Source organism: Coenobita brevimanus, chromosome 23, assembly GCF_032717465.1.
Source record: "Coenobita brevimanus isolate Jiangsu-jjx chromosome 23, ASM3271746v2, whole genome shotgun sequence".
Lineage (NCBI taxonomy): Eukaryota > Metazoa > Arthropoda > Malacostraca > Decapoda > Coenobitidae > Coenobita > Coenobita brevimanus.
The window spans coordinates 51128482-51200570 of record NC_136976.1 but is presented as its reverse complement, the minus strand read 5'-3'; the positions used below and the strand labels follow the sequence as shown (position 1 = coordinate 51200570).

The following is a 72089-nucleotide window of genomic DNA, read 5'->3' as shown; positions in this document are numbered from 1 at the left end:
ATGTACAGTAAGGACAAGGACGCTATCAGCTGACCAAGGCCTCGCCTCACATCTCACACCTCTGCCAACCACTAGTCTGGCCGCGATTCAAATTTTGGCCCACCCGCTCCACATGCGCGCACGTTACCACTGAGCCAAACAGAGGATCCCCACTTCGTCTACCAGCAACGAGGGCATTTGTGGACCCTATTACATAAAACTCCTTTACGTCATCCAACTGAATAAAATTGTCCGATGTTAAGTGGAATAAATGATGAGAGAAGATGCAACCTTGAAAAGGTTAACCCCTTTTCTACTTAGTTCATTTCCACATAGTTCTTAACACCACCAAATTATTTTCTTCAGTTATGATGATTTTTATCGTCCTGGAGGGGACAGATATAAGGCCATAATTTCTAAAAGACTTTGAAATATCGTAGCTCCACTCCTTTGGCGATTTGTTTAGGACATTACAGTACATGTCAGTATTCTTTTGCATGTTATTAATGAAAACTGTCTATATGAAAAGATGTAAATAACATCCGGGAGACTGTGAAGGTGTAAAGTGCTAAAGAAATCGTTAAGGAAGATGAGCTAGGAAGCTTCATTTGCATAAAATTGATCCTCAGGCAGCAAAAAAATACTAAGAACATGAAGCAGCTGTCAGAGGAGGCAAGACCCACGCTCTACAGAATGGTGTATGGCCGAATATGTGACTTGGCTCTATGACCATGATTGTAAATAAAATACTGAAACACTTCTTTCTTGGCTGATTCTCTGCCCTTCCACTAAGTCTGACTGAAATAAGATAAAACTGCCTGAGCTGGCCTTGCCCTTTGAACTTAACCTTTGACCTACTGTTCTGAAAATTGAACCTATTCATCCATAGCGCGGGCCTTCACTTGTTCCATTGGATTGGTCCATATCGAATTAAAACTGTTTGAACTTTAGGGTCCAACATTTGACCTTATCCTCTGACCTTGACCTTGACTGTCTGTTCTCAAATAACTATTCTCAGAATCATACCCAACATCCTGGCTTAATCATGAGCCCTTCCACAAATTTTGGTCTAAATTCGATAAAAACTATTGAAGCTGACCTTGCCATGTGTCCTTGACCTTTGACCTGCTGCTCCAAAAAACCATAAGACATTAACTTGGTTGACCCTTAACCCTTCAACCAGGTGTAGTTAAAATCAGACTGCAGGTGTTTGAAGTTAAACGAGATCAGAGCAAAACTGTTTCAGTTAACTAGTTCACTCAAGCATACACAGGTAGAATGGTGTTCTTGCTATGAGACCTTGATATCTGACTGATTGTTTTGAAAATCGACTGCCTTCATTCTTGCTTTACCTTCACCCCGTCACCAAATTTAATCTAAATCGGATCAAAACTTTAAGCTGATCTTACCATGTGACATTAACCCTGGGCCCTACTGTTCTCAGAAACAACACATCAACTTCTTGGCTAACCCGCAGCCGTCTACCAAGTTTGGTTAAAACCGGATCAAAACTGAGTTACTCTGTTTACACTCTGTCACACACCGAGTCAAACAAAATCCATCCATATTCTATAATTCGTGGACACGGGTGTAATGGCGTTCTTGGCCAAAGAGGTTAACATTTAACTCTCTAACTCCTGTGAACTGTATGGCTGGCTTAACCCCCTGAGGACGTGGCAAATCTGTATCATCATGTTCTTGCTTCCGTCAGACGATTTGATTCACCTCAGGAGTGGTGTTTCTTTGTGCAAGGATGCAACACCATCAATCACCACGTATTTCTCATCTAAGCCTTGCTGCCTCCACACGATTTTACTCACCATAGGAGAGTCTCTGCTAACTGGAGAAGTCACCTAAATCTTCCATTAATCCATCACAAGACATCTCCCTAAAATTGAATAAAATAGTCTGGCATTACCAAGAACAAATGGAAAAATCATCATCGGTTTGAAGGGGTTAACCACTTCACTCCGATGACGTATTTAAAATTACATTCTTGATGTCTCCAGACGATTTTACTGAACTTAGGAATGGTGACCCATATCAGAGGGGTGGATAAGGCTAGATTTACCACCTCCAATTCGAAAAGCCTTTCCCATTGTGAGTAAAACCCATCGGCATTAGCAGAAATGAAATGTTCAGTACGTCACCAGAGTAGTGACTGAAACAACATCGAGTTTAAGAAGAGAGAGAGAGAGAGAGAGAGAGAGAGAGAGAGAGAGAGAATCACCTTAGCCGCGGAAATTGTGTGTCTCACTTATTGATGACGCTCATTTTTATCGCTCCGCCTTCTAATGGCGGAGCGATAATGTTTTTGCCTGCCTCTGTGTGTGTGTGTGTGTGTGTGTGTGTGTGTGTGTGTGTGTGTGTGTGTGTGTGTGTTCCCATTATACCTCAAGAACGGCTTGAGCTATCAACATGAAACCTTCAGTGTATCAAGATATGGCCAAAATTTTGGCCAAGTTCGAAAATGGGCACTCGGAGTCAAGGTCAAGGGCACCAAAATGGCAGCCAAAGGTCAACTAGTTTTTATCGCCCGCCTTTAGCATCACTACATTTCATGAACGGCTTGAACTATCAACATAAAACCTTCAAGGTATCAAGATAAACCCTAAATCTACCAACAGCATATTCTGGCGGGTGCTTAGCATTCGGCTCCCGAATGCTTTTCTTTTTTCTTTTTTTTCTTGCTGCCTCCAGACAATTTTATCCAGTTTAAGAAAGACAACTTGTACCGAAGCGGCAAATAAACGGCATCTTTAACTTCTCCAGCACTAAAATTCTCTGTTAACCCTTCGTTAGTCCTGTGAGGTATTCAAACATGGTTAGTCCGGTGGGGTGTTACAACACCCCAATACAAAAATCCATGTAATGTTATTAACATGTAAAATATATTCATACTGCTGCTTCAGCATATCTCTGCAATCACTAATGAAAAGATTGAATGCCTTGTAGGTGGTGTTTATTACTACATAATAATAAAATACATTAAATTATAATACCAGTAAAAAAATAACAAATGGACTCATATCTCATTTGTCAGGTAAACACTCACAGGAAAATACATTTTGTGATTTTTAAAATCGGTATAATGATAAACAATACGCAAAACTAAGATTAAAAAAAAAAAAACAATCTATATCACAATATGATCTAAATGGTTAGCTTGATGGGGTGACTGGACGCCCCAGCGTGGGGGGGGGGGGACGTGCCCCTCTCTCTCGCTACAGCAGAAGCAGGACTAAACCAATCCACATGCTCCCTCCCCTCACTGAATTAGGAGAGTACTGGAACGGAGAGAAATATTCGAATTATCGGCTAGGAAATATGAGCTTTTAAAAAAAATATCTGGGGTGCCAAAACACCCCACCTGACTAACGAAGGGTTAAGTGAAATCGTGCAGTGGTGGCAAGAGTGCTGTATCAATGACGTGCTGTGGCGGATGAGGCTGAGGATTTCGGCTAGAACATTCTCGACAAATATGATATTCAGGGAATTATTATTAATATTATTATTTCTTATTTGCGAATCCCGGCCCAGAGTAAAAAAAAAAAAAAAAAGTCGAGCGTTTAAGGATATCGTGTGGACCTGGCTAAGATGCATAAAATAACTTGCAATGATACTCCTCTCGTAAGATTTGCATTTGCAGGATGAAAAACAGACGTGGAAGAATTCGACACTTTCCTCTCCTCGCCATTCCTGCACAGACAAACTTAGCCTCGATGGGGAACCTGGATTATGTTTAAATAGGGTCCTAACGAATTTTCAATATATATACAGACAAGTCTCCACAATAAGTAATTATTACCATGTAGGCTATCATTTTTTAAAAATTATTTGTCATGTTTAATATTAACTTCACGTCATCGTGACTTCTTAGACAGGTGTATGGGTAAAGACAGATATGATTTATACAGAAGGAAAATTATACACAACGTAGGTTTGCATGATTTATAAACACGGGACCTGGCCTTGTGCCTAACCCTCATTCCCTTCAACCTTCCTTAAAAAAAAAAAAAAAAAAAAAAAACTACAGCCGTATTATTCTAAGTGGTATACGAAACTCCTCTTCAGCGTGTTGTTTTGCTTATTATACTTCTGCATTCTCTTGTCCTTTATTCATAGCATTTTCATTACCACATAGCATGCGTCAGAAACATGAAAGAAAATGTGTTGTGATGTGGAAACTAACTCGCCAAGCAAATAGTGTTACGAAGTGTCTAGAACCATTTAGAATACGACCGTGTGTGTATGTGTTGGCTGATGACTGCATACCGTTTGTTTCCGGGATACTGTGTGGCCTTCAGGAGGGTATTTAGGGCTAGGTCAGGTCTCAGTGTCTCTCAACACCCTCCACCTTTCCTCTACCCCTCCTTCTCCTTCCCCATCCTCCCTCTACCCCCCCTTCTCCTACCCCATCCACCCTCCTCCCCACCTTCTACCTCCATCCTTCCTCTATCCCCCTCCCTTCTACATACTTTCTTCTTCCCATTCCTCCTCCTCCTCCTCCTCCTCCTACCCCAGTCCCCCCCCTTACTTCTCCCTCTTCCACCATCCCATATCCCCTCCCTCCTCCCTCCCCCTTGTTCCCTCACCCGGCTGGGGATCTATCAAGTGTCTAATATTACCTCGTTCCCCTCCTTCCTCCCCCAGTCACCCTTCCTCTTTCCCCCTCCTACCTGTTGTTCCCTCTTTCCACCCCTCTCCACACTCTTTTAATACTTTCCCTCCATCCATGGTTGTAATCATAGAGGTAGGAGTAGGTAGAGGGGGCATAAGGGATTAACCACGGGTAGGTCGGAGTGAGGCCGACAGACCTGACTCGACCAACATGGCGGCGACCCCTTTGACAGCTGTCTGATTTGGTTCCGCTGACCAGGCGCGAGTGTTTTCTTAGTTGCAAACAGAAAAAATGAGGAAGAAAGTAGGTTATGAATGGAAGGAGAAAAGAAAGTAGTTAATGAATGAAAAAAAAGGAAGCATTTAAGAACATATGGTAAAATGAAGGATGGAAGACAGATAGATGATTTAAAATAACATACATCAGCACATTATGAAAAAAGTTTATATCTATTATTCTATATAATATTCAGCTTGACTTAACTAACTCCAGTCATATACATAATGTACACTTACAAATTATAATTCACTCTAAAGATACTCACCGGTGAAATGTAATGGATGGGTCAGATTTCTTATCTCTTTCTTTACACCCAAATGCGGCACAGGTGCTGGGCATTTTTGGAGTCTTAGGTTATTTGATGGTGAGTTACAACTTAGGACAGAACGTCTCACACCCACAGCTGAACCACAACTAAAACCAGAGGTAGAATGAAGTCTACTTTGTTTCTGGCATTCTCCCTGAAGAATACCAGGTGGACACACAGCTGGAGGTATTAAAGGCTTAATAATCTCATGGCCACACCCACGGAGGTAGGATTAGAACTCTTACCTCTATGGGCACAGCCATAGAGGTAGGAGTGCACAGCAATCTTCTTCGTCAGGTAGGTGTTGCCGTGACCTCTTGACTTGACCAATATGGCCGTTTGACAGTTCTCTGGTTTCACCGGAGCCTTCTCACGCCGACTCTACCCTAATCCTACCTCTATGGTTGTAATCCTCTCTCCTCTCCCTTCTTTCCTTCCGTCCATCCCTCTATACTTCTCTCTTTCTCTTCCTCCCTCCCCCTCTATCCCTCCCTACACCCTTCTCCCTCTTCCCTCCCCTTCTCTCTTCTCCTAAGTGACGGAGGAGATGGGGAAGGCAGCAAGGAGAGATGGAAGGAGGAAATAACGAAGGAAAAGGGAGACTGGTAGGTGGGGAAGGAGGGTGACGAAAGGAAAGACAGACAGAGGATAGAAACAGGCATGCGAGAAGGGGAAGGGAGAGAGGTAGGCAGTGAGAGTGAGCAACAGGCAGGGAAAGGGAGAGAGGTAGGCAGTGAGAGTGAGCAACAGGCAGGGAAAGGGAGAGAGGTAGGCAGTGAGAGTGAGCAACAGGCAGGGAAAGGGAGAGAGGTAGGCAGTGAGAGTGAGCAACAGGCAGGGAAAGGGAGAGAGGTAGGCAGTGAGAGTGAGCAACAGGCAGGGAAAGGGAGAGAGGTAGGCAGTGAGAGTGAGCAACAGGCAGGGAAAGGGAGAGAGGTAGGCAGTGAGAGTGAGCAACAGGCAGGGAAAGGGAGAGAGGTAGGCAGTGAGAGTGAGCAACAGGCAGGGAAAGGGAGAGAGGTAGGCAGGGAAAGGAAAGAAATGGGTGAGTCATATGGGACAGAAACCTAGAAAATAGAGGATGGCCAGTAGGTGGAATGAGAGGAAGCGTACAGAAGAAAGCAAACAGCAACAGGCCTAATGGTGCTTCAAGAATGTTAGTTTCAGATGAATCTATAACGATGGGATCTGATTCTACGAGGCGTAAATAAGGATAATACAGTAAGAAAGTTCCCTTCACGCACTGGTCCCAGTAGCCGAAGAAAGAAGGAAAAAGTGAGAGGGACCACTGTGCAGCAGAAAAAAATATGTCAAGCAAATTTTATAGGAAACAGTAAATGGAAAATAATATTCTGTTTTCGTGACCTTTCAAGGAAGAGTAAAATTAAATGCATAAAGACTTTGAGCTGTTACTGCAGTCTTCGTGATCAGCATGAGAGAAAAACAGTTTGGTTTGCGTATTAATCAGCTAAAAATTTATCAGACTCCTTAATAGCATTACTGTATCACAGTTTGCCAGATTCCAAGGCAATTTGTTCCATATGTTTACGATCCTGCTAACGAAACAGTACTTTTACTTCATTCGACTGGAAACGCTTGCCAATAATTTCACATCAGCTACTTCGTGGAATTCGACCAGTTTAGTGTGAAATGCTTATCGACTGCCATATTATCTTCCTTTTGAAAGTTCATACACTAGACTCAGATTCATCACAAGCTTTGTTTCTCAGTCTGGGTCTCTCTCTCTCTCTCTCTCTCTCTCTCTCTCTCTCTCTCTCTCTCTCTCTCTCTCGTCATTATATTCTACTCTCTTTAACTTTTCCGTACTTTTTGTATCACGTCTACCAAAACTAAACACTTTGCTCAACGTGTGGGCGTACAAAGGAATTGTACAAGATGAGAATGACAGTCTCTTACCTGAATTCGAATAGTCTGTCTATTGATCCAACTAATTTTTTGTAAACATTACTGCCTGTGAACCTGTGACTTGGTTTTAAATAATTTATTATGACTATTCTTAATTCTTTATCTTGGCTTATATTCTCAATCTTAGTTTCATTATCTAGTTCACTTTTTTTTACCCTTAATTTTAGTATTTAGGACTTTACATTTGCTATTAATGAATTCCATTTGCCATGTTTAAGCCCAGCTAAACAGTCTGGTAAGATTTCTCTGAACTGTCTGTCTTTTGTTTGGGTGTGTCCGCTCTGTCTTCTCTTTTTTTTACATTGTCAGCAGAATGATTATTATAAAGTACAAAATTTCATAAGCAGCCTATCATTAATATCAGTCAAAAACAGAATGGGGACCAAACCTGAACCTTGTGGCACCACACTATAGCCTATTCTTTTACGCTCCCCTGAGACGAGATGAGCCCAAGGCTTTTGAAGGGTGGCAGCTGATTGGTTGTCCAAGCGCATTAATTATTAACGACGCATTAGAGATTACTTTTATTATAAGGGTTACAGTAACCGTTTGACGATAAGATTGCCCAAATAAAATATTACACATAGTTATTTGCACTGATTAATTTAAAAATGGGGCCTTACAAACTTATCAGATGGTCTAGACACGTTAGAGGAGATTAAATAAGCCATAGTAACATTTATCCAGTCTGACTTCTCATCAATTGTCGTATAAAAGGGTGAGAAAGGTAGAGAAATAAGGATGGGAAAAAGATTAAAGTAAGGAAAACTGAGAGAGAGAGAGAGAGAGAGAGAGAGAGAGAGAGAGAGAGAGAGAGAGAGAGAGAGAGGAAGGCGTGGGAAGGAATATCGAAAGACAGAATGAAAGAGAAGGAGGAAGAGGGAATAAGAAAGGAAAAGTGACAGAGGAAGGGAGGAAAGGGAAATGTGGGAAGGTGCGGGCAATATGGAGGGAAAGAGTATGGAGGTATAGAGAAGGAGGGAATCGAGAAGGAAAAAAAGAAAGAAAACCAACGGCAAATCAGGAAGAGATCGATAGGGAGGGAGAGGGTGAGGAGGTGGTGGGGAGAGAACTGGAGACAAGGGCATATCCATTACTGTGGGAGGGTAAGGGGTTCCAGCAGGTATACATAGTCGGTGCAGAATGTTGAAAGGGAGGGCAGGGGAACAAGGAAGTACGTATATATACCGGTATATATATATATATATATATATATATATATATATATATATTGCGTTTGATGGGATCTCGAAAATGTGCTAATATTTAGCATGGTCTGTAATATCCATATTATTATTAGTTGTATATTTTATTCAGTGACGAGAAGACAAGGAAGGCTCCCAGGAAAAAAAAGGAAAAAGTGGATACGTCACAGGGTGAGGATGGGGAGACAGGCAGGGGAGGGGAGGGGAATAGAAGGGGTGGGAGTGGGGTGAGGCAGGGGAGGGAAGGGGACAGGGTGAGGGTGGTGACAGTGAAGGTCGTGAGCAACAGGGGTAGGGGTCTAGGATGTCCCACAGTTCCCAGCACGGATCAGGAGAGACCGGTATGACAGGGCCAGACAAGACCTTCCTTACTTATCCACCCATCTAGCCATCTGTCTATCTATCAGTCTCTACCCATCAAGAGGGATTGGTGTGACCGATATATACAGGCCTGCCCTCACCTCTCTACCTACCCGACTGTCTGTTTATCTGCCTACCTGTCTCACTGTCTCTCTATTTATCTGTACAGCTATTTATCAGACTGTTTAATTCCTCTCTGCATTTGGGACTCCAATCAAATCATTATAAAGGTAAAAAATATAAATCAAACGTCTATCAAATATATATGATCATCAGTATTACCTTTAACATTTAGTACTTGCATTTTTAATGCTGCTTTCTACTGTTCCTACAAAATTTTCTTCAGGTCTTTTAGTTATGCAGGACACTCGTAACATTATTTCTTCCTATAATTTTGTACGGTGACTGCTTTAGGGTGCGGAGGGCGAAGGCAGGGTTGTATTTTGAGTGCGGGTACTGGGGCAGGGGGGACAGAACGACGGTCAAAGGCTTTTTTCCAGAAGAATCTTGTAAAGTTGAAAGAAAATATGAATTAAACTATAAAAAAAAGGCAGCGTTTTATCAGCAGAATGAAACAGAACCCAAAGCCGTCGCGTCATAACACGAACTCTAAAGTATGCAAGACTCATTATTTTTACATACAAAGATAAATTTGGTTTGAGATTAAAACTGATGTTTTTTTAGAAATATTTTGGTGCTTCTCAAGTGCGCTGTGATGAGTAGGTGGAAGATGCAGCACTGAGAATGACAACACTGTCATAATGTTATCTCCAGCTTTACTTAGCTTAAAAATACCATCTTTCCATCTTAAATGCTCAGCAGTGCCCCGGGATTAAAACTAGAATATCATATGCTGGTACTGCAGGCTGCAGATTCAAAGTTGTTCCTGTGTACACTCAAACTGGTGCCGTAGCCGATCATCTTGTCGCGCTATTCGTCTCTGAAACCCTTCCCTCCAGCACCTATGAAACCTCTACACTGTCCCTTTTTAACTCTGGACTGTTCTTTTCTCTGCATCGTGTATTTTTTAGTGTTTACCATTTGTCCAACTTTTCTTTAATCTAGCAACTCTTAACAGCTGATATTGTATGCTCGGCGCTCTTTAAAGATAAAATATACAAGTCAGTCAAACAGAGAGAGAGAGAGAGAGAGAGAGAATCTCTAACTGTATTAAATTTGTTCTACTTGCTCTGGGAGTGAATTTTGAATAAATCTGTCGCCACCACCACATCATCCAGTCTACAGCATCCACCATCACAGAGTGTTTGACCCCTGACCTGCCCCAACACCCATCACGATTCTAGTCCAGTTCACCCACCCCTTTCCACCCACCCAGCCCGGTTCACACACCCTCTCCATCCACCCAATCTTTCTCTTATCCCCCCCCCCTTCCAGACCGCCACACACTAAGCTAGCAAAATAATTTATATTTATACCTTCCCCACTGCCTGCGCCGTCCCTCACAGAAGGCTCAACTCAGGGTGTACTCCTCCTGGCCTCTCCCACCACCGTCCCAGTCCCTGCCACCCACGCCTCTGCCACCGTCTCACCCTTGTGCTGGTCGCCACTTTGATATTCACCTTACCGACTCACCTATAACACCCATATTAGTCTTTATTCTAATCATGAAGTTGTCAGACGGTTTCATCCAGGCTAGGGGGGCACCTCTCGTAGTGAAGGGGTTAATCGAAATTGCTGCTACCCTCATATTGCAAGAAATTTTCCTCCCTAACTGCATGGAATTATCTGAGGGTATGAGGAAGACATAGATAAGACGGTAAGGGTGAAAAACTATCTTAAGGGCGTTCTAGGGAGGAAACTGAGAATTTAGCATTATATTCAAGGTACAGAGGGTTTTATTCGGCTCGGAGAAACATACGGGATCAGGGGGTTCACTCTCCTTCAGTAAGAAAAGCCTTATCGTCATTTATTTCGATACAGACAACGGGAGTAAATTCCAAGGGACGCCAGCATACTAAACGGGTTACTATTTTTTTTTTTTTTTGATCGCTTCAACAGCAGATATCTTCAGGTTCATATAACACTGTCTGGAGGTACCTAGACTCAACCTTTCTTTTTATATATATATCTCCAGATAATTTTATTCGACATAGGCAGAGTCAGTAGTAAAAGTTTTTAAAAGTTTATATATTTTTTTCTTTCCTAGTCCAAACATCATCCTTAAGGTAAATACAATCGTCCGAAGACACTAAAGATATATAGTAAAGTACGTCACCACATTCAGGAGTGTAACTGAGTAAGGCATCACGGTGGTCAACAGGCTATGAGAAAATATCAAACGCTAGACCAGAAATGGCAATAATTATAACGGAACAAGAACACAAGGAATATCAGTAGCAAAGGAAGCAGAGTGTCATAAAGAAAATACAGAGTTTCCCCGACACCCACACTATACGATGCTAGGGTTTACATAGCAGCAGTAGCAGTAACAGCAAGGACACAAATAAGCTCACAAACAGTCTCAGTGGGAGTGAAGGAATTAACAAGGTGGTAGTTGTTGTTAGTGTAGCAGTAACCATGGCAACCAGTGAAGCGGTAACCATGGCAACCAGTGAAGCGGTAACCATGGCAGCGTGTGTAGTGGTAACCATGGCAGCGTGTGTAGTGGTAACCGTGACAACCACAGTAGCGTCAGTGGTTGTTGTGTGCAGTGTTTGTGTGTGTCCGGCCTCTTCCTCTGCCTCACCCCTCCACCTAGCAAGTGTCTCTCCACAAGAATTACAATTTACCTATCTATCTATCTATCTATCTATCTTCTATCGGTCTGCCTATCTATTTTTCTGTTTGTCTATCTACCTACTAATTGCCTGACCCCGCATTACTTGAGTGGCTGCCTCGACGAAAGGACCTCCAGGCATTTGATATCCCTACACGGTGAACGACCTACACCCCACCCCCACACCCTCGCGCCTACATACATACGTAAAAACCGGTACATAAGAAAGACAAACAAAAGAATGTTATGCGTGTTCTCTGGATGTATACGTAAATTGTATACTGTTTATGGCTGGATGACAGAATCCCGCCTAAATTAAGCTTCCCAATTTCACACGTCCGATGCTCCAGTCTTCCATTGCTTTTATCCAGTCCCAATGAAAATAGACCAGAGACAGTATTTTCAGCAGCTTTGATTTCATGTCACCTGGTCTTTAATAGCTTAATTTTGTATTTTATCTAAAAAGAGTAAGTCGAAATTAAAATGATATAAAAGGCATAAATGTTAATACTGAGGTGTAACAGGCTACGTGATTGCTCAGGAAGAATCTATAGAAAATTCCTTAAGTTGAGGATTGGCCCTGGGAGCTTATGTGTATGAAATCTGGAGTGGTATGGCCGTAGATTTTATTGATTTGGTGAGAGCGACACTAGGAAAGAGGTCGATGAGGAGAGGGAAGGGGCGGAAGGGACTGGAAGGAGGAGTGGAAAAAGGAGAAGAAGAGGAGTGGATGCAGCAGAGGAGGGGAGAGGAGGATAGCTAAAGAGGAGGGAGTGGGCAAGAGGAGAGGGGGGGGGAAGGGATATGAGGGGATGCAGAGAGGACAGAAAAGAAGGGGTGTGAAAAAGACATCAGATTTTGAAAGAAGGAAGACGTGAAGGAACAGGAAGGAGAAAACAAAGGGATGAGGAATGGTAGCTTGGGGGGAGAGAGAGAGAAAGAGAGAGAGAGAGAGAGAGAGAGAGAGAGAGAGAGAGAGAGAGAGAGAGAGAGAGAGAGAGAGACAAACAGACAGACAAACAGACAGACAGACAGAGAGGGGAGGGAGGCGAGGTGGGACAAATCGAAAGACATACTGAAAGGAGGACTAAAACAGGAAAGGGGGAAGAGCAGCTTGTTGACAATAGAGTTAAGGAGAAGTAACAGGACAGCCAAGAGACTATGAGTAATGGCATAATGGAGAAAACAGAAAAAAAGGGGCCTAGGGAAGTGGAAGAAGTGAGAAAGGGAATATCACTACGGCGGTGAAAACAAAATGAGAAGGAAAATAACAGAAGTAACAGTAACACCATCATCATCATCCTGACCTTTTTCTCTCATCTAACTAAGGGATGAGGTACAACACTGAAACAAGGAAAGGGAAAGCAGGGAAGTGGCAGAACTATCAACAACATGTCAGTAATGAAATGGACCACACAAACATTCGCTCACCATCCACACCTCCAGAATCCCAGCTCCACCTCACATGTCTAACCATCTGCACTTTTTTTTTTTTTTTTTTTTTTTTTAAGATGCGCTTCATACGTACCAGTAGCTGCCAGACAAAGTTAACCCGACAACTGACAGCTATTAAAAAGTGCAAAACCTCCGCCATGCGCTCCTCAGCATATAGCCCAACAAGCTCAAACTTCTGCCAGTTCCCTACTTACATATATACCTCCCTTTCACACTCATTTACCATATCCATCCACCTGCTTCTTGATCTCCCACGCCTTCTCCCACCCTCACATTCACTCACGTGTAACCTTTTCACCACCTTACCTACACGCACTCTCTCCATACGATGATGCCTTCTAAACACATTTTTATCCCATTAAAAACAAGAGACTAGTTAAAATATCGGAAGACATTAAGGTAATACTTAAGCAAGTTGAAAAAATTAATCAATAACACCAACAAAAAGAAGAACAAAGGATACCAACAAATGACTATATGATAGAACTGAACACTGAGAACGATTTAAAAAAAAATGACACTAGCAGAAGAAAAACTACTGACATTAGAATGGCATATATAGTAAATAAACACAAATACATAACTACGAAGCATTCAGAGACCGCATATCTCCACCAATGCCATTGCCATTAAAAAGGCTCCGGATCCTTATCTGTGGAGATATTATGTGGAGTACATAGGATCCGAATCCGTCCCCAGATTTAATCAATTGTTCCTTGACCCACGGCCCACTCTTCCACAAAATGTTATTGAAGTTTATTGAGAACTTTTGGAGACATTGTGCGGGATACTCCAGATCCGGAGTCGACTCCGACCCCAAACTTAATCAATTCTTTCCTGGCCCATGGCCCACCCTTACACAAAATTTCATCGAAATTTATTGAAAACTTTTGGAGATATCGTGTGGACAAACATACAGACAAACAGGTGAATATATAAGCTCCTCCAGCTTCGTATGCGGAGGCAAAAAATGCGAAACAAAAGACGATAGTAAGAGCACAGGAGAACAGAACATCAGTCGCTTAATGTAAAAAAAAAAAAAAAATCGTAATACTACAAAAGATTTGGGCGTAAAACTGTCAGTCATTAACTGCTTAACGTAACCTAAGATTTTAGAAAAACAAAAGACTGTCGGAAGAATACAAATAAGCTTCCTTGGGCATACGGAAGAGCATTAACAGAGATGTAAAGTGTGCTGGACATGTAGACTGAGACCCCATAACTGAGATGAGAATAGCAAAGAAATTATCAGTGACCTTTCATCCCTCCATGTAAGCTCCTTTGCACTCTCTCTCTCTCTCTCTCTCTCTCTCTCTCTCTCTCTCTCACTTAGGTGCACCATATCAGAAAAAAAAAAAAAAAAAAAAAAAGACTCCCTGTAAACAAGCAAGGAGAAGTGGGTTGAACAAGCGTCTGAAAAAGTGTTGTGGTCTCAGTCATTGGTTCAAGTACTGTACAAGTTTTATCGAGGTGGGGTTGGGGAGTAGCTGTGGAGAAGTCGCATCTATCTTTGACGAAAACTGAACTACTCATCAAGCTTTAACTTCAGGACTGGACCAGGATGCAACTTTTGAGTTTTCTTTCAAGATTAAAGGAATATTTCATTTTTCATTTTACACCACAGCCTTTTCCCTTTTTTGTATGGAAAATTGTTGGGAAATGTACAAATGGCGAAATCCTGGACTATTTTGAATGCGTGTATTTAGAATATCTCCCGAACGGAAATAAAAGGCAAAAAAAGGAAGAGATGTCCTGGATAATGGGGACGTATGGTAACCCTACCGTCTCTCTTTTTCCTCCATTTCTTTTTCCCCCTTCCTTCTTTTTGTCATTGGTTATGGTGGAGGTACAGTAGTTGATCTTGTTGGCGTGTAACTGAAGAGAGGAAAATGAAGTTAAATCCTTTATTTTGTCAAAAGTGCACTCCTGATGACGTCTCTAGTGCCAGCCACATACTGTATATACTGTCTTGCCATTGACAGATTTGAAGCACAAAATTTCTTAAATTTACTCTTGACAGTTGACGAAATGTGTGAAAACCGACTGAAAAACTATGTTCAGCAAACGCTTTTTGTTATCCCTGCAGTCTCTGCCCTGTCTAAGTGTTAAAATATCTCGTGATAAATGTTAGTATAAATATTAGTATAATCTAATATAATCTATTTGTACTTTTCATAATACATATCCTATATTGCCTATAAATATTTTTAAAAAGGTGATCGTAAGAATACAAGGGCATACCGGTGAATCACAGTGCACAAAAGACGACCGTAAGCTCAAGGAAGGGTCAGCGACTATGGAGATTTCAACTTCGGCTGCCAAAATGGTAGAGGATGTGGGCGCTACTTTGGAGGACCCCTGCGGCGACCGTCAGGAGGTGGCCGCACCCCGAGGGGCCACCACCTTCACCAGCCTCGTGCCTCACACCGCACCAATGGATGTCACGCCCGGCAACCCACCCTACAGGTACAGTTTTACGTCAGATATACCTACTGAGATGTGAAGACTGGCAGGATTCTGGCATGGGACTGTCCTAGGGTTTTCTTCATGCGAATGTTTCTTACAGTCAACCTGATCATTAATGCTGTTTCACTCTATCTTATTATCTGTTTCGTGAGGCTTCAGGTAAATGAGAGCGTTGTTACTTGTTCTTGCTTTTACCTCCACCTCCGAAGGTGGAAGTTTATCACCGTTTGTCCGTATGATTAGGGAAAAAATGGAGAGGTCGTGAAGAAAATTTGTAGGAAGTTCAAATAATTCCATGATGATGTGATTTAATATTTGGTGAGGTAATCGATAAAGGAATAGATGCCATGCGGCCCCTAGCCGCGGTGCTCACCTCCATAACTTTGGCCTTTGATCCTGAGTCGGGTTATTCGCCCATTGTTCTGGGATACGAGACCATTACATAATCCTGGTTGCCATAGTTACCACCCCCAGTACACGGACACAGAGTGAAGAGTGAGCATCTGATTTTGAGAGGTAAGAGGATGGATTATCACCGAGTTTCTTACCAGGTCGATGGAGGTGTGAGATCTACTGTACTGTGTTGATCACAGATTTAGTTATCAGTATGTTTGTGCATTAAGGGGCTTCTGATACAATATTTGTTAACTCGTTCAGTGATATCGTATTAGTTTGGATTACCTTTGGTACCGTCAGACAGGGCCACTCAACTACCGCATAACCTCTCGTACTGAAGGGGTTAATAAAGAGTATATTCAGGCTCTCTACCTGGAAAAACCTCTCTGAAGCTAAATAAAGTCGTCTGGAGACAGCAAAAATAAGAAAGAAATACATCTTCGGGATCAAAGGACTAATTAAGTTATATGAATTATTTCCTGCCACGTTACTATGATGATGATGATGATGATGATGGTGATGATGATGATGATGATAATGATGGTGATGATGATGATGATTGTTGTTGTTGTTGTTGTTGTTGTTGTCTGGACTGACACTTGCTCACTAGATTATAACAGATATTGTAATGCGTAAAACATATCAAAGATGTACAGTACCCAGCCAACTTTATTTCAGTACATACTTTTAGTTTGTGTAATAAGTTCCACAATTCCTGTTACCAGTTAGAAAGGCGTTTTCCCTCACCCTCTGAGAGCACCCATTTCATACTATACAAGCAGCTATTAATTTTGTGATGAATATAGGTTGTCCCACGAATTGTCTGAGAAACTCCACAATGTAATTTTTGGGATAATTCAGCAGTAAATTATACTAGCGTGGGTCCAATTACCAGCCGTGGAGGAACTACAATTAGGCTACTGATGACCTTATGGGTGAAAATAGTCTCCCTCATAATTCACCCCATACAGGGGCAACGGTGAGGGCAGACACAATGAGGCGCTTATCTGCAGTGCTCATCTTCAAAACTTAGGCCTCTGGGTCTGGTGGTTTTTTCACCTAATATCCTGGGATACAAGGCCACTGCATCACTCAGATTGCCACACTTACCTCCCCTAGGTGTTACCCTGGATTCTCATTTTATCTACCAACCCATAAACGATGGATGGGCACTTGCGTGATGACAGCTGCCCCCACCAGGATTCGGACCCTGGCGCTGATGAGCGACACTGACACTCAGTCATCAGTAAATACAACTCCGTAACGAGTTGATAATTAACCCATATAGATATCCCCAGCAATTATTAGTCAAAATAAGCCACTGAATAAAATAATGTCTCTAACACATTTCTGGGACACCCTGCATGGGGATGGCTCTGTCATCACAAATCACCATCCCCTCTGGACAATGTCATCACAGTAGCAAGAAGACACCGTTTAGTACCGGCACAGCAGGCACTGTTTTGACTCGGTTCTTTTAAGTTCTCGAAACCGTGTTCATACCTATTAACATCTAGCTAAACAAACCAGTAATATTCAGTGGGAAGGGTGGTAATCTCACTCCATTAATTCGGAACCCCAGACTTGTTAAGGATTATTGACTACAACTGTACACCTGCGTAGCCTACTCTACCTTTTACTGATAATATTTTTTGTTACGACTGCATATTCAAGCTCTGTACCGTCGGCTTGGTAACACTGCTACAGGTCTATGTCCTGTACACCTCTGCGGTCGTGTCCCACTCAGATTGTGGTAACACTGTGCTGTATCTTTTTTTTCATGACAGGAGACTTTGTAGCATCTCCTTAGCGATTGTATTTACTCTATTTAATACAGACGTTGTTTACTGTACCTCCGCAACATACAAGAACATATTAAGGCGACGTAGACAAAATCAGTCATTAAAAGAGGTGTTATGAACTATTCTAAGCCAGCGAGATAACGGCCCAGTGGATACAAGTTTATTTACCTGTGTACTTTTACTCTATAGTAGAGATGATAACAATGGATGTAGGTTTATTTTACCTTTGCCTTGTTATCTTCTCGTATACGTAACAGTGGCTGCAAGGCTCATTTTCCTTTACCCCCGTACACTCTTCAGCGCAGTGGACGTGACTCGACAGAGAGAGGGTCTGGTGCGGGCTGCCTCACCCCTGGTCACACTGGAGGAGGCGAGGGCAGGGGAATTCACGCCCTTTGCGTGGCTCAACCACCACCACCACCGCCACCACACCGCCGACGCACTCCTGCAGCGCTCAGACAGGTATGTGGGTAAAGTATTGTGTTATGACGACGCCAGTTAGGATAGTTGATCACCAATAAATAACTGTGAGACACAGTTGGGGAAAACTCACCCTAAAATTTGGCAGTCTTCTTTTCCCTGTGGGATTAGGTGAGAGCGTACCGTAACAGATGTGCAGAACTTGGGTCAGACCGGCAGGACGGAACTTCAAACATCCAGGCTCGTCCAGCCTCGTGAGACCAACAGTATGATGCTGTTTGCGCTCCAGTTTATGGGCAATGATATTTAGTACGGCATATGATAGTGAACAGTAATAGTTTTGATTTACTAAGAAGAGTAAAGCAGTTCCTGATTCAGACTCCTGTTTCACTTGTTTGATGGGATTTCTCAAGGCGATGAACCTTCACTTCGTTCTTTTTGTGTTAAAGGAAGTGAGTTGAGTTGAAGAAGTATTAAATATCAAATATATTATTTCCAAGAACACTGCTGTAGGTGAAGCGCATCTTACACACACACACACACACACACACACACACACACATATATATATATATATATATATATATATATATATATATAATCATCAGCCGTTTGAGTACCCACTGCAGGACCGGCCTATCCCGACCGAAGTAGAGACGATACAGCCAATGTATCTCTACCAAGTGACTTAGGCTGTTTGGTAGAGATTGTATGTAGGGTGAGAAGTGCTTGTAAGTGTAACTGTAGTGTTGGAGTGGCTTTGGAAGTGTGTGTAGTCTGTGAACCAAGTGTAATCGGCCCGCGCAAGCCGACTGGGTGCAAGCATACTTTACATTAAGCGACACTGGTTCAACCACAGCACCCCTTGTGTCCATATATATATATATATATATATATATATATATATATATATATATATATATATATATATATATATATATATATATATATATATTGTTACATAGCCTATGATTTCATCATCCTTTGTGTAATTTTAACGCACAGTTGCTGCATGTTTGATCACGAGCGTGTTCTGCCTCAGTCCCCCCCTTCTACCGTTATAGTAGAGTAAGTCGTTCTCTCTGTTATACTTTGCGGGATTTTCAGCTCTATGTCCCCATGGCTTCATTTGCGCGTCCTTATTACAAGTTGTATCAAGCTCTCCTGGCTCCTATATAATGAGCTCAGTCTCTGCATCATTGCCACTTAGATCTGCTCCTCATTTTGTTCACATCTCTGTCCTCCCCTGTACAGTTATTATTATTGTGAGTTTCTCAGGAAGTCTCCAACCATCTAGCAGCTGTGTAATTTGAGTATAACTGTTATTGCATTTTTTCCTTGTACTGTATAGCATAAGGTGTTGATTTGTAGGCCTAGTGAGTTCTTTTTGTAATTTATGTAAAGTTTTACTATCAGTCATTTTTGATAATAGTTTGTATCTGTAATAATTTATCTGGCATTCACTGAGTATTATCTGGTATCTCATTTTATCAGGGCTGACTTAGATAAATTTACTCTTGCTAATTTCGTGTTAATAGAGGCTATTGCAGTTAACCATATATTTAACCTGTTTATTTGCCATTACATTATCCTTATGAGTCCTGAATGTTTTGTTGTTAGTTTAAGCATTAAACTTTAACTTGTAATTTTACCTAACTCTTTTGTTTTGAACCTGGAACTTTACGGGACAGTAGTGTCTCTTCGTATTCTCACTTAAAGTGCACATTATCTTTCTCTGTTCCGTAACATAAATTTGGCGACCTCTTATCAGGATATTCAGGATATTATCATAAGGATATTGTTTGATATTTTGTGACTGTGATATATTCATGATGGCTACTATTTCTACACTTGATGAAGCCAAAGATTTTTTGTCAAATGTGCAAACAGTGTGTGATATAGAAAACAGAACAAAGAATGAACTTAAGCTTGTTGCTCAACAATTGGGAATTATTGTTCGCTCTCATCATTCTAAAGATCAGATTGTTGACATGATTAATGAAAGCTTGTTTAATGTAACTCCTCCAAATGAGCAAACGCAGATTGAATTAGCTAAGTTACAGCTAGCCCTGCAGGAGGCCCGTGCTAGGGAGGCTGAGGCACAAGTTGAAATTGCTAGGATTCAGGCAGACCATGAGTATCGCATGAAACAAGGTGGAACTGGATCATCTAGCTCTGATGATTTTGATGTGGCTAAAAATGTTAAACTTGTCCCTCCTTTTAATGAATCTGATTTAACAAAGTATTTTCAGTTGTTTGAGAGGGTAGCTACAGGTTTTAATTGGCCTAAGGAGTATTGGCCAGTACTCCTTCAAACTGTTCTCACCGGTAAAGCTCAAGTAACTTATGCATCTTTGCCTCAGGATCAATCTGATAATTATGATGTAGTTAAGAGCTTGATTCTTAAGGCCTATGAGCTTGTTCCTGAAGCCTATAGAGTAAAATTTAGGACAACTTACAAGCAAGATAAGCAATCCCATGTTGAGTATGCAAAAATCAAAGAAGATCTGTTAGAGCAGTGGTTAAATTCTAAGAATGTGGATTCTGATTTTGACAAATTTAAGCAGATGATTTTGCTGGAGGATTTCAAAAGGTGTATTAGTAAAGATGTAAGCCTATATCTTGATGAGAAAAGAATAGATAATTTGTCTGATGCTGCAGTTTTAGCTGATGAGTATGTTCTCACTCACAAGAGATATTCTAGAGAAAAAGGGAAAGCTGAGAGTAAGTACGTTGCCTCTACTCAGAGTACAGGTAACAGGAAAGAGAATAAAGATGATGTTTCTCAGGAAGTAAATACCAGCTTCACCTCTAGATTTCAGAAAAGTAAATGTAGCCTACTTATTGTAGTAAGCTTGGTCATACTACGGAGAGATGTTTCAGGAGACAGCGTGATGTGAACAAAAAGGAGTCTTTAAATATTCAGTCAATTGGTCTAGTGTCCACTCTTGAGAGTTCCCAGAATTCTTTAACTGAGTTAACTGAACCTGCTTTGAGGGGTAACTTAAATTCTCATGATGGAGCTCCTCTTTTGAGCAGTAACGTGGGTGACACTCTCAAGAGTTCATGTGCTAATTTCCTGTCTGATGGTTTTGTCAGTCCTCTGGACAGTAATGACAGGAAATCAGTTAAAATATATCGTGATACAGGTGCTTGCCAATCCCTTATGCTGACCAGTGTTCTAGGCTCTAATGTTAATTCCTCTGATGAAACTGTAATCTTACAAGGTGTAGGGAATAATTACTTCTCTGTTCCTCTGTGCAGAGTGAATTTAGAGTCTGGTTTTGTTAATGGTTCCGTTATGGTTGGGTTGGTTGAGACACTCCCAATGTCAGGTGTAACTTTCTTACTTGGAAATGATATTGGTGGAAGTCAAGTGTGTCCAGCTCCTCAGTTGTCTAGTGAGCCAGTGGCTGCGTCCCAGGATTGTGATGTCCCTGATGTGTTCCCTGCATGTGCTGTCACTAGGGCTAAGTCTAAAGTTACTGGTGATTTAGAGGATAATGATGATGATGATGTTATCCTAGCTGACACTTTTCTTGCTAATTTGGACCACTCACCAGATGAGGCAGTACCCCGTAGTGTTGATAATTTGTCTCGTCAAGAGTTGGTTGAGTTGCAGGTTGCTGACCCTGAGTTGAAAGGTCTAGCTAACTCTGCTTACAGTGAAGAAGAGTCAGCCGGTGCTTCTACTTGTTATTATGTAAAGTCCGGAGTACTTATGAGGAAGTGGAGACCCCCAACAGCATCAGCCGACTGTGAATGGGAGGTTGTACATCAAATTGTCATCCCTCGTGTTTGTAGGCAGGATATCATTAGAGTGGCTCATGATTCCAGTTTGGCAGGACACCTTGGAGTGAGGAAGACTGTGGCACGCATTTTGAAACACTTCTACTGGCCAGGTATCTTCAGGGATGTTTCCTGGTATTGTAAGTCTTGTCACACCTGTCAAGTTGTGGGGAAGTGTAATCAGACCGAAAAGGTTGCACCTTTAGTTCCCATTCCTCCTTTTGAGGCGCCTTTCACCCGTGTGTTGGTGGATATTGTGGGCCCTCTTCCTAAGACTTCTTCAGGATTTTCTTATGTGTTGACCATGATTGACATGGCTACTCGTTATCCTGAAGCCATTCCACTTAGAAACATCTCAGCAAAGAACGTGGTTAAGGAAATGCTGGGGTTCTTCACAAAGTTTGGTCTGCCTAAGGAGGTACAGTCAGACCGGGAAGTAATTTCATGTCAAACGTTTTCAAGCAGTCTCTGAAAGAGTTGGGCATCACCCAGATCACGTCTTCAGCTTACCATCCCCAGACCCAAGGAGCGTTGGAGAGATATCATCAAACACTCAAATCGATGCTCAAGAAATACTGTTTGGAACATCAGAAAGACTGGGATAAAGGTCTTCCATTCGTTGTGTTTGCTGCCAGAGAATCTCCAAATGAATCACTGGGCTTCTCACCTTTTGAACTACTGTTTGGCCATGAAGTAAGAGGACCCCTTAAGTTACTCAAGGAATGCTGGCTGTCGGAGGAAGATGACGTCAACCTGCTGGAGTATGTGATGAAGTTCAAAGAACGGCTGTCCACTGCTTTACAGCTGGCGAGAGAGAATTTAGGAGCTGCTCAGGAGAAGATGAAGACTTGGTATGATAAGAACTCCAGGTTACGCCACTTTCAGCCAGGAGATCAGGTTTTGATTCTGCTACCAGTTCATGGGCAACCTCTTCAAGCCAAGTTTAGTGGCCCTTATTTCGTGGAGAAGAAACTCAGTGATGTCAACTATGTCATCGCCACGCCAGATCGTAGAAAGAGCAAGCAACTATGTCACATCAACATGCTAAAGTTATATCACAGGCGGGACGAAAATAATCCAGTCTGCACTGTAGCTGTTCCACCCGAGTCTGCAAGTGAAGCTCTCCCATGCAGTATGAGCCTGAGTGATAGTTTGGGGAAGAATCCTGATATCATGAATGATCTCCAGACTAAGCTTTCTCATCTACCTCCCAAGGAAAGGCAGGAGTTTTCGGCATTACTGCAGGAGTACCCGCAAGTGTTCCGTGCCACTCCAGGAAGAACTACTGTGTTGATGCATGATGTCGAGGTTGGAGACGCAAAGCCAATTAAACTGCCTCCTTACCGTGTGAACCCAGTGAAAGTTCCTCTCATCCAGAAGGAGCTTGGCTACCTGTTGGACCACAAGATGATTGAGCCCTGTCAGAGCGAGTGGAGTTCTCCTGTCACTCTAGTCCCTAAGCCAGGTGGGTCACAGAGGCTTTGCATCGACTACAGACGTGTTAATCAGATAACTAAAACAGACACTTACCCTCTCCCTCGTGTGGAAGATTGCATAGACAAGATCGGAAAGGCTAGGTACATAAGTAAGTTTGATTTGTTAAAGGGATACTGGCAAGTACCTATGACTGAACGTGCTAGGGAGATCTCATGTTTTGTAACATTAGGAAAGACATTTGCATGTTCTGTAATGCCATGTACAGATTGTTTTAGAGTAATAAGAAATTTCCTTTGTAAATTTCTTTTTTCTTTGTGGGGAGGTGTTACATAGCCTATGATTTCATCATCCTTTGTGTAATTTTAACGCACAGTTGCTGCATGTTTGATCACGAGCGTGTTCTGCCTCAGTCCCCCCCTTCTACCGTTATAGTAGAGTAAGTCGTTCTCTCTGTTATACTTTGCGGGATTTTCAGCTCTATGTCCCCATGGCTTCATTTGCGCGTCCTTATTACAAGTTGTATCAAGCTCTCCTGGCTCCTATATAATGAGCTCAGTCTCTGCATCATTGCCACTTAGATCTGCTCCTCATTTTGTTCACATCTCTGTCCTCCCCTGTACAGTTATTATTATTGTGAGTTTCTCAGGAAGTCTCCAACCATCTAGCAGCTGTGTAATTTGAGTATAACTGTTATTGCATTTTTTCCTTGTACTGTATAGCATAAGGTGTTGATTTGTAGGCCTAGTGAGTTCTTTTTGTAATTTATGTAAAGTTTTACTATCAGTCATTTTTGATAATAATTTGTATCTGTAATAATTTATCTGGCATTCACTGAGTATTATCTGGTATCTCATTTTATCAGGGCTGACTTAGATAAATTTACTCTTGCTAATTTCGTGTTAATAGAGGCTATTGCAGTTAACCATATATTTAACCTGTTTATTTGCCATTACATTATCCTTATGAGTCCTGAATGTTTTGTTGTTAGTTTAAGCATTAAACTTTAACTTGTAATTTTACCTAACTCTTTTGTTTTGAACCTGGAACTTTACGGGACAGTAGTGTCTCTTCGTATTCTCACTTAAAGTGCACATTATCTTTCTCTGTTCCGTAACAATATATATATATATATATATATATATATATATATATATATAGATAGATAGATAGATAGATAAGTAGACAGATACCTATCTATCTATCCATATATATATATATATATATATATATATATATATATATATATATATATATATATATATATATAAAATATGTGTGTGTGTGTGTGTGTACGTACCATATAAGAAAATGCGGATAGTTTATGCTGGTGATGTAAAGCTAAGATTTCGAAGGTTTGAAAGATGTGTTAGACTGTAGCCTAGGCCTATTTAACTCAGCACACCGTTTGAAAGGTGTCCATTCGGGTTAGTCTTTGTTTCAAGATGACTTCACTCCGTTACAGGGGCAGGAGTCCGAGTTGGCATGATAGGCCTAATAATAATAAAAACATCCACCCCTTTCCCAATACCTGAGTCAGCTGTAATTTTTTCATAGAGTACGGTACTGGGTCAGAAACGAAGATGTTTGGTCAAGAAGGTGCAGTAAGTGAGCAGAATATTGTGATACAGTATAGCATTTGTATGGGGTCGGCTACAGGCTGTTGTTAGAGCCTTTTTCATTATCTATATACCTCCGGCATATTAGTTGTGTGTGTGTGTGTGTGTGTGTGTGTGCTTAAGAAAGGATTTATAAGCTAAACTAAAGACTTTACTCATTACTTTAAGTAAGAGTATGGTGCTTTGGTGGTTAAAATGATTTATGAAAACGGAGGAAATTTTAGTCGGAAAAGAGAAGTAAAGTAGCGCTTACTGGTATGGTGAGCTGAAGCGGGATAATCCAAAAGAACATATATAAACAATTTAGAGGCACTGTATATAAAAAATACTTATCGGACGTTGACTGATGCCACATCAACTCTAAGTAGAGGATGATGTAGTCCGAATGTAGTTCGGAGAAGAAATCAAGATATGCATGTGTTCTAGCTGGGGTTATAAAGTCGAAACGCTAGGAGGGTTGGAGTTCTGAAGTTCCAGTCTGAACCCAGAAGCTTTCAACTTATAATGAAAGTCCTTTCTGTATCACACTGTTCATATCATTATAAATACGAAAATTTATTTACAATATTCAAATTCTACATGTCAGAGCTTATAATCAACATTTAACGAATATCTACAAATCAGTCAAACTGTTAGATCGTTCGAGAAACACGTAATATGAACGGTTCTTGCCATATTCCTACCACCAAGAAACATTATATACAGGAGCATTATTTGTCCATCCATGAATTTGGACAATCAACCCCGCACCGAAGTTAGGGCTGCCTGACGCGATGGAAATGGATCACCACAAATAGTGTCTGCAGATGATTCACAAGGAGTTTCTTGCTTTATTTCAAGGCCTTTGTTCTAGTAGATACATCTTTATTTACAGGTCACGTCAATAATATCTAGCCAGTCTTTATTGGGACATGTCTTGTGAATCTATCGAGGAACCATACTCGCAAGTTTTCCATGTTTGTAGCTTTGCTTATCAGTATGATATGATCGAAGTTTATCATCCCTGGTTTCAGATCTATCCCATAGCCTACCTTAACAATAACCTCTCTGAGGTGAATGTTTATGGGTTTACTCGTACAAGTAATAAGGAGGCGAGAGTGTTGGTCCTCTATGCCTTTGTTGTAGGGATATCTTTTGTTGGTAACAAAAGAGAGCTTTGTTTTGCACATGCTGGGCATTCAAAATTTTGAGGTCATGAGAGTGGGGATTGGTGAGTACTGTAATATTGGTGGTATCATAATTCTGACTAGGTGAGGTTTAATATTCTCAGAAAATTTTATAATCTGCACAGACATGCAAGAATTTATTTTCCTTTCGATATTCGATTGCTGCCGTGGACAATGATTGTACATATCATCACATACGGTACTTTCGCCTCCACCTCCTTTTCCCAAAACACATACACCAGCCATCATTAAATACCTGGTTCTGTCACCCATCATCCCTTTCCTTAAAAGACACGCCAGTTATCGTCATATTCTGCACCCTCAGTACCTTCTTCCCAAAATACACACACCAACTGTCACCAGACACTGTTACCCACCCCCAACCCCTGTGCCCCAGACTGCGCCAACAGAGCCGTCAGACTGAGAGCTTCACTGCGGAGAGGACCCAGTCTGCGGAGAACGGCGTGACGCGTGGGCTGGATGACCGACTATCGGCCACTCTGGAGCTGCAGACACACCTCAAACACGCCATACAGGACACCATAGACCAACTTGCACTACAGGACAACATTAAGACCCGCCTCCAGGTTAGGATATGACTGATTTATGCTATAATGATTATGCTAAAGTAAAGGTGGAAGCAGATGCCACGAGGCTCTTAGCCGAGGTACTCATCTATGTAGCTTAGGCCTTTGAGCCTGTGAAGACTTATTCATCCATTGTCGTGGGATACAAGGTTACTGCACCATCCAAGGCTGTAACAGTTATCTCCTCTAGGTGTTACCGTAAGTATTCATTTTACCTACCAACCCTTAAACGGAGGATGGACGCTGAGTTGGGTTGCGTCAGCTGCCTGCACAAGATTTGAACTCTGATGCTAATGGGCTGCCAGCTTCTTCGCTAGTAACACTAACTACTTGGCTACTTAAGGAATCGCCTCCACCAAAGGCAAGGGAATAACGATTATGGTCACTTTGTTCCACCTGATGGAGCTGGGCCACTCCAACAACTTGAATAGGAAAGCTTGGTTGCGTGAAATTGGATGAGCCTTAGTTATGAGATAGGAATGAATCTTCTTGTTTACTATAACCTCATACCAATTAATCTGGCCAGGCATGTATGGCAACACTGTTCCTGCCGAGATTCTGATTGGCTGGAGGTGTTTGTTCGATTTCGTTGTTGCTAAAACTGCGACTCTTTTTATTATCAGATATGATACTGAGCTTGTCGACAATACAATCGTCAAACACAATAAGAAATCCGTTATATACTTATCAGCAATGAAATTTTCGTAGGAAGATAGAGATATGAGTCAACAAAGTATTATAACAGTCCAAGTCAAGGTCAGCATTTAAACAATTCCTTTAAATCTCCGACACTCCGTAATATAACAGAAAATTAAGGAAACCTACTTAATCTAAGCGTTGGTATAACACATTTAAATTTTAAGATCAGTCCGTACTGTGATAATAGAGGATATATAATGAAATAGTTTTCCTTTAGCCTACTTTGATTTTTCGCGATTTTTTCAAACCTTCCTCCTCGCAGAATTCGTCTTTTCATTAGAATTTTTAATTATTCAGAGTTGTGGCACGATTTAAGGGTGCAGACTGATCTTAAAATTTAAATGTGTTATACCAACGCTTAGATTAAGCAGGTTTCCTTAATTTTCTGTTATATTACGGAGTGTCGGAGATTTAAAGGAATTGTTTGAATGTTGACCTTGACTTGGACTGTTATAATACTTTGTTGACTCATATCTCTATCTTCCTACAAAAATTTCATTGCTGATAAGTATATAACGGATTTCTTATTGCGTTTGACGATTGTATTGTCGACAAGCTCAGTATCATATCTTATAATAAAAAGAGTCGTAGTTTTTGCAACAACGAAATCTAACAAACACCTCTAGCCAATCAGAATCTCGGCAGGAACAGTTTTGCCATACATGCCTGGCCAGATTAATTGGTATGAGGTATAGTCAGATCGACTCTCCAGTTTGACTAGACTTGGTATCATCTGAGGTGAAGTGAGTTAGGGGTGCTTGTCAGGGTAAAATAAACTCGCTTTATGAAGGAAATAATTCGTCTTTTGTAGTGTGCAAGTTGCAAGAAATAAATCACCTGCACCAACACTACAGAACAACTTGCCCGGCAAGACAACACCAAAACTCGTCTCCAGGTTGAAGTATGGTTACATTACGACTACTCCCGGGGTAATGATTAGGGAGGTTTGTTTTTTCATTTAGTCATACGGCTGCGTTCTGTGTCACATGAAGTAAGGAAATCACCGCTACCTTTCCATCTAGACCTGATTTTCGAAACTGAGGTTTGGGTGTCGCACTACGGGTGTGTTGAGTGCATTTCTTTTGAGTCAGGCGCACCTCCACAGCACAGCAGACCACCTCGGCGCCTCAACACTCGCATCCAGGTTACATTACGGATATTTGGGAGGATAATAAGATACAGATTTTGTGTGAATTTACTTGCATCTCAGCAATATCTATCTCTATATCCATCTATCTATCTGTACCCAGGAGCCTTAATCCCTGAGGGTGTGCCCGCGAATAAATCGCCTTCATCACACCGTGTTTTCAGCCATCTGGCTGCCCTCTCTCCTCTTCATACTGCCAACATTTATGGTACCATTCTATGCCTCATTCTTCCACCGTATCCTCAGTGCCTCTGTCCCCTTCCACCTCACTCACATACACTCTCATTCAGTCTTTCTCTCTCCATTCTCTCAGTGATCAATTTAAACTCACTTCGGCCACTCCCCCACACCAGGTTGATCAGGGCAACATTAACAGCCGTATTATTAAAACTGTGCGTCAAGATGTTGGTAGGCCTCTAATTTATAAGACGACTAATTTTAAAACTTTTGAAAATACAAATGGTTGGACCGCAATTCCCCTTACATAATGCAGTCGGCAACGAAGTACAAAACTGTCAGACTTCTTTTTATGTTCCATTCTGTGTTCAATTAATTGTATAAATATCTGGTGGTCGACCTTCCCCTTCGTATTCTCAGGTACAGCAGTAATGCAGACATAAGGTTGACATTGTAAGTGTCAGGGGAAACTTCGTAGCACTTCCTCCCCGGCGATGTAATTATGTCTTTTTACCTTGTTTACTTTACGGAGACAAAATACAATTGCCCATATTGGTACGATATATATATATATATATATATATATATATATATATATATATATATATATATATATATATATATATATATTTATATATATATATAAAACACGGAATATCAGATGTAATAGGCATAATAAATCACTAAGATGTGTTACGAAAAATATAGAGCCACTTAGAAAACGACTGGAATGCATGGAAGACGACGCTTTTTAAAAAGATATAGGTTAATTAAATGATGAGACAAACTAAGCAACACTTCTCTTATCATCCCTTCCTTGATTATCCGTTTATGTGGTGAGTAAACTGAAGTAAACAGCAAACATCACCACCAACACCGCAGACCAAACAGTGGGATTCTCAAACCATTCTACGATCAACTCCCTCTCGTAACCCAACTCGGATTCGCTGGCAGGAAGAACAAGAGACGCGGTTAGGCTCTACAGTCTCCTTCCTTCGTCCTTCCTATGAAAAAAAAAAAAAAAAATGATAATTTCCCTTGAGCAGCTAAGATTTGTCGCTTCAGAGAGAACAAGATACACGGGGAGAATCAACAGTCTTCTTGTCCTTCCTGCAATTACAAAATATTAATGACGAGAAACAGATCCTACGGACCTTATCATGTTATTACGCCTGCACTGACGAAGTGAGAGTGGGTGTAATGTTTTCAGCAGTGTGTGTGTGTGTGTGTGTGTGTGTGTGTGTGTGTGTGTGAAGTAAACGAACTAAAATAAACAGTTTTCACCAGATTTCAATCAAACTTGCAGGAAGGGTGGAGGCACAGCCCATACAGAAGCCTATTGGTTTTAGAATAATATGTCTGAGGTCAAGGTCACTAGGCTAGGTCAAAAGTTGACCCAGCTAAATAAATTAACTTGAACCGTCTTTATCCAACTTTGACCAAACCTAAGGCAAAATCTAAGGACAAGGCAATTATCAAGGTATCAATTTAAAGATCAATCAGGCGAAGATCAATGCTATAGGACAAGGTCAAAGTTCGACCCGTGGATGTAATGAATTTGTTAAAATAGCTCAAACAGTTTCGATCCAACTTTAACCAAACTTAGTGGAATGGAATGAGGGTCAGCCATCGATTAAGCCTGTTGTATTTTAAAACATGGTCACAAGAAAAGGTCATCTTCTATAGTTATTGTCCGATTTCGATCAAACTTTATGGAAGATTGGGGATAAGCCAAGAATAAAAAGATTCGATTATGAGAACCATCAGTCAAAGGTCAAGACACAGGGCAAGGTCAGTGGTCAATGGTACAGGGCAAGGTCAGCTCAATTTTTTATTTGAATCAAACTTGGTGGAAAGTTTAATGGTCAGGCAGGGCTTCAGCTATGACAAAAGTTCAGTCAAAGGTCAAGGTCACAGGACACGGATAAAATTGACCCATTGTGTCTGAGTGTGAACAAAATACCTAAAGTAGTTTTGATTTGATGTGGCGCAAACTCTACCGCACACTCCCTACATCAGCCCTTCATTCCCTCCCACTCTCCCTGCACCAGCCCTTCATTCCCTCCCACTAAGCCACTCTCCCTGCATCAGTCCTTCATTCCCTCCCACTAAGCCACTCTCCCTGCATCAGTCCTTCATTCCCTCCCACTCTCCCTGCATCAGTCCTTCATTCCCTCCCACTCTCCCTGCATCAGTCCTTCATTCCCTCCCACTCTCCCTGCATCAGTCCTTCATTCCCTCCTACTCTCCCTGCATCAGTCCTTCATTCCCTCCTACTCTCCCTGCATCAGTCCTTCATTCCCTCCTACTCTCCCTGCATCAGTCCTTCATTCCCTCCCACTCTCCCTGCATCAGTCCTTCATTCCCTCCTACTCTCCCTGCATCAGTCCTTCATTCCCTCCCACTCTCCCTGCATCAGTCCTTCATTCCCTCCCACTCTCCCTGCATCAGTCCTTCATTCCCTCCCACTCTCCCTGCATCAGTCCTTCATTCCCTCCTACTCTTCTGCATTCCATTCTACTCCTTTCTGCCTAGACTTCACAGCTACAAGCCTTCATTCATTCCCCTTTCTGCATATTCTTCTTAAATTTAAGCCTTCGTTCCACCTTCCTCCACCCTCCTGCACATGCCCTGCATTCTCCTCGTCTTAACCCCTCACCTCTATCCACTGTATCGCCTTTCAGGGGACGATGGAGACTTAGCAAAAATGGATTGTTTGCCTAAATGAACCCTGTGCAGTTAATATGCATAAACAATTAAACCCCTGCTATTTTGCAGTGTTGTCCTTTCTCAAGTGCAGTCCTTCATTCCTTCCCTGCCATCTTTGTTTTATCATCTGTACTCTTTCTTTGCATCCACTGTTTTATGCCCCCACTCCACTTGCAGTCTTCCTCCTTCCCTGGCATCCTTCATTGTCAATACATCTCCTTCCATAGTTTTTCCCCCTCTCTACTCGCAGTCCTCTTCCTCCCTCGATGGTGCTCCTCCATTCTTAGTCTTCCTCATTCATTCTGTCCTCTTCCTCCATTCACAGTCTCCATCTCTCATTGTTAATTTTCTTCCTTCTCTGACGATTCTTCTTCCCTCCTCCACTAGCAGTCTTCCTCCTACACTGACCCGCCCCCCCTCCCCCGCCAGACATCACTGCATGCCCTGGAGCTGCCTGAGAGGAACGCCGCTGAGTGCATACATATCAGAGGCTACCGACAGGACGTGGATCGAACCAGGTATGGTGTGTTTTCAGCTGATGGAACTAACCACTCCTACAGCTTGACTACTAATTTCCAATTCCATTAAATTCGATGAATGTAAGTTATATGATCGCGATAAGTCTCTTTGGTTAATAGTTAATAGTTAAATCAGTCTGACTACCCTTGGCCATCAACCAAGAAGAAAAGGGGCTAGGGATTTTTATCATGTTAATCATGCCATGGGAATGATATGCACAGGTTTGCTCCAGCCTAACCCCCTCAGTACCCTATTATATTTTAAAGTTTATTACTGTCATCTCAGACAATTCGCTTCGGTTAGACGAGCATACTAGTAGTGAAGGAGTTAATGAAGCTGTAGCTAACCACTTCAATTCGAAAAGTGTATAGTATGCTGAATAAAGCGTCAAGCGATAACAAGAATAAGATAAAAATTACATCATGGGCTGAAGGAGTGAAGCTGTGTAAAAGATTGCCTGTTCCATCTTGCGATATTTACAAACATTCTTCAGCTTATGTTGGGTGTAAGTTTGTTATTCATGCTGTGGCTCTAATTTGTTATGCATATTGCACTCTGACATTCTCTTTCACGGCATTTATATCGACAGAGTTTGCCCCAGCACCGTACGCGATAACAGGAAGGTGTAACATGCAAAATCTGTCGTTGAGGAACAGGCGATTCCAAGACACTTAAGCCAGCGAGAGGACGGGCTTTCACCTTCCCACACACAGCCACCAAACATGTCACAGGCAAATGAAAGTAATGAATAACGTGCGAAAGACGACAAAATAAAAGTAATGATACTGTTAAATCCCTCCAATTCCTTTATTTTTTAACATTCCTGCTACACTTAGACGATTTTATTCAGCGTTAGGAATAAAAATTAGGATCGAGGAACCTAATGGCAGCTGTTTTAATCCCAGTACTACAAATGGGTTACTCAGAGTACTATGCAATCACTTCAATAGCGCATTCAGACAATTTTATTCAGCCTGGGAGAGACTTTTCGAACGAAACGTGTTAAATTTTCCATGGCCAACACCTTCAGTAATAAAGGTCTTTCTTGAGTTCAAATATATCGTCTGGTGAGAGCAAGAATAAAGTAACGACATACCTGTACATCATCGGATTATAGATGACATAAATCGTCAGGAGGTTGCAAAAAGATGTTGTTAACAATACAAAAATCACATCTTGCAAACACGACAGAGGACACATTTGATAGCCGCAACCACCCCAACCGTATCTACTGTACAAGTCCAACACATCCCCGAAAGCGTCCTTTGATTTGGACACATCCTTCTGACACACCGAAGATGCACACCAAACACACGTCAGACACACCTCTGTCGGTGTAGCAAAATATTATAATATATATATATATATATATATATATATATATATATATATATATATATATATATATATATATATATATATATATATATTCAATCAATTCAATCATTTCCTGTGGAACCCCACGGGATGTATAGGGCCTCAATGAACTCTCTTCACCAATGTTTGTCTCTTGCCATCTCCTTCAGGCTCCACCAACACTCCTCTCCTGCTTCTTTTTTCATTGTCCTCAACCAGGTTTCCCTCGGATTACCTCTACCTCTTCTTCCTCTAGCAGTCCACTCTGGCACATCCTGTATTAAACTGCCTTCTTTTCTGTATATGTGCCCCAGCCACTTCCAGCGAGACAGTCTCACATATTCATTAACTGGTTCCACTCTCGTAATATCCCTTACTCTTTCATTTGTAACTCTGTCTTGCCACTTTACCCCAAGAATCCTTCTCAGTATTTTATTCTCAAATATTAATACTTTCTGATCTGTTGCAATTGTACTATACCATGACTCATGCCCATAAATTAACATTGGTCTAACCATGGACTTGTAAATTTTCACTTTAGTATATACCAAAAGCATATTATTATTCCAAACAAATTTCAGCATTCCAACAGCTCGCCAAGCCTGTCTAATCCTCTCCTCAATTTCATTGTTTAATGATCCATTAGATGATACAATCCTTCCCAGATATTTAAAGTTTTCTACATTCTTCACCACATTATTCCCAATTACACAATCGATTTGGTTCTCCACGTTCATATTAATAATTTCAGTCTTTACACAGTTTATTACCAATCCCACTTTTTCTCCTTCCTCCACCAGACAATCAAGCACCCTCTGCATCTCGTAAATACTTCCGCAAATCTGTACAATATCATCAGCATAGTCCAAATCCATCAACTTCTTATTTTCTTTGCAGTTAATTCCTGCACCTGTTCTCCTTACAACCTTTCGCATAACACAGTTTAATCCGTAACCAAAACAAACAGCAATGGCGAAAGAACTCCTCCTTGAATCACTCCTGACCTAACTTGAAATGGATCACTCAAAGAACCACCCACCATTACCTTACAAAAAGTACCTTCATGCAGGCTTCTAACATTATTTACAAACTTTTCTGGTATACCATAGAATCTCATAATTTTCAACATAGTTCCACGTGAAACACTATCAAACGCCTTTTCAAAATCCACAAAACATACTAGGTGGCATTTTCATCTCATTAGCTTGTTGCATTAGATGCCTTACAATAAAAATCCGATCATTACAACCTCGACCCTTTCTAAATCCCGCTTGTTCTTCTCTTAAAAATTTGTCAATTACTAGCTCTATTCTGTTTAACAAGATTTTGGAAAAGACTTTTGCAACTACAGGTGTCAAAGTTATCCCCCTCCAATTGCCACACACACTTAAATCTCCCTTTTTTTGGTATTTATAATCACTCCATTTTTTCCACACTTCTGGAATTCCACCATTATCCCAAGCCACATTAAAAAGTTTCAAAAGCGCATTCATCAACTCGTCATGTTCCACCTTAAGCATTTCAGGGAATATTCCATCCTCACCTGGGGCCTTAAAGTTCTTTAACTCCTTTATAGATTTTGCTACCTCTTCCAAGGTTATATCCCCTGTTTCTATCTGCAAATCTCTCTCGGCTGGCAAAATGTCCTCTTCAGCTGGGATTGGTCTGTTTAGAACAGATTCAAAGTGCTCTTTCCACCTTCCTTTTATATCCAAATCTTTAGTCATCAAATTACCATTTCTATCTCGTACAGGTATTTCCTTCCTTCTCTTTTCAGTCCCAGTTAACTCCTTTATGGCCTGATACGCTGCTCTTGTGCTCTGACCGTCATTTTTACTTAATTTAATTTCTGTCATTGTGGTAGGTGGTGGCGACCATCATCCACTCACTTGATGTAGTGCTCCCTACTTCCCTAGCTTTTATTATTCTTTTTCTGTGCATGCCCTCCTCTCTTTCTATTTCTTCTATCTTTCCTGTCACTTCTTATTCCTTTTCTTTCCTTTACAGGTGGCTTTACACTGAGTGACAAGCCAAATGGTTTCCTGTAAGCCAAGAAACCTTTTACAACGCTGGGTGGTAACCATATAACCAAACCATACGTGCTCCCTACGTGTCAACAAGTGGGTTGGTGGAGGGTTGGTGCCCCTCCCTGTAAAACAACTAACTCAGTGTCAAGTGGCCACTCTTTACGGGATTATGGTGTCTGGCAATAGATAGATAGATAGAATTTCTGTCTTTGTTGCCTTTTCATTATACTGCCTCCTCTTATCACGTCTAACGAGTCTTTTTACTTCAAAACTCCAGTATTTTGCTTTAAGTACTTCAACTACCTGACCATCAACATGTTGTTCTTCACTTCTTAACTTAGCCTCTTTCCTTTTCTGAATTGCATTCCATGTTTCATCTGACATCCACTTTTTCCTTCTCGCTTTTCCCTTTTTCTTAATAGTAACCTTAGCACTCTCATGCAAAACCTCTTTTACCTCTCTTCACATTTGATTAATATCATTGTCTTCAGATTCCATCAAAGTCTGCAGGACTAGAAACCTGTTCCTACATTCCCACCGAAACTTTTCCTTCGTGTTCTCATCATTCCTCAGCTCATCAAAATCATAATTATTACCTCCTTTACAATTACCATTAACGTTTCTCTTAAGTTTTATTTTAATCTTTGACACAACAAGTTGATGATCACTACCTATATCTGCCCCCCTCCTTACGCAAACATCTTGCAAAATAACTCCTATGCCTTCTGCTAATTGCAATGTGGTCAATCTGGTTACAATATTTACGTGGTGAAATCCATAGTCTTATGTATTTTTCTATGCTCAAAGATAGTTCCACCAATTATAAGGTCATTTGCCAAACAAAAGCTTTCAAATCGCACCCCATTTTCGTTTCTTATACCAACACCCTCCTTACCCATACAGTCTTCAAAGCCATCCCTACTACTGCCAACAGTCGCATTAAAATCACCAATGCAAACTAATACATCATGTCCTGCCACTCTATTCACTACATCCTGCAGCTTCTCATAAGTCATCCTTCATCAGCAGCCTCATTTGTCGGAGCGTACCCTACAACCATACTGATATTACCATGATCAGATTTTAAACGAGCATAAAGCAAGCGCTCATTAATTGGTTCAAACTCACATACTGCCTTACAAGCATCTCTACTCAGCAGTAAGCCTACTCCTTGGTAATGATTTCCATCACTCCTACCAGAAACCAGCATAGTAATACCATCTTCTAAATTCATTTTATCAACTCCATGCAACCTCGTTTCTGTAAGAGCACAAATATCCATCTTGTATTCCTTGAACACAGAAATAAGTTCTTCCATTTTACCAGCCTGATTGAGAGTTCGAACATTCCAGTTACCTATTCTTAAGGTTCTTTCTGGATGTATAAACTTATTCCTACACCGTGGGATACTTAGCACCCCCTGCCCACTTAAGGGCTGCACGGAACTGAGGGTCATTGCTTCGTCACCAAAGTTCATCAAGATTTCTTAGGCAGAAAAATATTTTACCCTGGAGCCAATGCCAGTGGCTCGCAGGAACCAGACAATGGAGAGAGGGAAATAACTAAATGAAAGTAAAATGCAGAGGGGTTGGACAGACAAAGTACAAGGGAAAGAAAGAGAGCAAAAAGTATATATATATATATATATATATATATATATATATATATATATATATATATATATATATATATATATATATATATATATATATATATATTTCTGTTGAGCAAGGAAGAGTGGCTGTGCGTGACAGAAATAAATGGAGAGAAATTGTGAATGAATAAGTGATGACGCAGCCCTGAGGGGATATTCTCCCGCATTTGGTCTGATCAACTAGTCAGGTCAGGTGCGGGTAAGGGGATGGGTCTGTTATGATGTGGCAGGGGTAAACCAGTTCTGCTGTCGGGCCCTGCTACGGATGTCACTGATTGCATTGCGCAGTTGACCCTTGTGCGGTGTGGTGCAGTGAGGATCTGTCCGTTCTCCCCTTTGGGGCTAAGATGCGAATGAATGTGTTTGAATGGATGAGTAAATGGGGAGTGTGTCGTCCTGTCTCGGCTACCTCCCTTTCCTTGGGGGAAGCAGCCTAGGTATATATATATATATATATATATATATATATATATATATATATATATATATATATATATATATATATATATATATATATATATATATATATATATATATATATATATATATATATATATATATATATATATATATATATATATATATATATATATATATATATATATATATATATATTGTTACATAGCCTATGATTTCATCATCCTTTGTGTAATTTTAACGCACAGTTGCTGCATGTTTGATCACGAGCGTGTTCTGCCTCAGTCCCCCCCTTCTACCGTTATAGTAGAGTAAGTCGTTCTCTCTGTTATACTTTGCGGGATTTTCAGCTCTTTGTCCCCGTGGCTTCATTTGCGCGTCCTTCTTACAAGTTGTATCAGGCTCTGCTGGCCCCTATATAATGAGCGCAATCTCTGCATCATTGCCACTTAGATCTGCTCCTCATTTTGTTCACATCTCTGTCCTCCCCTGTACAGATATTATTATTGTGAGTGCTCAAGAAGTCTCCAACCATCTAGCAGCTGTGTGTAATTTGAGTGTAACCGTTGTTGCATTTTGTTCTTGTACTGTATAGCATAAGTTTAATTTGTAGGCCTAGTGAAGTTTGTAATTTATGTAGGGTTCTTTGTCAGTCATTTTTGATAATACTTTGTATCTGTAATTATTTATCTGGCATTCACTGAGTATTATCTGGTATCTCATTTTATCAGGGCTGACTTAGATAAATTTACTCTTGCTAATTTCGTGTTAATAGAGGCTATTGCAGTTAACCATATATTTAACCTGTTTATTTGCCATTACATTATCCTTATGAGTTCTGAATGTTTTGTTGTTAGTTTGTGCATTAAACTTTAACTTGTAATTTTACCTAACTCTTTTGTTTTGAACCTGGAACTTTACGGGACATTAGTGACTCTTCGTATTCTCACTTATAAAGTGTACGTTATCTTTCTCTGTTCCGTAACATAAATTTGGCGACCTCATATCAGGATATTCAGGATATTATCATAAGGATATTGTTTGATATTTTGTGACTGTGATATATTCATGATGGCTACTATTTCTACACTTGATGAAGCCAAAGATTTTTTGTCAAATGTGCAAACAGTGTGTGATATAGAAATCAGAACAAAGAATGAACTTAAGCTCGTTGCTCAACAATTGGGAATTGCAGTTCACTCTCATCATTCTAAAGATCAAATTGTTGGCATGATTAATAAAAGCTTGTTTAATGTAACTCCTCCAAATGAGCAAACGCAGATTGAATTAGCTAAGTTACAGCTAGCCCTGCAGGAGGCTCGAGTGAAGGAAGCTGAATTTCAAGCACGTGCTAAGGAGGCTGATGTTAAGGAGGCAAATGCTCGTATTCAAGAGGCAGAGGTACAGGCTCAGGCACAAATTGAACTTGCCAGGATTCAGGCAGACCATGAGTATCGCATGAAACAAGGTGGAACTGGATCATCTAGCTCTGATGATTTTGATGTGGCTAAAAATGTTAAACTTGTCCCTCCTTTTAATGAATCTGATTTAACAAAGTATTTTCAGTTGTTTGAGAGGGTAGCTACAGGTTTTAATTGGCCTAAGGAGTATTGGCCAGTACTCCTTCAAACTGTTCTCACCGGTAAAGCTCAAATAACTTACGCACCTTTGCCTCAGGATCAATCTGATAATTATGATGTAGTTAAGAGCTTGATTCTTAAGGCCTATGAGCTTGTTCCTGAAGCCTATAGAGTAAAATTTAGGACAACTTACAAGCAAGATAAGCAATCCCATGTTGAGTATGCAAAAATCAAAGAAGATTTGTTAGAGCAGTGGTTAAATTCTAAGAATGTGGATTCTGATTTTGACAAATTTAAGCAGATGATTTTGCTGGAGGACTTCAAAAGGTGTATTAGTAAAGATGTAAGCCTATATCTTGATGAGAAAAGAATAGATAATTTGTCTGATGCTGCAGTTTTAGCTGATGAATATGTTCTCACTCACAAGAGATATTCTAGAGAAAAATGAAAGCTGAGAGTAAGTACGTTGCCTCTACTCAGAGTACAGGTAACAGGAAAGAGAATAAGGATGATGTTTCTCAGGAAGTAAATACCAGCTTCACCTCTAGATTTCAGAAAAGTAAATGTACTTATTGTAGTAAGCTTGGTCATACTACGGAGAGATGTTTCAGGAGACAGCGTGATGTGAACAAAAGGAGTCTTTAAATATTCAGTCAATTGGTCTAGTGTCCACTCTTGAGAGTTCCCAGAATTCTTTAACTGAGTTAACTGAACCTGCTTTGAGGGGTAACTTAAATTCTCATGATGGAGCTCCTCTTTTGAGCAGTAACGTGGGTGACACTCTCAAGAGTTCATGTGCTAATTTCCTGTCTGATGGTTTTGTCAGTCCTCTGGACAGTAATGACAGGAAATCAGTTAAAATATATCGTGATACAGGTGCTTGCCAATCCCTTATGCTGACCAGTGTTCTAGGCTCTAATTTTAATTCCTCTGATGAAACTGTAATCTTACAAGGTGTAGGGAATAATTACTTCTCTGTTCCTTTGTGCAGAGTGAATTTAGAGTCTGGTTTTGTTAATGGTTCTGTTATGGTTGGGTTGGTTGAGACACTCCCAATGTCAGGTGTAACTTTCTTACTTGGAAATGATATTGGTGGAAGTCAAGTGTGTCCAGCTCCTCAGTTGTCTAGTGAGCCAGTGGCTGCGTCCCAGGATTGTGATGTCCCTGATGTGTTCCCTGCATGTGCTGTCACTAGGGCTAAGTCTAAAGTTACTGGTGATTTAGAGGATAATGATGATGATGATGTTACCCTAGCTGACACTTTTCTTGCTAATTTGGACCACTCACCAGATGAGGCAGTACCCCGTAGTGTTGATAATTTGTCTCGTCAAGAGTTGGTTGAGTTGCAGGTTGCTGACCCTGAGTTGAAAGGTCTAGCTAACTCTGCTTACAGTGAAGAAGAGTCAGCCGGTGCTTCTACTTGTTATTATGTAAAGTCAGGAGTACTTATGAGGAAGTGGAGACCCCCAACAGCATCAGCCGACTGTGAGTGGGAAGTTGTACATCAGGTTGTCATCCCTCGTGTTTGTAGGCAGGATATCATTCGAGTGGCTCATGATTCCAGTTTGGCAGGACACCTTGGAGTGAGGAAGACTGGCACGCATTTTGAAACACTTCTACTGGCCAGGTATCTTCAGGGATGTTTCCTGGTATTGTAAGTCTTGTCACACCTGTCAAGTTGTGGGGAAGTGTAATCAGACCGAAAAGGTTGCACCTCTAGTTCCCATTCCTCCTTTTGAGGCGCCTTTCACCCGTGTGTTGGTGGATATTGTGGGCCCTCTTCCTAAGACTTCTTCAGGATTTTCTTATGTGTTGACCATGATTGATATGGCTACTCGTTATCCTGAAGCCATTCCACTTAGAAACATCTCAGCAAAGAACGTGGTTAAGGAAATGCTAGGGTTCTTCACAAAGTTTGGTCTGCCCAAGGAGGTACAGTCAGACCGGGAAGTAATTTCATGTCAAACGTTTTCAAGCAGTCTCTGAAAGAGTTGGGCATCTCCCAGATCACGTCTTCAGCTTACCATCCCCAGACCCAAGGAGCGTTGGAGAGATATCATCAAACACTCAAATCGATGCTCAAGAAATACTGTTTGGAACATCAGAAAGACTGGGATAAAGGTCTTCCATTCGTTGTATTTGCTGCAAGAGAATCTCCAAATGAATCACTGGGCTTCTCACCTTTTGAACTACTGTTTGGCCATGAAGTAAAGAGGACCCCTTAAGTTACTCAAGGAATGCTGGCTGTCAGAGGAAGATGACGTCAACCTGCTGGAGTATGTGATGAAGTTCAAAGAACGGCTGTCCACTGCTTTACAGCTGGCGAGAGAGAATTTAGGAGCTGCTCAGGAGAAGATGAAGACTTGGTATGACAAGAAGTCCAGGTTACGCCACTTTCAGCCAGGAGATCAGGTTTTGATTCTGCTACCAGTTCATGGGCAACCTCTTCAAGCCAAGTTTAGTGGCCCTTATTTCGTGGAGAAGAAACTCAGTGATGTCAACTATGTCATCGCCACGCCAGATCGTAGAAAGAGCAAGCAACTATGTCACATCAACATGCTAAAGTTATATCACAGGCGGGACGAAAATAATCCAGTCTGCACTGTAGCTGTTCCACCCGAGTCTGCAAGTGAAGCTCTCCCATGCAGTATGAGCCTGAGTGATAGTTTGGGGAAGAATCCTGATATCATGAATGATCTCCAGACTAAGCCTTCTCATCTACCTCCCAAGGAAAGGCAGGAGTTTTCGGCATTACTGCAGGAGTACCCGCAAGTGTTCCGTGCTACTCCAGGAAGAACCACTGTGTTGATGCATGATGTCGATGTTGGAGACGCAAAGCCAATTAAATTGCCTCCTTACCGTGTGAACCCAGTGAAAGTTCCTCTCATCCAGAAGGAGCTTGGCTACCTGTTGGACCACAAGATGATTGAGCCCTGTCAGAGCGAGTGGAGTTCTCCTGTCACTCTGGTCCCTAAGCCAGGTGGGTCACAGCGGCTTTGCATTGACTACAGACGTGTTAATCAGATAACCAAAACAGACACTTACCCTCTCCCTCGCGTGGAAGATTGCATAGACAAGATCGGAAAGGCTAGGTACATAAGTAAGTTTGATTTGTTAAAGGGATACTGGCAAGTACCTATGACTGAACGTGCTAGGGAGGTCTCATGTTTTGTAGCACTGGGAAGGACATTTGCATGTTCTGTAATGCCATGTACAGATTGTTTTAGAGTAATAAGAAATTTCCTTTGTAAATTTCTTTTTTCTTTGTGGGGAGGTGTTACATAGCCTATGATTTCATCATCCTTTGTGTAATTTTAACGCACAGTTGCTGCATGTTTGATCACGAGCGTGTTCTGCCTCAGTCCCCCCCTTCTACCGTTATAGTAGAGTAAGTCGTTCTCTCTGTTATACTTTGCGGGATTTTCAGCTCTTTGTCCCCGTGGCTTCATTTGCGCGTCCTTCTTACAAGTTGTATCAGGCTCTGCTGGCCCCTATATAATGAGCTCAATCTCTGCATCATTGCCACTTAGATCTGCTCCTCATTTTGTTCACATCTCTGTCCTCCCCTGTACAGATATTATTATTGTGAGTGCTCAAGAAGTCTCCAACCATCTAGCAGCTGTGTGTAATTTGAGTATAACCGTTGTTGCATTTTGTTCTTGTACTGTATAGCATAAGTTTAATTTGTAGGCCTAGTGAAGTTTGTAATTTATGTAGGGTTCTCTGTCAGTCATTTTTGATAATAGTTTGTATCTGTAATTATTTATCTGGCATTCACTGAGTATTATCTGGTATCTCATTTTATCAGGGCTGACTTAGATAAATTTACTCTTGCTAATTTCGTGTTAATAGAGGCTATTGCAGTTAACCATATATTTAACCTGTTTATTTGCCATTACATTATCCTTATGAGTTCTGAATGTTTTGTTGTTAGTTTGTGCATTAAACTTTAACTTGTAATTTTACCTAACTCTTTTGTTTTGAACCTGGAACTTTACGGGACAGTAGTGACTCTTCGTATTCTCACTTAAAGTGTACGTTATCTTTCTCTGTTCCGTAACAATATATATATATATATATATATCTAGATATATATATATATATATATATATATATATATATATATATATATAATGAAATGAAAATAATGCTTATAAAACTGTACTGTTATAACTTCTCGGACGTCATCCTTCAAAAAAGTACAGTAACTCAGTGAGTGACACACTGGATTTGGCCAGCCTTGTGAGTGTGGCAAAAATATGATGTAAGATGGAAAGCGTTGCCAGCTTTGGTTTGTTTATCATAACACGTAGGTAAGATACTTTATGAATATTTGCCAGAGCTGCTTCCTATCGTGTTACAGGAGGGATTTGAGACTACAAAAGTCTAACTGCTGCTTTTACTGAGCCTCGTGCATCTGACAGGCATTAACCCTAAGCCTTCTTCTTCCCCAGGGACCCGGTGACACTGGCTCTGGAGAAGGTGGGTGGATGGCACGGGGTTCGGCCACACTCTTCAGCTCGACATTACTACGTTATTGTTCCGCTGTTCTAGATCAGGGGTGACAAACCTGTAGCCCGCGGTCAGAACACGTTTACCAGCACTTTCCATTCGGCCCTCTTCCATAAATCAAGTTCATATATATATATATATATATAGATATATATATATATATATATATATATATATATATATATATATAGACACAGGTGTCAACATTTAAACCGGTTTTATTTAATGAATCGCACATCATATTTGTGTTACTGTTTAGTGAAACGAGGCAAGTGATTCAGTTACAGCGAAATACCAAAATAACAGTATAACAGATCGTGGGTTATATTTGTATAAATTTCATCTCTCTAGTCTCGTTCTCAAGCATGTATTATAAGGAAAATGCGACCAATTACGTCGAAAGCAGAGTTCGACCCATCGGACGAAAAGGGTGAGTACCCCTGTCTAGAGAATTGTGTGTGTGTGTGTGTGTGTGTGTGTGTGTGTGTGTGTTCTTACCTAATTGTTCTTACCTAATTGTATCTTTACAGGAATGAGTCAAGCTCGTATTGTCCCGTGTCTTAGACCATATTTATCGTACCTATCCTTAAATTTGTTAATTGTTTTGGCACACACTATTTCATTCGGTAGTGCATTCCATTGATCAATTGCTCTGTTTGGGAAACTGAATTTCCTTACGTCTTTATCACCTCTCTTCTTATGCAGTTTTTTGCAGTGTCCTCTTGCTGATGCTTCTCCATATGTTAAGTAATCATTTATGTCTATTTTCTCCTTTCCTGATATGCACTTATATAGCATTATCATGTCACCTCTTTTCCTTCTCTCCTGTAGTGTTGGTAGATTCAGTTTATTTAGTCTTTCTTCGTAGCTTAGGTCCCTTAAGCTTGGTATCCATCTTGTAGCGGCCCTTTGAACTTTTTCAATCTTGTCTATATGCTTTTTGAGATGAGGACTCCAGACTATTGATGCATATTCCAGGGTTGGTCTAATGAATGATGTTATTATCCTTCTTAGCATGTCTTCATTTATGTATGTGAATGCTATTCTCATATTTGCAAGCAGTGTATACAAGTTCCGTACCTTCTCGCTGATGTGGTCAGCTGGAGATAGTCTGTTATTGATAATCACACCTAGGTCTTTCTCTCTTTCTGATGTGTATAGGGTTTTATTTCCTAACTTTTAATCCCAATCAGGTCTTTTTCCACTTTTACCAAACTTGATTACATGACACTTGTCCACATTGAATTCCATTTGCCATGTACTACTCCATTCATGAAGTTTATTTAATTCTTCTTGTAGCTCCCTACAAGAGTCTGTGCTAGTAATTCTCCTTTGTATTTTTGCATCATCTGCAAACATATTCAGATAGCTGTCATTTCCAGTGTTACTGTTTATATCATTTATGTACACTAGAAACATGATTGGTGCCAGCACCGAACCCTGTTGTACTCCACTAGTCACTTCTTTCCATGATGAGTAGTTTCCTCTTAGTACTGTCCTCATTTCTCTTTTTATGAGAAAGTCTTGCATCCAACAAAACAGTTTGCCTCGAATTCCTCCTTGATGGTACAGCTTCCATAAAAGTCTTTGGTGTGGTACTGTGTCAAAAGCTTTCTTGAAATCTAAATAGATACTGTCCACCCATCCTTCCCTTTCCTGTATTGTGTTTGTTACTCTGTCATAATAGCTCAACAGATTAGTAACACATGATTTTCCTTTTCTGAAGCCAAACTGTCTTTCTGTTATCATACTGTGTTCTTCTAGATGATTTACCCAAGCTTTTCTTATAAGTTTTTCTAATACCTTGCTTACAACACTGGTCAGTGATACTGGTCGGTAGTTGAGAGGATTTTGTCTATTTCCTTTCTTGAATAAGGGGACTATATTTGCTTTTTTCCAAATATCAGGTAGTTTCCCTTGACTCAAGGATTTCTTGAAAATTGAAAATAATGGTTTACTTAACTCCTTTGCACATTCTCGTAACACCCAACATGAAATTTCATCAGGACCACTTGCTTTTCCTCTGTCTAATCTACTTAACTCCTCCTGTATTACTTTTTCTGCTATTTGTATATCTGGTAGTATGTGTGGACATGCGTGTTCCACATATTCCCTCTCAAAATTTTTTTCTTCTGTAAAAACTAATTGGAAATTCTTATTTAGTGCTTCACAAATATCTTTCTCTTGTGTATAAGTGATTCCCTCGTCCGTGATGGATTGTATTATATCTTTTACTTTGGTTTTGCTTCTGATATAGCTGTAAAACAGTTTTGGTTGATCACTACTTTTATTTATTATATCCTCCTCAAACTGTTTTTGGGCTTCCCTCCTTATTCTTGTATAGTCGTTTCTTGCCTGTTTGTAATTATTATACGCCCTTTCACTATTGTGTCTTCTGTATCTATTCCACAACAAATCTCTTCTTTCTTTTGATTTTTTACATTCTGTATTGAACCATTTCTGTATTTTCTTATCTGCTTCTTTGTGCTGTGGGATGTACTTCTGGACTCCTATTTCATAAAATTCACAAAAATTTTTTATATACAGCATTTAAATCTTGTCCTCTCAGCTCATTTTCCCAGTCAACTTCTAAGAAATACTTCTTTAGGTCTTGATAATTTCCCTTTTTATAGTTTAGTCTCTTTTTGTAACTGTCATTGCTGTTTACTATGTCATATGCTATCCTGAAGTTATAATTTAGTACTGCATGATCGCTTTTGCCGAGTGGAGGGTGATATATTAAACTGTCAATGTCATTTTCTTGCCTAGTAAATATTAGATCTAGCACTGAAGGTACATCAAGTCCTCTTTTTTCTAGTGGTTTCCCTCACATGTTGCGTTAAGAAAAACTCTTGTACGAGATCCAGGAGCTTTTGGTCCCAACAGCTTTCTTGGCTATTTATATCTAGAGTATTCCAATTTATATTTGTATTGAAATCCCCAGTTAGTATAATTCTTTCCGATTTCTCTTCCATTTTATGTAGCAAGGATCTTATACTCTGAATTGTACTCTCTGCCAGGTCCTCATATTCGTCTCTTTCCCAAGTGTTTGATCTGGGTGGCATATACAAATTGGCTACAATTACTTTACCTTCAGATGTGTCGATCTCTACTGCAATCAGTTCTACTTGTGATGGTATATCTAGGTTTATTTCCTTGACTTTTAGATTTTTCTTAGTTAATATTATAATTCCTCCTCCTTTTTTTAAGTTTCTGTCTCTTCTCCATATATTGTATTCCTCTAAGTTTAGTATGTCATTGGATATCCTTGGTGTTAATTTTGTCTCAGTTAGGCATATTATTTGTGGTTCATTTTCTCTGACATAATCATTCATCTCTAGTAATTTAGATACCATTCCATCCACATTTGAGTACATCAATTTTATCATCTTGTTTATATACTTGTCATGACATGGTTCTACTAACTTCCTCCTTTTTCTTCCATCCTGTTTGTGTACCACTTTCGTACCTGCAACCCTATTACTTTGTAAAAAAATTTCTTCTTGTCCTCTTCTGATCTTCCCTCATTTTTTGTTTTTGCTTCCTCCCTTTTCTCTTTCAGTAATTCCAGTTCCTCTTGTGTTAGGCATCTTTTTATCCATACATTTTTGAACTCCTCTTTTTCCATAAGATTCTTTGCATTTTTTAGTATCTCTTCCACAGTGTTTACACTCTGGAAAGTCACCTTTAGAGGTCTTGTCTTGCTTTTCTCGTATTTCCCTAACCTTTTGTGTTCCTCTATGTCTTTACTACAGATTTCCTCTGATACTTCTTTCAGTAAGCTCATTACATTTGCCATCTCCTTTTTGTCTCTAGTGTGTGTGTGTGTGTGTGTGTGTGTGTGTGTCTTTCCCTTATCCTAGTTTTTCCTTGTGCCCCCTTATCCCTCTTCTCCCCCTTGCCCTCATTCCTCTTTGTATCTCTTTATCCCTGTTCTCTCCCTCTCTCTTGTCCTCATGTTTCACTGCCCCTGTTTTTTCCCCGTATCCGCACTTTTCTTTTTTTTTTTTTCTTGTCTGTGCTGTCTTCTTGTTCTCGTTTTTCTTGTCCTCATTACTCCTCGTGCTCTGTTATTTTGTCTTCCCTTTCCTTCCTCTTCTCTTCCTGTGGCCTGTTTCTTCCTGTGTTCTCTTTTCCTCGTCATTATTTCTCCTTGTGCCCTGTTTCTGTGTCTTCGCTTTTCATCCTTTCTTTTTCCCTGTCATATTTTTCCTTTGTTCTTTTTTCATGTCTTTTCTTTAACTTTCTTTTTTTTTCTTATTGTTTTCTCTTTTTTCTCATGCACCTCCCTCTTTTCTCATGGCCTCGTCACACTGAGCTAGGCCTAGGGTACGCAAACTGTCTTATTGCATTTTAGGACTGTCACGCATGTTGTTTATATCGTTTTAATAGCGACATAGGATAATGAGGTGTTATTTGCAGAATAATTATCTAAGCTAGAGATGTTAATAAACCTCTAATGTTACCCAGAGTATGACCCTGTGTCTGATTTTGATCTCACTGTGACGATGTTCTCGTTCCTCTCTCCTAACCAGTTCATGCCACAAATAGAATTACACTCAGTCATGACTCACACCCATCCCTACCTGCCCATACTTTCACTCCAGCGTCAACACCTATAACTACAATTCAGATTTGGAATATATTATAGTAGCAGGTGAGGGAGCTGGAGTGAGGGAGTATGACAAGTGTGAAATGGTGTGAGTCTGGTCTAGTACAATATTAATTTAGAACGCACTCAATTACAGGAGACAGAGACCCTACGAACGGGGCGGGCGCTGGTGACACAGACGCTGCAGGAGACTGATGCACAGATAAGGCGGCTGCTGGAGGTGAAGAGACTGCTGGAGCACGACTGGTCCGACAAACAGGAGGCCTTCCAGCTTGACCACTTGGCCGCCAAGCTGGTCAACGACAGATTTGGGGCGCAGTTCAAGGTTAGGCTATAGTTCAAGGTCAGGCTATAATTTCTCCACCTTAACTTGGAAAATTTGTCCCTTTACAGCTTAATTTCCGTAGCTCAGTGACAGAATGACAGTGATATGGCTCTACATCATCTCCATAGAGAGAATTAAAGGATTATATTCATCTTTGATTTTCACTTGACTTGTAATTGAGCTTCAGGACGGTTGCGCTAAAGCAGTCAAATCTGTGCGTACTTCTCTGCTGCTGGAAGATCACACGGGTCGAAATGAACGAGATATAATACTCAGGCATACGGGGGATGTTTCTTTAGCCACGATCAAAAGTCATGTGTAAGTAAACTGAAAATCTAGTGAAAGTAAAGAGGCTCCTAGAGCTTTCTTAGCTGTAACTTGTCTTCACTGGGGCTTTTTGGGTTTGCTCTAACAACTCTTTTGGCTGAATGTCAAAGTCAAGTCAACTTAAAGTCAAGCGATTTCAGTATTATATCTCGTGAGAAACACACCCCAGGACATGGTAGGGGCGGGTGGAAAAGGTTAGTTATAGGAGGGGAGGGAGGGAGAGATTATAGGCAGGGTGGAGAAGGGTGGCACAGACGAGGGGAAGAGGGGAAGACCAAGGAGGAAAGGCAAAGGTAAAATGGGGGAGGGCAGGGCAAGGCAGAGCAGGACAGAACATGGAAAAGGAAAGCTAGGCATGGCAGGGCAGGACAGGGCAGGGCAAGACAGAGGTGGACATAACACCTCTTGAGGTCGATGACATACTATTTATTTATTCTTGTCACCTCCAGCCCATATTCTTGAGCTTTAACAAAGACTTTTCGAACCAGTGTGTTAAGCAAAGCTTTTAGTGACTCTCATTAGAAGAGGTCTCCTCTCAAATTAATAATATCTTTTAACGACAGAGGTATAAAGGATTGACAAACAGAAGCCGTCACCTGACAGACTGTTAATTCACCGTGACCTACACTATACTTAGTAACTTTTGTGTCGCACTTACCGTACCTTCCTGACATGGTTCGTACTCTCGTCGTTAGGTTAGGAGGCTTTCTAGTAACTCTTCTATACCACCACTTTTCTGCATCTGACCTGTTAGTATGCTCATCTGCACTGTTTATGCAGGCTATATTTTTTAAAAGGACATCAACAGCATGAGGAGATAATACTGAGGTGTAATATTAAGGACAAATCGCTAAGAAGAAAGTACTAGGGAGCCTCCTCAATTAGCGAGAAGAAGGGAGGGCCCTTACAACACAAAGCCTGTTCTATTTCCGCTAACTATTCTATAGATAAATAAATAAATAACAAATAAATAACACAAGGCAGTGTCTGCGGCCATGGATGAGGGTGTGAGCGCGCCGGACACGTGGAGTGAGCGCAGCCGTGAGCACATAGCAGTGTGTCGCAGGGAGATCACCGCAGCCACGCAGCTCAAGGCAGCAGCCGTCCAGGTGACTAGTAGATTTACACATCTAGCCATTTATCACACACACACACACACACACACACACACACACACACACACACACACACACACACACACACACACAACTTAAGCAAAGTGAATATGACATCAGAATGGTGGATTACTGTTGTTTTATTTATCTTAATCCATCATGATATAAACTAAGCCAGTCCCTGTACCAGTCCTTAACACCTTCACTCCGATGAGATATTTTTTTTTTTTTTACACCTTCGCCAGATGAATTTCTTTAGCGAGCTTGTTAAACTCTACTACCATGAGCTAACCACTGCACCTAACCTCTCCATCTCTAAAAATCTCTCCCAAGCTAAGTAAAAGAATCCTAGAGTAGTAAGAATAAAATACAAAATGCGTCATCGTAGTGAAGAGTTATCTATCGCCCAAGTATTATCTCTCTCTGATGAATCACGAACTCTTAAAACTTTACGGACCCAATTCTTGACGGTAATTTTACCCGTGGCAAAGAAACAACGTGTCCGGCCTCCCTGCAGTCGGTAGTATGGGATGCTGGTTGATCAAAATGTAATATCCACTGGCGTTCCATTACCATGTCCCTCTATAATTCGTCTTACCTTTCACTGTGTTCTTTTAGTTTTAAGCACAAAACCAGAAGTTTCTAGTCGGCTCCACTGTGCAGTTACTGTTATTGTTATTAAATCAGGGCAGTCTTGGCCATGTAGTAGGAGCGTCAAAGGGGCCCTCACCTCAACCTCATTTCTTCGTTTTGCCACATTTTTCCAGATCACCAAAATAAAGGGTAATAAAACTCTGCATTTTGTTAGTACAGACAATTATTGCATAACCCGTAAAAACGCACAGAATTATTGAAAACAAAAGAAACATCCCTTATGTCCCCATGACTTTTCGTGTGGTATTGGCATCAGTGAAAGGTACTGATGACGGTCTGTATCACAGGCCCATACTTGTAAGTTAGACCATGTGAATATTCTGATATTTTTTACTCGATTTATAAACGCATGATCCTCATCAGTAGGCAAAAAGTTATTGAAACCCCAGATTATCAAATGCTGCATCTGCCCCCGCGATGGGCGCGCGCGCGCACACACACACACACACACGATATGTAAATATTAATATCAGTTCCTAACGAGCTCCATACAGAAAATGTGGGCAGTGTGTGTGTGTGTGTGTGTGTGTGTGTGTGTGTGTGTGTGTGTGTGTGTGTGTGATTCCTGTGCGATTACAAGCACAAAAAAGGGTAAATCTATCTGTCGGTCTATCTGGTTATCAAATAATATTATATGAGTTAGAGCGCTCCGCTCTGACCGAAGGGTCGTAGGATCGAATCCACCCAAGGGTCATTGGTAGACATCAGGAAGGGCATCCGGTCATAAAATGCTACATGCTCCAATCCAAAAGTCCTCTACCCAGGGGCAACGCCTTAGCCCTTCGGGGATACCTGGCGTAAAACCAAACACACACACACACACACACACACACACACACACACACACACACACACTTCCAAATTCATTCATCAAGCCTTGCAACTTCCACTCATCTAAATGCTAAGGTATGTTAGATTATTTAACATTAAATCTTCATCCCATCCTTCAGCGGGAAAAAAGTTCATGATGATGATGATGATGATTTATTCATTTATAGATTTATTTCTGTCACCAGGCCCTGCATGACATTGCACGTGACGCAGAGGAGGCTGGCGAGAGGACTGACGTGGCACTCAACACCCGGGTGGCACAGCTGGAGGACGCCAAGGCCAGGCTGCTGGATAAGGACGCTATGGTAGGCATTCAACCAACCCTCATTGTGATATGTTTCTTTACCAAGGGTACTTCCTGATATAGTTAGAATTCTTTATTTATTGAAACCTACTATATTTGCTGAGTTTCTTACATTCCTTCTCGTTTCCTTCTTCTTTTTCTTCTCTATCTTCTCCTCCTTCTTCTTTCTTTGTTTTCACCGGACACTTCAGTCTAGAGCCATACTTTCATTTCTTCACTTGTTCTCTTCCAACTTGGCAAAATGTTCCTTAGGCAAGTGCTCCCAGACATCTTTTCACCATTTTGGGCCTTGTAAATGAATTAATGGGGCCAAGGTCAAATCACACAAACACTTAATTTTGGTATCCCATGTTTTTTTTTTTCTTTTTTTTAATTATTAGTTATCATGGCGATTTGCACACGGAGCCTCTGTGGTACAGTGGTAGAGTGTGCGTTTCGTACACGGGTGGACCAGGGTTCGCGCCCCGCCAGGGTAATAAACTTTGGGAGTGTTCACCCTGCCACGTACTGCATTGGCGGACACAAGGGGTGCTGTGGTTGAACCAGTGTCGCTTACTGTAAAGTATGCTTGCACCCAGTCGGCTTGCGCGGGCCGATTACACTTGGTTCACAGACTACACACACATCCAAAGCCATTCCAACACAACAATTACACTTACAAGCACTTCTCACCCTACATACAATCTCTACCAGACAGCCTAAGCCACTTGGTAGAGATACATTGGCTGTATCGTCCCGACTTCGGTCGGGATAGACCGGTCCTGCAGTGGATACTCAAGCGGCTGATGATGATGATGTCAGTGAAATGTTGCTGCGTGAAAATCATCCTGCATTCCTTTGAGAATGTTGGTAATTTTTAATATGAAGCTTGACAGGAATATCATTTTGTTGAGTCCCGTATATGTGTGCAGGGATCTCTGGTAGCTCGATTTTTTTTTTTTTCCTTGCTCACTCTTGGCAGCTTACTTCAGGTTAGGAAGGACCTCCTAAATGAGATGGGACGAACGAAAGTTAATCCCTCCACTTCGAAGCGTCTCCCCTGATGTAGATATATTCATCTTGAGATAACCTGAATAAAATCATCAGATCGAATAGAGTTGAAGAAAAAGAATTGGGCTGGATTTGTTTAAACAGTATGCAGTGTACACAGCCCCAGCACTACTGCTAATATCCACAGGAAGTGGCCCAGGATTCACAGAAAGTGGAAGAGGGTTATATATCCACTGAAAACAGACTAGAATCCACCCCAGGAACGAGAAGAACTACGAAGGTGGGTTATGATTTGGCCAGGAGCTAGACTACTGAACTGACAATGCAACCCTCACGTCTTTCCGTCAGAAGCCCTGGCTGCTGAATACTAGTAAAATGTTAGCTGGATATTTACTACAGACTTTCGCATTCCATTGTCACTGGTAATTTTATCTTAGTAACTTTTTTCTGCTTCACAGATGACAACACTAAATTTTTGAAAAAGTACGAGTCACTAGCATGATTATAAGGTCACACAAAATCAGCATTCAAGAAGACTTCAATGTAAAGCTAAGTCGCTAACTCATAAGTCAGTTAATGTGCTCCTGGAAATGTATTATAGCTTTTTTTTTTTGGGGGGGGGCTAATATTTAGTTTTTAAAATGCAGTACCAACAGGGTTCCCATTCCCAGCCGTTGCGGAGCTACAGTTCTTGGAGGTCTTAATGGGTTAATTACGACAGAGACCAATTTCGCCCAAAAAGTCGTCAGTAATTGCTGCTGCGAAATGACTGAGAGTTGGATCCATGTTGGCACAGCATTTGTTACTGAAAATTAGCCCAAGAATGGCCTCCTGAAAATTATGCACAAATTTCCTGGGCCAGCCTGTATAATGGGAATAAGTTGAGGTGTTTGTTGCAGCTGCGGAAGGAGATAGGTGAGGAGGAGAACAGTATAGCATCACTGCGACAGGCACTGCAGGACAAGGAGTCTCCCCTGCAGGTGGCACAGAGTCGTCACTGGACACGCTCATTCAGACCCGGGGCTGACCGATGCCTCGACAACCCTCACTTCAGGTACCCTGTTCCCTAAGCTTAACCCCTTCACTCCAATGACGTGCATTTCATTTTACCCAAGAAACTGTCAGATAATTTAACTGAACCTCAGACACGCTCCTTCAGGCCTGGGGCCTGATTAACCTCAATGAGGGCCTTAGGCTAAACTAGATATGAGGGCCCCCTCCTCAGGGTAACGCGTCCCGTTATACACTTCAATGATCATCAACGGATCTTTTAAGATGCCAGCTGCTGTAATTTTCATCATTTACTCATTTATTTATTTAGGTTTTTATTTATATATATATTTTTTTTTTAAAAGGGAACCCCTTCAACGTTCGGCGCCCTAGGCTGCAGCCTAGTCTGCCTAGCGGTTAATCAGCCCCTGTTCAGGGTCGGGGATGACAGATGCCATGGCATCCCATACTTTGGGTCATAGCTCGGCTCATGACTGGCGGGATTCAATAACCTACGATCATCTTCATCTCTTAACTCTGATTCAGGGGCCAGATTTACAAACACACTTCTAATTAATTCCTTGTCGCAAGTGTGATTTATTTTCCTGGGAAGGCAACGGACAGAGAAGCTCAGCCTTCCTGTATCTCTTGTTCCATAGATATAAATATACCTAGATGCCGCATCGCCCATTCTTCAGCACAGCGCCGATGAGTCTGCATGACATGACCGCCATCTTGGATCGGTCCAGCGTGTAATAGTGGCGCTTGTTTTAGAGTGAATTCAGACCGAGAATATGAATTTAACTTTGCCATTTGTTGTCCGATTTTGTTAAACTTAGGCTTAAAGAAGAGAAAAATAAAAATTGTACATAATCGGATGTTCATAATAAAGAATACCGGTATATTATAGCCGTATAGCTAGTGTTTAGAATACCAATTATATCTAAGCTTCTGCAGGGCTATTATTTCTGTCATAAAGGAATAACTGAAGAATTATGTTCTGCACTCAACCATGTGTATATTCTAAGTTTTCTTATCTTTAAAACTTAAAACCATTAGGACCTAGCTGGTAGCTGATAAAAATTGATTTTCACATGTTGAGCTTACCTTATATCACTTAGGTAAACTCTCACAAGTATACAAGAAACCACTGGCTTGTCATTCAGTGTAGAGCCATCCGTACACAGAAGGAAGAGGAAAGAAAGACAAGAGGAAGGAAGGAAAAATGGAAGGAGGGCTTACAAGTCACAGGTTATAAAAAATATACATTTTAAGTTGTTGCACTGTCACAATGCACAAGGGGGGAAAAAAACATAATTCCATATGAATAGAAAATACAATACATAAAGGAAAAAAAAATACCGGTACACATTTAATTACACATCAATAGAAAATACAATGAATAAGGCAAAAAAAAAAAAAAAAATACACATCAATAGAAAATACAATGCATAAGGCAAAATAATTACTCACAGGATTACACATCAATAGAAAATACAGTGCATTAAGCAAAATAATTACACACAGAACTACACATGGATAGAAAATACAATGCATAAGGCAAAAGAATTACACACACAACTACACATGCATAAAATACAATGCATAAAGCAAAAAAATTACACAACTACACATGCATAAAATACAATGCATAAGGTAAAAACATTACACAACTACATATGCATAGAAAATACAATGCATACGGCAATAAAATTACACAGAACTACACATGCATAGAAAATACAATGTTGTTTCCCAAACTTTTATCAGCTCAGGATCTCTAGGAAACCTACAGTATTTAGATAAAAGGTAAGAAAAATTTACATTAAGTTTAACTGCATACATTTTCTACAGTTGATTTTTGTGGTAAAAGTATTACTCTGTTGGAATCTATTTCATGGGGGTAAATTTTTACAAATTGCCAATACACCCCCAAGGTTGTGCAGTATATTTTTCTGGACTTAATCTAATCTAATCTAACCTAACCTAACCCAACCTGCTGCAGCGGAATGCTTTCCTTAGAGTTAGGTATCATACTAAGCGTTTATGGTGGTAATATCACTTAACCACATACTGGCAACTTGTAATTGTGCAGTACATTTTTCTGGACTTAATCTAATCTAACCTAACCTAACCCAACCTGCTGCAGCGGAATGCTTTCCTTAGAATTAGGTATCATACTAAGCGTTTATGGTGGTAATATTCCTTAACCACATACTGGCAACTTGTAAAATAATACCTTCATGGGGATAAATGAAACAGAATCATTGTGCTTGGCCCTGAATACATATTATAATATTAATACGGACACTGAGACAGCTGCACAACAATACATTTTGCCAATATATCCGGTCATTTGGATTGGACAGCCTCCAAACTCTTGACTTTCAAATGCTTATGCAGCTTTTTTCCCCCAATCTTCCGTGATACTTCATGCAGACGAAAATCAAGAAAGCAAATAATTTTGCATCAGGTTTAAGATTGTAAAATAATAATTTCACATGCCACTGGCCCTGGTACAGTACAACAAACACATGGGCATTACTGGCATTGTCATCCAAGATGCACTGCAAGCTGACGTCAAATTATCACACAAAAACTAGTCTTTAAATGAACTTACTTGTGGAAAAATTTTCCCTGTTATCTTGTTTCTATATTTCGACGGTTTTTACACCCAAAAGCAGCACTGTGTTGCGGCATTTCTAGGTAATCAGTGGTCATCTTTGCCCCATGCCTGGAACACAACATCGCCTGCCTCGACCGAGTCGACCGCTCCAAGATGGCGGCCGCATAGACGTATCTAAAGTAGTGTCATGCGGCATCTAGGTTTATTTATATCTATGTCTTGTTCCTCCTGCAAAAACGAATCTCTCTTACAAGGGATATTATCATACGTTATATTTGTGAGTGTCGCAAAAATAGACAAGGGTAGAATTAGCCTACTGTGGGATCTGTGGTGAGGCTCTTGTTTCAGTTTGCTTAAATCAAGCACATTTACTAAAGTTGTCGCTAGTTGGCGCCACCTCAGGTGTCAGCTGATGGCAGATTTGGATTCTCCATGTAAAATTACCAAATATGGCACCACTTTTATGTCTCCAAATGCCTTCTTTTAACAAAGCCGTCAGAAGTAGAAGAAGAAGAAAGCTGGCCATTCATGTCCTGCTGGCTATCGCTGCTTGTATAAATCAGTTGATCGTGAGACCATATGCTTCAGTTCATCATACGTGTATCATTCAGCAGTAACCTTTCCATCCATATGACTTATACATTAGACCAGTATCCACTGAACGATTTAAGTCACCACGGTAGGCCATACATCATTTGAGAAGCTGATACTCTGTGTATGTTTACAGTATGGACAAGATAAGACCAATTACGATCAAACAAAATATCAATGACAAATTTTTACTCATCTTAGTCAAGACTGCATTTCATCTTGAGTTCCGGTGTAAGCGAAAACGGGCAACCACCCTGTAATAAAAATTTGTTAAGGTTTCTAAATATTTTGACTTATTTCCACGTGCGTGCTAAGTTATAGCAGGGAATTCCTCTCCCTTGCTTCAGAAACAACAAGAGACTAGAAGTTTCTGCACTCACGTTTGCTTGTCCTTACTACAAAAAAAACACAACACACCTGCATGGGTCGTTCAAAAACTTCTCGGGCTCACCCAGAAACAAAAGGGGTAACCACAGCTTTTGGGTATGACTGTAAAGCCTCATATGACTGTACACAAGAACTCAGATCTTTGTCTTTATTTGTTCGCAGATGATGCCCTTTGAAATTCGGTAGGTTAGAGCAAAACCCAAAAATGGACAAGAAAGAAGACTGTGCGGTGTTCAAGTATCTGCAAAAAAAGGGTATGACCCCAAGGGAAATCCATAAAGACATGTCAACACACTTCGTGATGACTCCTTGCTATTCCATCATAAAGGTAGGCTGCTGATTTCAAGCGGGGAAAGAACACTGAAGATGACCCATGGTCGGGACGCTCAAAATCATCGACCACAGACGGTCAAGTGGAGGCCATTCACCACATGGTCTTGAATGACAGATGTTTGTCTGTGCAACATATAGCCGACATCATGGGCATCAGTGTTGGCTCAATGCAGACTGTTTTGACTGACATCTTGGGTATGAGCAAGCTGTCTGCAAGATGGGTGCCCAGAAAGTTGGCGCCAGACCAGAAGCTGGCCAGATTGGAAATTTCAGGGACACTTTTGGCTTGTTTCCAAGCTGATCCAACCAATTTCTTCCGGAGATTTGTGACCCAGGATGAAACATATGTTCACCACTTTGAACTTGAATCAAAGAATCAGATCAAGCAATGGAAACACCACGGTTCTCCACAACCCCCCAAATTCAAGCAAGTGGCATCTGTCTGCAAGGTGTTCTCATGATTGACTGCTTGCAAAAGGATCAAACCATTAATGAGTCCCATTATGCATCAGAACTGCGACAGCTGAAAGAAGCAATCAAACAGAAAAAGACAGTAATGCTGCGAGCAGGGGTTCTGTTGCTCCAGGACAATGCCTCTGTTCACATGGCAAGGGTGGCAGTGGCTAAAGCAGCCAAGTCTGGCTTTGAACTGTTGCCTTATGTCCTCTACCCACCCGACCTAGCTCCGTGTGACTTCTTCCTGTTTCCCAAACTGAAATCCCACCTGGATGATCACCGTTTTTGGAGGCTCAAGATGCGACGGGATAGCGATGCTTGACCGTCGCTGGACGAAGTGCATTGAACTCAAGGGAGATTCTCTTGAGAAATAATTCGAAAACAGTCTTTCTCCTGTGACTTTTTTTTTTTTTTTTTTTTAATGTGGCCAAGAACTTTTTGGAGGATCCACGTATGTCAGTTTTCCTCTCGTAATTAAAATTTGTTTCTCCACACAGAACACGAATTAAGGGAAGATTTAATCTCTTTGTCCTTCCCGCAAAAACAAATCACAGTTGCACGAGACATTTGATGGTAAATTTGGTAATGCATCCAGGACCAGTGTTACTTCACCCTAAGCTACTTTATACTCGGGGGAACACGTGTTATCTGTAGTCTCAGTTTGCACCCACAATCCTCGTGTGTGTGTGTGTGTGTGTGTGTGTGTGTGTGTGTAACTCAAACAGTTTTTATCAGCTTTTAACCAAAGATGGTCACGAAGGGCTGAGTCAGCCAAGATGTTAACTTATTGTTTTTGAGAATAGGCAAAGTATCAAGGTCACAAGACTAGGTCAGATTTTGACCTAGCAAAGTCAGCTTCATTCGATTTAGGTGGAAGGGCTAACGATAAGGAAAAAACGCAGGGAATTGATTTTCAGAACAATTGCTCAAAGATCAAGGTCACAGGCCAAAGTCAAAGTTCAACCAATGTGTTTATGTTTGAACAATATAACTAAAGAAGTTTTGATCTGATTTGAATCAGACTTGGTGGAAGGATTGAGGTTAAGCCAAGGGGTTGACCTATTATTTTTTTTTAGAACAGTAGGTTAGAGTTCAGGGTCTCTTGGTAGGGTCAATGAGAAGCGTTTTTATCTGACTGAAGCCATATTCCGTGGAAGAGTTCAGGGTAAGGAAAGGATAAAGATATTTGGTATTGAGAACTGGCAGTCGAAGGCCAGCGTTATAGGATGAGGTCTAAGGTCAAGTTCACGGGACTGATATACCTGAAATCACCAAGGAGAAAGCAAATCTCCAAATTTTTACACTACTTTTTAGACACAAGTTGGAATATAAAAGAAATTTGGACTTTCTGCCTCTTTGCTAACTGCCTTGTGTACAGTGGAATGCAGTCCAGCCGTTTCCTATCCTCACAGGTGTTTTAAAACTGATCGTTAAAAACTGGAATCTTACCCGACACCTTGATATCAATTTTAGTACGTTGCTTTGCCTCAGTAACTCACATTTCAGGCAACACCCGTTTGCTTCTTCTTTCTTTCTTTTTTTTTTTTTTTTCTAATATCCTAATTCTCGTTCTTGGCGACACTTATTATTGTTACGATTGTATTCTCAGTGGCATAGGAGGCTTCGTAGCATCCCTTCATTAGCGATTTATTTTGCATATTACACTTTACTTTTTTTTTCCTCCACCATTTATATTGTTTCTACAGTGACATAGTCTGCATCACTAACATACAAGAGGATGCTCCGCTGTAAAGTCCAAATAATTATCTTCTATTATTGTTTCTTTATCGACACAGTATGCATCAATAACATACAGGAGGATGCTGGGGTATAATGTGCAAATACATCGGTTAAGAAGAGGTTTTATGAAATCTCGAGAGCCACTTTAAATCGTACCTATGTCCTCACTTGAAGCCATATTCTCGTCGGTTTAGTGGTCTTCAAAGCCTCTTCCTTAGCAGTTTATTTCTGTGTACCGCTTGTGAGTATATTGTACGTCATTAATATAAACTAAGTGTTATAATTATTTAAATGATATCATCGTCATCTGTCCCAGCCTGGATTCGATCCTGAGTTCATTGTTTATTTTATTCTTGATACATACGGGCAGTTTTATTCAGATCAGGAGAGAGATTTCGTATTAAATAAATGAGGTGTAGATTTTACTTATTCCTTCACTACAAAAGATCTCACTTGAACTGAATAAAACCATCTGGTGACACCTAAATGTTGTAAATACGTCAAATGACTGAAGGGGTTAATTTTATGTACTGTACAGACTGAAGGATGAGTTGGAGGAGTTGCCGCGGAGCATCGAGAGCCTGAGGGAGCGTCTGAGATCGAGCGAAGACACACTTGAGGAGCTGCATCGCCTCCACGAGGACTTTGTGAAGGACATCCTCACCCGGGAACACACCCTCAGCCTCGAGCGACGCTGCGTCACTGTCAGGAGCGTCAAGCAGACTCAGGAGAAGCTGCAAGGACTGTGATTTTTTTTTTTTATCATATCACTGTCATGGAGCAAGAACATCAAGCAAGCACCAAGCAGCAGCGTCAGGCAGATCCACAAGCTGTAGGGACTTGAAGCGACCTTCATTTTTTTTTTTTTTTTTTTTACATGCAACTTCAGGCAGACTCTGAGAAGTCAAACAACTGTCAAGCAGACTGAGGAGAAACTACAAGGGCTGTGAACTGAATGAAAATGTCTCAGTAATAAATATAATAATAATAATAATAATAACAGTATAATGCATTAACATCTGGGAGATTCAAATCCATGCACACAAATCTATAGCCCGTCACGTCGACTGGTGTGCTTTACCACTAGCCCATCGGACACCAGATCACGGACACGAAAATATTTACAGGTGATTTATACTGCTTGGTAGCCTGTAAGTAAAGGAAAAACTAAGTTTCTACTGAATATAAGCATACGGTAATGTCTTAGGCAAGTGTAGGCCGCTGTCCATGATTATCTAAATGCGTGATAGCTTAGATCATGTATTGTTGCGGTTGGTTATCTTGTCACTTACATATAAATATAAGATGTACAGATGACTCTTGTGATGACTCTGGCAAGGCCTACTTGTGACTGAATGCCAGTAACAGAGTAATTGTACAGGTGTTAATGACCACACACGTTCGTCTGTTCGGTTCAGTGTGAATTCACTCAAACACATTTTTGCTCTGTAACACTGCCACATGCACATCGAAAGTTATGGGGAGGAAAGAAATTCTTTTATATGTGCGGGGGGTGAGTGTTATTGTACTTTTCATTTAGTGACTGCTTTGCTTGTGATGTCCACCTGTATTAGAGAAAACTTGCAGTATGGCTTCTTGTTTCCAAGAGACTGCGAGACTATTCTGTAATACATTTTTTTACCAGTAGATCAAGTAAACTGGTTTAATTAGTATTAAAAGAAATTACTCTTCCATTTTCCTGTCAGTTCATCTAAACATACTTTTTTGAAAAACAAATAAATAATTGGGGCCATATATTTGAAGCTGCAGGATATTGGCATTGTATCGATCATTGATAAAAAAAAAAACTGTTGGGAGGGCCTTCATTTTAATCAGCTGAAGTTGGTTGCATGGAGAGTCATCATCATAATCATCATCATCAGCAGCAGCAGCAGCTCTTAAGCCCTATTTCCTCTTGAGAACCTACTGCTGGGAGGGGTGCAACAGAACTGACACCAAGCTACTTTGCCCGAATGTTCCTCTCGCTCTTCTTCTACTTTCTTATCTCAATTTTGTCCCAATCTCTTTCGCACCACATATAATTATTGTTTTCTTTCTACCGGCATCATCATTAATCTCATCTTCAGTAGCTCTGAGAAATTCTTTTACCTTTTATCACTCACTGCCCACTTTCACACATAGTCCTTTTTAGTTCCAAGTTAACTACCCTCTCTTTCCTTGCAAAATACTGCAGAGTTGTTCCACTTTTTTTTCTACGGTTATTTCACTTTATCTCAGACTATTTTACTATGTTATGATGCGTTTAGTTTAGTTGTACCAATAATAGCTGTAGCTCCAGATTCATCTGAAATGTAAACTTGGTGGATTGCAGGCTGAAGTTGCCCTCATTCTGTACCCTGTAGTTCACCATCCTCCTTTTGAGGACAGGGAGGGATATGAGGGACGTTTGTATAACCGGGCAGATGAGTGGCTTATATATTTATATCGGTGCCATCAAGTGAAGGAGTCCTCTCCAGTGCCTAACTTTCTCGGCTTAATGACCGCAATGTACTACGGTGCGTTGTAGACCCTGTTTATAAATGGCACTACTGAGCTGCCATATTTATAAATAGCCAAAAAAAATCAATTCAAACCTAACCTAATGTAAATCAAACAAACTTAAAATACACTTAGGTATCCCGATCTACTACGAACGGTAAGATTAGGTTAGATATGATTACGAGTTTTCATTTTCGATTGTTTAGTAAAAAGTCCACAACACTCAGTGACACCTCATGACGTTGAATTCAACAGTTCGTATTTACAAAACACACCTCCCAGGAATTTACCCTTCAGTCCGGGCAATGTCTCCTAAGTTGGACGAGATGATCACTGTTTTCCTTACGTAGGAAGAAGGTCGCAAGATATGTTCTGTTCAAAAGGCGGGATACGTCACTGTACGTTACCCTATGTAGGAGGGTGGTTGTGGGGCATCTCCAGCCCATCTCACAGTATGATGATGACAGGAGAGGTGATTGCATTACGTGTTTTTATATGGGAGGGTAATTCTCTCATGCCGCCTCTTGAACTTCTGACAGACAAAACACGTCACTGTACAGTAAGTTTCTTTACATAAAAGACACAAGAAGGGTGATCGAGGAAAGTCTCTTAGGCACTCCTTTAAATTGGAGCCCTGTATAGGCATTAATATGTATGTAATATGTACCTATGTAACTATATAGCTATAGGTAACAGTATGTAATGGACAGGTAGTTATGTCTGTGTTAGCCAGGAAGAGGTTAGATACATTTCCCCGTAGCCACACACTTAAGTATTCCAAACACAGGATGACCTGACAGCTGTTCATGTGTCGAGAGTGCACACACACACACACACACACACACACACACACACACACACACGTACGCCCACACACTTTAGCCGGAAGTCAGAGGGGGATATAAGTTCAAAATTACATGTAGGAGAGTCAGAGCACCAGATCAGAGATCGACACCAGAGACCAGCAAGGGAAGAAGAGAGCGACAAGGAGAGCAGGAGCTAGAGAGAGTGGGAAGACGTTAGCAAGCACAAACTGCTACTAACCAAACACGAGTCACGTCAAGCTCTTCAACTTTTCAGTCAAGCAACTGTCTCACAATAAACCTCCATTGACCCCAAGCTGCCTATCCGTGACCTCACCTCACTTATAATACAAAGAGGATAACGGGACAGAGACGGCCTACCCTGACGTAATTTGACGTTCCCTTACAACTCCAAAATTTATTCTCTCTCTGCCTGGGTCCCATCAATCAACCAGACAAGATATATACATCTTCTCTCTCTATAACAAAATAGATAAAGGCCACATAATCCTGACATCTGGTGGGCCTTTGACAGTCTCACATTTGTTTCGGTGACTGCAGACCCGCTCAAACTCAGCGTTGATGTGGATATGTGTGCATTCATCCTGGGGAGGCAGCAGTACGGCCAGGTACGTTGACAGCAATGGCTGTTGGTTCACGCTGGAGGGCTTGGTGGCCACATGACTTCGTAGTAAGCTGAAGGGCCATTTTGAAGGACAGGAGATCTGATTTGCTTTGCGTCTCTCTGTTTCTCAGTTTCTTCATATTTCCAGGGGATTGCCAGCTCCTGTCGATGTTCCTGTGGCCGTTTGTAGCAGCGTAGTTCAATTTTATGTGGGGTAATTGCTGTGTTTATTGCCAAAAATTGTTCAGTCTGCTCAGCTGTACACTGACTCTATCCTTCTTTAATATGTGGCTATCGTTGTTGCCGTCTATTTCCCATCATGCCTTTCTTGTCCGTCTTTGGCATGCCGTTTCAAAACCACCCGCCACCTACAACACCATCATGCCCTCATTCTAGTCTTAATAAGCGGCCCATCCAAATTCTCTGCTACAGCTGTCCTTCTTACCCTCTTGCTATAATGTTCGTGAATATATATATATATATATATATATATAGTTTCCTGTACACCAGGAAACCATTTACTACGCTGGGTGGTAACCATATAACCAGATTTTGGTGCCTGGTGGTTTAGTGGGTAATTATTGAGCTCCAATCGGATTGAGCCGGCGAAGGTTTATATCCAAGGGATGGTTGGGGTTTATTGCTTACGTAATGCCACTCAGGGATGAGTGAGGTTGGTCACTCATCTAAAATACCAGGACCAACTGCCTAGCCCCGGGCTCCTACGCTCCTCATGGGGCAACGTAGGATTGGATGATGGATATATATATATATATATATATATATATATATATATATATATATATATATATATATATATATATATATATATCCATCCATCATCCAATATATATATATATATATATATGTAAACATGGAGCCTCTGTGGTTCAGTGGTAAAGTGTGCACGTTTGTACACTGAAGAACGAGGGTTCGCGCCCCGCTAAGGTAATAAACTTTGGAAGCGTTCTTCAGGCCACGTACTGCATTGGCGGACACAAGGGGTGCTGTGGTTGAACCAGTGTCGCATACTATAAAAGTATGCTTGCACCCAGTCGGCTTACGCGGGCCGATTACACTTGGTTCACAGACTACATGCACATCCAATGCCACTCCAACACTACAATTACACTTACAAGCACTTCTCACCCCATAACCCTGCTTCGGTAGGGATAGGCCGGTCCTGCAGTGGACACTCAAACGGCTGATGATATATATATATATATATATACACACACACGTTTCTAGCCTGCAAATGTTGTCCCAGTCAAACCAAGTCGAGAAATTCAAGATCACAATTAATTCTCTTCTGAGATGCTTGGGGAGTGGAGATGACTTGCAGAAGGAAAGGCAGGTTTAGGCAAAAAGTTTCATAACCGACCAGTTGCGAGTATAAAGAACTATCCGTTACCTAGTACTAATGAGAAGCTAGTGTTGCATGCCCGTTGTAATGAAGGAGTAAAGTTCATTGATCACTAAGAGAGACAGACAGACAGACAGAGTAGTGGTGCATGCCTGCCGTAATGAGGGAGTGAAGTTCAGTAGTGACCACTGAGAAAGAGAGAGAGAGAGAGAGACAGACAGACAGAGAGTGTAGTGCTGGCTGCATGCCTGCCGTAGGCTAATGAGGGAGTGAAGTTCACGAGTAGTGACCACTAAGAAAGAGAGAGAGGGAGGCCCTACCCTAGCACTAAAAATCATTACAGCCTCTGACCCTCCCATCATCTGTACTGACAGTCTCTTTCCCCATCTTCCTTTGAAGCAGAAAAATTATGATAATATCATAAGCATTAATTTTTAATATTAATTAAATGTCTAATAATATCTCAAATATCTATCATCTACTTTAATAAAATAGATGATAGGTTTATCATCTACTGTACTGACATGCAATGAAATATATTATATAGTTTATTGTATGTCAAAACAGTCGATGATGAACCTATTGAATCAAGATTATGCAGATCTGAAGAGTATTTGCTACATATTAGTCAATCTTGGCATGGTTTGTGGGCCCCCTATGGGCTCAGACTCCTGTGTTTTGGCATTACTAACGTCCCCCTCTCCCGGGCCCTGGAAAAAATAAATGTAAATTGGTTAATTTTGGTGGCTGCAACTCAGGTTCATCTTAGACAGCCAGTGGACAGACTATAGAACTGGCAGCCCCCAGAATATACTTATGTTGACGGACTGTCTATTGTGATAATGTGGTACATGTGATGAGTGTATTGTGGTGTGGGAGGATGCTTTATATTGGTACATGTGGTGAGTGTATTGTGGTGTGGGAAGATGCATTAAACTGTGGTACAATGGGTGAGTGTGTTACTGTGTGGGAGGATGCATTACACTGTGCTGCATGTGACGAGTGTGTTGTGGTAGTGTGGTGTGATAGTGTGGTATATGTGGTGAGTGTGGTGTGGTCTGGGAGGGGACGTTACACTGTGGGCTTAGTGGATTTTTCTGAGATATACAGTACTTTGTGTTGGCACTGAAGCAGAGGAAGGTGATGGCTGTGTTGAAGTGTAGTTATATTCATTTAATGTTCGTTCATGTTTTGTGGCTGTTTTCTCACAGTGCTCACGAGAAGAAAATATTACAGACCTACATTCTTTCCACAGCATTTCTTATATTTTAGTGTTTATATACTGTATTCAAAATTAACAGAAAACAGGAAATTAGGAGGAAAAACTGAGGTAGAACATGCATGGTCTAGGAAATGAAATGGAAATTTTATTGGAAAGGACGGAAACATAGTGTACTATAGAAGAGAAACCTGAAAAAAAAAAAGTAATTCTGTCATGAAAGAATTACTGACTGGGACGATGTTATTCCCCCTTTTAACCCATTCTTGATTACGACCTCGTTTTATTACAATTCATTCATTATTCCTTGAGACGATGGGGAAGCTCTTACAGAAAGTAATGTTTCCAGTGAGAGAGAAAAAAAAATGCAACCACTGGAGCCTCTTCCTTCTGCCACTGGTTCATTACACATTGGTCCAATTAAGCTCGCTCACTTCGCCTGCATCTATTGATGCTCAGCCATACCTTTCCCTAATATGCAAGCCTCCGCTGCCGGAACCCCCACCCCGCTACGGAGCAGCAGCCCTACCCCCACCCCAGGAGGACACCACGGCGGGCCAGGTGAGTGCCCAGAGCAAGACGGGCGCCGGGGCGCCCCGACCTTGTGTCCCTCTTCCTCTCTACCTACCCAACTGCGACGTCACAGGAATGCGACACTACTTCTCGGCCGGAACAGCCCTCACCAGGATAGGGGTGGGACTGCTCCAGATACAGTCCCAGGCAACGCCGCGGCAACGACCACTGTATGTATCAGGGAGGGAACGGCCACTGTACGTCCCTCAGTTGCTTCCCCCTGCAGCTCCGCGGTAACGGCCACTGTACGTACCGGGGAAGGAATGGCCACTGTACGTCTTTCTGCTGCAGCCACATCTGGAGACCGCCTCGGTGTGCCAGCTATTGAGCACGCACCGACAGGCAAAGGCAGGAGGAGTAGAGCCGTGACGACGGCCACTATACGCGTCCGGGAGGGAACGGCCACTGTACATCCCTCATCCACTTCCTCCTCCTCCTACGGGAGTAGCCCTGCGGTAACGGCCACTGTACGTACCGGGGAGGGAACGGCCACTGTACGTCCCTCATCCACTTCCTCCTCCTCCTACAGGAGTAGCCCTGCGGTAACGGCCACTGTACGTACCGGGGAGGGACCGGCCACTGTACATCCCCCAGCTACTTCCCGTTGGGCAGGCAGACCCGCAGCAACGGCCACTGTACATCCCAGGGAGGGAACGGCCACTGTACGTCCCTCATCTGCCTCTTTCTCCTTCGGGAGCAGTGCCGCGGTAACGGCCACTGTACATACCTGGGAAGGAACAGCTGTACATCCTTCTGCTGCTACCCCAACAGGCTGTGGAGCCCCGACGATGGCCACTGTACGCGTCGGGGAAGGGACGGCCACTGTACGCCCTTTATCCACAGTCTTGAGGGTTCTCCCAGAGGGGAAGGTCCCTTGCGCGGCCGGCTCACTACCCCTCGGCTGCGTGGGACGCCCTTCTCTCTCTCTCCCTCCAGGTGTGGTTTCCCGGAGGTGCTGCTGTTTCAGGAGTGATGGCGAGGTCCTGTCGCCAAAGGCCAGGTTCATGCCTTACGGTCTGCCCCTGGATGACGCTGGACCCTGACGGACGCCCCGCAGGAGAGGTGCCGCAGTCAACCCCTGACGGCGCCCCAACCTAGAGGCGACTGCTGCATCAGGCCTCCCAGGGCCAGCCTGCGGACCCCAAAGCAGGACCGTGCTGGCCCCACTCTCCATCAGCCCTCCGCCAGGAGTAAGAAGCAGCAGGCCCGACTCCTGACACTGTTTGGCCCCAGTCTCGAGGGCCCGTCTCGAGGGCCCGTTACCCCCCATAGGGAAGGGCCTCCCTGCACCCCAGACCAGACACGTGCCCGGGTCATGACGCCCCTGAGAGCTGTACCGTGCCTCCTACAGGAGAGCTCTCCCGAAGGGCTCCCTCCCACTCCCGGGCACCACCTCAGTTAAACCCAGGCCTCAGTAGCCCAGTGACGACGACACCTCCAACTCCCAGAGTCGTGCTAAAGACTTAGTGCATGCGTGAGACAGAAACAATACACCAAGGTTCCTACTCTAGTTTATCCAAGGTACTGTGTTTATGCTTAAGTCCTCCGGAACCAGGGTAATGTACTATAGTCGCGGCACGCGACTCTGAGGTTGTAGTTATCGTATCCTGGCAACCTAACATTCAAAAGTGCGTCCGATTTCGTATCATATTATACACGAATCATATTATTATGCACGAGTATATTATACACGAATATTATTGTACATGAACATATTATACACGAATCACATGTGTCTCATATTATACACGAAATCAAACGCACTTTTGAATGGTAGGTTGCCAGGGCACGATAATAACAACCTCAGAGTCGCGCGCCGCGACTATAGTGTGCGGCCCGAGACTAACCTGCTATGGACAGTCCAAACGACAGAGTGTGTGATCAGTGTCGCCGCGGCTATGTGACATTCTCTCGTGCATTGACTCAGGCATAGATACCGTGCCCATGTGATATGTATGCTAGTATTAATTAACTCGTCACTTCACTCTATTCGTATGTAATGTATCTTGATGTGAATATTGAATGGAAATTGTGCACTGGCTCTGACATCAATACCGTGCCCACGTGACATGTTATATATGTGTATTGAAGTGAAATTGTACACTGACTCAGGCATCAATACTTTGCCCATGGATATGTTATACCAGATATACTGAATATTGAAGGGGTAAAGTGACAGGGATCGTTTGTTTTGAAGGATGTCTTAAAACGAAAAAACCCTGTCACTTTACCCTTTCCATATTCAGTCTATCTTTGTATGTGTATTGAAAGGAGTTTGAATTAAGACAATAGATGTGTTAAGGTATAATGCCGAGTTTTTATGCCCTGTTCCTTTGTAAGTGTTCTACTTCCGGTCTAGAAAGAGGACCCCGCTCAGTTGCGGGTGTCTTTAGAGCGAGAAGGTCTAAAAACACCCAACATGACATTCCCACTCAGCTCTGTAGTATGGAGGGGTCTTCTCATGGGTAGCATCGCGTAATTTGTGTGTCCGCTGCTGGTATAGCGGCTGCCATGTTACACCACGCCTGACGCCTGCGTTTTTTGTACCGAGTTGCTCTGTGGGTTTTTGAAAGCAGCTGATGATTCCGGAAAATATAGTGCCATGGTCCACTGTACAGCTTACGGGTGCAAAAATGGGCACAGAAATTCATCGAAAAGAGATGACGTTATATTTCACAAGTAGGAAATATAATCTTGTTGCTAATTCTTTAAGATTATTGCCCCCTGGGGTGGGGCGGGAAGATTCTTCCCCATTTTTGCACTGCAGCAGCCTATGGCGTTGTTTTATACCCATTGGCTAATTGTACCTCATATAATTCGTTGAACTAGGCAAACAAAAAAAAAATCATAATCCGTAGATGTTTTTGTATTATAAGCGACGAGTGCGGGTGTTTCAGTACGGCGGCGGCCAAAGGCACACGCTCGCGGGAGGCTCTCCATACTCTAGAGCTCAGTGACCTTTCCCCACGGTTTGCGTCCGCTATGGCCGATCCGAAGCAAGACATTGGATATTGTTATTTGAGATGAATATAATCTTTTATCTCTTCAAAGTCGTTTTAAAACATACCCAGGATGTTGTAGCACTAATAAAAGTTAATGCGGACAGCTGTGGGTGACACCAGAATATACGTCTGAGTCGTCAACAGCAAGGCAGAAACAAGTTAATTATTGACTAAATGTGCAACTTATATCCAAAGCCTACGCTATTGAATGAACATACCCTTGATAGTTCCCCATGAAAATTAATTATTATTCATTAATTAATATTAATATACTGTACAGTATTTATATAATGAAGGGGAATCGTCCAGGATACGAATTGTCTGTAGCGTTATAACCTGTCCCCCTGTCCCGAGCTGTCCCCCCCTACGGCGCATGCGCGGTGAGTTGCCAGATGCCGCCACAACTATGCCATTAAGATTATTTTTACTTGGCTCTCTGTAGGGGAAACATGATCGGAGCCTCTCGTCCTTTATATACAGGTGGCAAATGGTCATTCCGGCTTCTTGTATCATTTGTCTCAAAGCTTTCTCAGGTAATTTCCGCCCTTAAATTAAATTAGGTTAGGCGAATTTCTAAGGTATGAATGAGTTAGGTTGGATAAACATAGTTATAATTAAAATGCAGCATAGTGCCCCCTTGAACACCCAGACATCCCCACACGGAATATAGCATAGTGCCCCCGTGAACACCCGGACACCCCCACAAGGAGCCCACGGAGGAGCATCAGCAGCGCGCTGGGACTTGGCGAGACAACGGCCTGAGTCAGCCTGGGCTGTGCGCCCCTATGACCCGGAGCCCGCCCGCCGTCACCATAGCAGGAATACTGCACTACCTTCTGGGCGAGCCTTCACCAACCAGCTAGGGGGTGGAGCTGCCTATCCAGCTCCTGCCAGCACCCCAAAGAAGACGGCCAGCAGCCACTCCTGCCTTCATCAGGAGACGGCCGGTAGCCTCTCTGAAGGTGTCTTCCTCTTTGAGACAGCCAGTAGCCGCTCACCCCTCACTAAGGAGACGGCCTGCAGCCGCTCTGAGGGTAATCAGGAGACGGCCAGTAGCTGCTCTCGCCTTCGTCAGGAGACAACCTGTAGTCACTCCGGTGTTCTTCTGGTGACGGCCGGTAGCCGCTCCAAACCCCTGCCTGAAGGAGACGGCCTGTAGCCGCTCCCACCTTCGCCAGACAGCCTGTAGCTGCTCTGAAGGTGTTTCCCCTGAGACGGCCTGTAGCCACTCACCCCTCCTGAAGGAGACAGCCGGTAGCCACTCTGAGGGTAACGAGGAGACAGCCGGTAGCCACTCCTGCCTTCATCAGACGGCCTGTAGCCGCTCCAAAGGTGTTCCCCCTGAGAAGGCCGGTAGCCGCTCCACACCCTCCTGAAGGAGACGGCCTGCAGCCACTCCCACCTTCGTCAGACGGCCTGTAGCCGCTTCGAAGGTGTTCCCCCTGAGAAAGCCAGTAGCCGCTCACCCCTCCTGAAGAAGACAGCCTGTAGCCACTCTGAGGGTAACGAGGAGACAGCCGTTAGCCACTCCCGCCTTCGTCAGACGGCCAGTAGCCGCTCCGAAGATGGTCCCTCTGAGTCGGCCTGTGGCTGCTCAACACTCCTCCCGCAGGAGGTGGCCTGTAGCTGTTCCCGCCTTCGTCAGACGGCCTGCAGCCACTCCTGCCTTCATCAGACGGCCTGTAGCCGCTCCAAAGGTGCCCCTGGGTTTGCTGGCAGTCACCCACCCTCTCAGGCCACAGCCAGTAGCCAGGCCTTGGCAGCCTGTAGCTGTGCCCCCAGGAAGCCACGGCCAGTAGCCGGGCCCTATGGCAGGAAGCGGCCGATAGCCACCCCGCCAACTAAACTTGATGTCTGTTCCCCAACCCCCAACACAGAGGGCGTAGAGGAGTATTGGGGAGGCCCTGTAGTCTCACCTGGCCTCTGCTCCCTGCGACTGGCTCTGGAGGAGACCCACCTGACGGACCCTGACAAAGACCGGTGCCGCAGCCCCTTCCTGTCGGTGCCGCCCAGCCCTGGGGACCGCAGTCCTCGGAAACCCAGGCCATCCCCAGAACGCCTGGGCGGAAACTCCCCACACCTCGACGGCAGAGGTCCTCATCCTCCGTCAGGAGCCTGAATGACCGGTTCAGGCAATTGTTCGGCCCTAGCCCTGAGGGCCGCACTCCTGTCCCCAGCCCTGAGAGCACGGAACCCTTCACCACCCACAGCCCCGGATGAGAGCGGACGCCCCTGTGCATGATCCCGTGCCCCCGAGCATGGAGTCTCCTGGTGGTGCTCAGCCCCATCAGTAGCGGAGCTGCATCGCCCCTCCACTGTGCCCCTGGTGCCAGATTCAACCATAATAACTGTAGCTGTGCAATGATAGCGGTCGAGCAG

At 42.0% G+C, this 72089-nt stretch overlaps 1 protein-coding gene across 1 annotated transcript; it reads left to right on the top strand.

The window, feature by feature from the left end:
* The first annotated feature begins 15165 nt into the window (after positions 1-15165).
* Positions 15166-60375, top strand: LOC145392703 (tektin-4-like). The gene is made up of 10 exons (XM_080267006.1): positions 15166-15335; positions 17834-17995; positions 26359-26548; positions 31710-31798; positions 43288-43315; positions 48094-48282; positions 49590-49718; positions 51395-51514; positions 53403-53557; positions 60165-60375. Exons 1-10 carry the CDS (start codon positions 15166-15168, stop codon positions 60373-60375), a joined length of 1443 nt encoding a protein of 480 aa, XP_080123132.1.
* The last annotated feature ends 11714 nt before the right edge of the window (positions 60376-72089 follow it).

What these genes read in the sequence shown, in the direction of transcription:
- LOC145392703 (XM_080267006.1), top strand. Translation starts at nt 15,166, where the DNA reads ATGGAGATTTCAACTTCGGCTGCCAAAATGGTAGAGGATGTGGGCGCT. An exon ending in CCCGGCAACCCACCCTACAG is followed by an intron (nt 15,336 to 17,833) that starts GTACAGTTTTAC and finishes TACACTCTTCAG; the next exon opens with CGCAGTGGACGTGACTCGAC. An exon ending in ACATTAAGACCCGCCTCCAG is followed by an intron (nt 26,549 to 31,709) that starts GTTAGGATATGA and finishes CTCCCCCGCCAG; the next exon opens with ACATCACTGCATGCCCTGGA.